The sequence below is a fragment of the Dromaius novaehollandiae genome, chromosome 1 (assembly GCF_036370855.1).
Source record: "Dromaius novaehollandiae isolate bDroNov1 chromosome 1, bDroNov1.hap1, whole genome shotgun sequence".
In the NCBI taxonomy this organism is placed as follows: domain Eukaryota; kingdom Metazoa; phylum Chordata; class Aves; order Casuariiformes; family Dromaiidae; genus Dromaius; species Dromaius novaehollandiae.
This window is the reverse complement of record NC_088098.1, coordinates 143,527,438-143,599,526: the sequence shown is the minus strand read 5'-3', so window position 1 is coordinate 143,599,526 and position 72,089 is coordinate 143,527,438. Positions and strand designations below refer to the sequence as shown.

The window sequence follows — 72,089 nt, the reverse complement described above, 5'->3', positions numbered from 1 at the left end:
CTTCTCCACTAAACATTTCCTGCCTCTGAATTTCTTTAAAGAATGAACTTTTCTCTAGCAGAAGTCTCTTGACCAGATGGCTGATCTTCTAAGGCAGGAGAAAGAGACAGGAAAAGAGGGAAGGAGAGCGAGAGAGAAAGAAAGAAAGAGAAAGAAAACAGTCAGAAAAAGAAAAATGAATTCATGGAATGAATGCTAATTCCCATCAAGACATTCTATCTATTACACAAGCACAATGTAAACATGCAATTAAGCACAAATACTGTGATCTATATGATGAAAAAAGTAATGACATAACCATTAACGATGAAGTAAATCATTCCACAGATCACAGCCAGTTTCAACTCTAATTCATTTAGTCCAAAAAGTCTCAGTATAAGCTTGATTTTACAAGGTCAAAACTCATAGAAGACCCACAATACACGGAAAAGGTATGTGCACCTATGTGTATGTACTGGTGTTTTTGTATCTGTTTACTTACTTTACTTGTCATATGAAAATCACATGCACAGGCAGAGCATTTGCCTAATCATGGGTACTAACCATGGGTTTCAAGATATATGAGCCTAAGTATATGACAAACTCTTATATTATTTATATAAAATAGATTATTATACGTGGAAGTTTAACATAAGCAAGTTCTATGGGTTCTAGCCATAAGGCCTTCAGCTTAATAATTACTGATATATTTAAAATATTTCATGAATTGTTTTAAAGCAGTTTGCAGTCTCATTTTGTATTTTCCTTGTTTAATTCGCTCATTAACGTTTCTCTTTGCTTTTACAAGGACTCTTAGCATTCCAGCCTCAATTTAATCTGCAGAAGTTCTTCTCCAATTCTTAAAAAACAAGCAAATAAACAAAAGCCCTCAGTGTGTCATTAATTAATTCACATATTAAATTCTTCAGAGGCTAATATCAACTGTTTAATCCCAATAGCATCTGAGATGAAATGCGTTTTAGCAAAAAGACGCCTTACCTCAGTGTCTTTAAAGTGACAGCTTCTCAATCACAGTGATGGACTGGCTAGTTCTCAGACTCAGTAAAGATTCCAACAGCCTTCAGCCCCAAAACACCCGGTTACGCACTCCCATGATAACTCTTATGATTGCCATCATCAACCGCCATTTTTCCTTCAATACTGTGCTTATAAACAGAGATCAAGAACAAAATTGGATATTAAAAGTTAAAGCTTCTGTTCAGTCACTCACTGGCTAGGCTAGAGGGGTGGAGAGTGAATACTTTGGTCCCAGTGCAACACTGATAACCAGCCTTAGAAGCAAATGGGAGAGTGGTTCAAAATCCTTTTGAGGTGTGTGTCATGTTTTGGATTGTATAAATAATAGAATAGTTTTTGTATGGCCTCTGCAACTCACTGAAGTCATGCAAAAACATACCCAGTCCATGTGATGAGGTGACTAACATTTCTATAGTAAAGTTTCTGTGGTAAAACAATTTATCATTCCGTAAGAATGCACAAAAGTGAGACTTTCCATTGCTAATGGCAAATTTATTAGTGTTTTACTTTTTTAGTACATTTTAAATTCTCTTAAAGCATAATAAAAAGCTCAACAATCATCAGCAACTAAAGTATACATCTGATATGGGGAATATAAGACTACTTCAATGAGAAAAACTATTTTTTTTATTTATGCCTTTTATACCATTTAAGCCAGTTACTCATTTTTTTTTTCTTACTGATGCTTCAGTAATCTGTTTCTGTTTGAAATACTGTGCTTATTTCAAACAACTGGGAGATTAAAGGTTGGTCTGGCACATTGTTTCCTAACTGGAAATACTCCCTTTCATGCAAGACAGTGTGCTGTTCTTCTCAAAGTTTCCAAGTGATAAAGAGTAGAGTCGGACAGGAATTTTCTTATTCTCTATTATTGCTCAAGTGAGCTTCACTGGAGTGTACTATGAAATTCATTTACTAGGTTAGTTTATTCTGGACTAAAAATTTAGATTGGAAAAGGGAATAAGTGCAAATAAAACAAATTGTTGCAAAACATTCCATTCAGATGAGAAAAAGATTACCCACAATTTCAGTTGGAAATGAATAATTTGTTCCAAGGCTGAGGAGAGCCTAGTGTTTCATTAACTACTGATTTGTGGTGATCTAATTTGGGAATTATATTTTCTAATCCAGATGTTTCCTTTATTACACATTTCTACTTCATTCAGACATGGAAGAGCAGATGGGAAGGTGCTGCGCTGTCTCCCACATATGTTCAGAATTTAGTCTTCCTTCTCCATTGCTTAGGATTTAAAACTCTTCAGATCTATATTCTGCTATATCTTCCCTCCACCTCCTCTCCTCTCCGCTTCCTCCTCCTTCAACCAAAAGCAAAACCTATGAGCCAAAAACCCTCACACCCAAACAAGTCTGTATACACATCGACACTAACAAAAAATCCATAAAGACAAATATTGATCAAGAGTTTGTTCCACTGAAAAATGTTTAAAAAAAAGGAAAAAAGGGGCTAAATTAGGCTCCTAAAAAAGCTCTTGATTGAAATCAGCTAGTACATATCTTAAAGTTAACTCTAGATGTTTTATTTTGAACTATTCTAATAGTTATAGCATTAAGGACATAGTCTTTTTTTGTTTAAGAAACACATTAGCCTGTTACTTAAGGCAGGTGGGAGGGGAGTGGTGCTGAGGCAATCTAAGAAAGGGTAAATGAGAATAGTTTAACTACAGCTCAGTGCCTCATATGATAGGTAATAAATCCTACAAATCCAACCCTAATCCTGCATACAAAGTCTATTAAACTTACAGTTAAAGGAACCTTGAACTCTGTTCCATGAAGCAAATTTACACCCCATGCTTTTTTTATGCCTGTCACATAGATCAGTGTAGGAGAACTCCCTTTTTCTGAAATCTGTTTACACTTCAGCGGTGGCAGATTTGTTCCTGCCTCCAGCTTACATGGGAAACACAGATATTCCCTTTGTTGTTATAAATAACTTTATTTAATTGCATTTTATATTAATTGCTAAAATGTTTTGATTACTCACTCTCTCGTCTCATTTACTGTCAGTGGAACTCTTTCCATTGCCTTAAGTGGATTTTGAGTCTTACAGTCTACCACTGCATTTTTTTTTTCCTGATAGTTAAAATCTTCTTCTTCTGTAAACAAGTTCTTGGTCCTCCATTTTCCTAGATTTTCATTTCTTGCAAACCACATCTGTGTGACTGTTAGTGCAGTCAGATTAGTTTACTATGCGTTTATTTTGCCTTTTGCACACAGACAGGTAGTATGCTTTTCCCTTTGCATCTGATGAATGCTGACTTTTGCTAGAGGCAGTAGCCTCCACTACTTAGTGAGGTCTGGTCATCTCATCCAACTGCTCACTTCGGTACCCAGCTGAACCACAGATGTGAGGAACCTGATCACCCTTTGCTGTCTACCTGCGAGGCTTCTGCCAGGGTAATTTGACTCAGCCAAGATCCATTGGGAAGAAACTCTCTGTATTGATGAGAGGAAGACTGGCGCTTGGGGGTCTAGCCGGATGAGGTGAGTCTGGCCAGACAACCCATTTTCTGAAATGTTTTGGAAACAAAGAACTGCTAACAGTACCTTCCAGGTCTCCTTTCTGTTATGTGTGTAAATTCATGGCTCAGTAAAGCTGAGCTGATGTACAGCACAGAAAATGACAGCATTTAGCCTTCTAAATGTTAACATTTGCAATGGTCAGTATTAATAAATGTAAGGAAAAATGAGAGCTCTCATTTTAAAGAAGAAAGTCTGGCCTCCTGAATCTGGAAAGAAAATCCATTACTTTTCTCTCAGGCTTCAGTTCTTGCAGGATAGAATAGAGTGAGTTAAAAACCAAATTCAAATAATCCATTAAAGCATTTAAAACCACTAGTTAATTCATTTTAAAAATTGTTTATTGATGAAAGTTTCAAAATACTGATAAGATCTCGTTTTGGTTTTAGAACAAACATTTAAAAAATTTCCTCTCATAACTGATTTCCAGTGGATTAAAAAGTCTGGTTTAAAGAGACTGAGTGAGAAAGAGTTCTTTTTCTTCTCACTGAAGTGAAGTTTTGAAAAGAAGATTTAAATTTCACCTTTCAAAAGCTTCATCAAAACTGGGACATTCCTCCCTTCATAAATGTATGTATAATCTTTCAGCTGTTTTCCATAATGAAAAAAGCTGATGGAATGTTATGTTTCCCTGTTTTTTTGAAGCCAGATACGCTCTAATAATAGGCTTAGTCTGGGAACAGTGTATAGAATTGTGAGAAGTTGTAATACTATGGATTAACTTAAATCCTCACTGATTTTCCACAGTGCTACTGCCTGTATTAATCACTAAATCACTTTATGCACTTCTGAAGACTGTATGGAGAGTTTATTTAGGTTGCTCTGTGCAGCAAATATCACAGAACAAGATTTTAAAAGGGAAGATGAGGGAAAAGTTAGAGTGTATTTTTCAATAGCTTTCTGCTTTTACCCACCTTCTTTTCTTCATATGTATGAAAACTCTGGTAATTTTATTTTGACAATGGATTTTTGTTTTTCTCAATAAAATTCAGACTCTGTTAAAGTTTATTAGGCAATTCACCTTAAATATAGTTTTATCCAATGACGCCATTTAAAAATTTTAATTAATTAGTATTATTCATATAATGTACAGAAGTGGATTCAATGTTTCAGCAAAGCAGTTCATTACTCTACGATGAGCTGGTGAGATTGTCCATGTAGCTTTTTAGGCTCGTTATTCTGCTGAGGGGCACTTGTCCTTCCCTGAGATATCTTTGTTTGTTGATGTGTTTTATTGCTGATAGATAGGGAACAGACATGGTAATTTCAGTTAAAAACTATCTGAAGTTGAAAACGAGGTAAAAATCCTCATGATAATATAGATTTTCAACCAGTATCCTGAGGACATTAAGGCAGTTCAGATCTGGATCTATTTTTTTTCCCCCATGATACTGGAGGATTGGCTTATCCTAAAAGGTAATGAGAAGATGGGATATAATATCATTTTTCAGGTGAATTCTTTAATTACTTGACCTGCTATATGAATCCTATCACTACAGCTCTTTGATGTCACTAAAAATGCTACCCATGTTAGTTTTAGACTGTACATAGCTGTTCTCAAGTCTTTCTCCAGCAGAGAAGGAAGAAAAGACTGAAGAAGAACATAAACATTATAACTCTTCCTGCTTCAGGACCTAGCTTGTATGTTCTGACCACCATGTGGAGTTTATGGATCTGGGGTTGGTGCCTAGGATCAGATTGTTAGGTGCATCTATGGCCCTAAAACATTCAGGAGGTAGGTTGGCCACAGGGCCTATAGACAGCATTATGGTGCCAAAGTGGTGGTGGCACTGAAGAAAGCTGGTCCTAATCTTAGGGCTGTGTGCCAACAGAAAATGCTGCAGGGCGGAAGAACAAACTTTGAGTTGTAAGGAAATGTCTTCTTCCACTTGGGATTCACAGCTCCAGATTTTGCCCTGGTGTCCAGGTACCTGCTGCTTTCTCACACTCTCACAAGAATGCAAGTGGTGACCATGGCGCTTGCTGCTTTTTCATTTAATAGCCTGGAAGTAAGAATGTGGGAAATCCATATGTATACTTCCTTCTCTGTCTGGAGACATTTGAACACATAGTATCACCTGTCGAGTACAAGTGCACCTCAAAGTAAGGTAGGGTGAGAAATCTCTCATCTTCTCCTGCTGAATCTCTTCCAGTTAGCACAGATTACATAAATGTTCACTGGGCCCGGAGGAAGAGGATGAGTGAATGGCTGAGCCTGTTATGAGAGCTGTCACCCAAGAAGGATTGAGCAACACTTGCATCCATTCTCCACTGAATATAGTCAGGACTAACTTGGCCATATTTTCAATCACTCTGCTCTAACTTCCTGCAAAAAATATAGTTTATGATTCCTGAATGTTGTGTATTCATTTATCTTTCTGAACTGCGAGAAAACTAACGTGGAGAAATGCATAATCTGTAAATCTTGATAGGGTTTAGGCCTGTTTACAGGGCATTTATGGACATGCCCAGTATGAGATGCTCAACTGTCCCAAAGAACAAATGACAGCCCATAGGATTAATCTTCTCTTAGGCCAAACAATCATTGGAGCGGAATTTTAAGAATCTACATTTTGAACTAGGTACCTAATGTGATTAGGCCCGTTGGCTTCACCCAGTTCCCTTTGTGGACCTAGCCCTACACCATATGCATCTCCAAAATCACCCTATCCAAATGCTTTTACTGCTGTGATATCACTCATCTTTAGTAGCTTGTTTTAAAAGCATTCCATTTGACTAAGTCACCTGCCTTAACTCCCAAACACTGAGTATTTATTAACTTGATTTCTTCACTGGAGGCTGGTAGAATCTTTGTTTAGGTCAAGAAGAGTTTTTCCCTTAACTCAATGGGCAGCTCAATTAGTCTTCCTGTTAGTGAGAAAAACAGTCCTTTTTCCCATCTAATGCTGGGTCATTTCCTTTCTCCTCCTTTCTCTCAAATGTAAATCCCTTGATCTGGTACAAAGGGGAAGTTAGTTACAGATGTTTACATGCTTCACATCTCCCAGCCATTATTTTGTGCATAGGCAGTAAAGATTGACATGTATTGTGTAGTTCTATAGACTACTTTAAAGGAATACTACTTCTGCTTCTCCTAGAGCAGCAATTTGATTACATTTTTAGCATTTTCCCATTCTCTTCTTGTAATTATAGCTTTGCTTTGGTTTAGAATTAAAAGGAAAGTTTTGTAACTATTTACAGAGACCACTCTATGAGGATGGATTCACCCACCATTGCTGAAGATCCAGAGTAACTTCACTTTATTTTATGCATACACTGAATAGACAACAGGCTCATTAAATTATCTGTTTGGCTCATGTCATATTTAGTCTTACAGTTATCTTCCTCACCTCATGCAGAATTAATATAGCTCCATTAAGGTGTCAGAGGACTGGTGGTAAAACACCTGAGGATCAGGTCATGGATATTTGTGAAGAAGACATAGCCGTAACACCATCTCTTATAGAGAATGTGCATAACTGGGCATGTAAATGGAATACATATGTATATTTTTGCTTCATGGATGTGGTCTTTTTATAATTTGTTTAACTCTTCCATCTTGGAATACATGCACTTCATTTCTTTTTAAATAAATCTGAAAAGGGACTTAAGTTTTTGGCTTGCCATGTCACTTATTACTATATAGTAACATATGTAATCCACCACTAAATTAAGAAATTTGCGTTGTTCTTTTTTTTCAGAGCAATCTGGTTAGTATTTGTGAACTGATAATATGGAACATTTACTTTGAAGACTTATTTTGGGGAAAAAAAACCCCAGAAGTAATGACTATGCCTCTAGTCTACCAGTTAGCATATCAGGTCAAAACTATACCAAGTAGTGGTCCTGATTGGGAGTCTAATGTGGGAGTTTTTCTGCTATTGGCTTTATTAGTCTTTGGAAGAAATCCATGCCTTGATTGCTGGTAGACATATACAGGAATAAATTTGGCTTAAGTCAGATAAACTATTTAGTAACAAATTGTTGTTTTATTTTTTATTATTATTACTTCTAGTATTGCTTACAGGATTTTTACTTACTTACTGCAAAAACTGTAGTTTATGCTTCCTGAATGCTTGTGTATTCATTTATCTTTCACATCTGATCCCTCACATTTCTTACATAAAACAATAAATTTCCTGTTTACCTTTTATTAAAAAATAACTAATCCTGAAGATTTGGTTAGACCAAAAAAAAAGAGGAAAATGATTATTTTTTTCCCTCCAAAGATAACATTTATATGAATGTTAAATAAAATGAGTATGTCTGCATTTGTGTGTCATGTACTGCCTCTCCTCACTGAGCTGTTTTTCTTTTTCATAGTCTTCTGATGTGCTTCCTGGATCAGGTTGAATGTAGAAACAGAAACACAAGACTACCATGATGTTTCTGGCAGTATTTCCAGACCAGTTGGAAGCAGGGAAAGCCAAAACACTATCTGCTTAAAGCCCTTTTGGTTGTGAAATTTTCAGGCCAGTTTGCAGACACAAATGCTTGGATAAAGTAAATAAGGATGAATTCATGTTCCTGTAATGTCACTGTTTTTATTTGGTGGAATAGTGCTCTATCCACTCTCAAAATCCTTGCCTTCTCCTTAAGCTCGTACTGCTTCTCTTTCACTGTTGAAGATTATTAACAAAATCAGCCAACTGATCAATAATGACATTGTGGATGTGTAGAAAAGTGCTTATACAAGTTGAAACAAGCTCAAGAATGTTTTAGATCTCTTGCATGAACATTTTGTGCATATCTCCAGTCTCTTTTTAGTCCTGGTCACACATAATTTGGCTTTAACACATTGGCAGGTATATATTCATTAAAACATAAGGATTCTTCAAATGTAAGTCCCCTTACTCCACCGCCCGTCATCTCAGCCATAACATTTCCTGGGTTCACCCCTCTTCCCTTTTCAGTAGAGGGCAATGTCCCCGCAGGTAGGTTTCACAGGCAATTTCCAGGCCTTGGAGACTGTTGCTTGCCATCCACATCTCCACGTGACCACTGATGAAGCTGTTTCCATTTCTTCCTTTTTGGCAGAGTAATATGTGTTCTTGAGAGGAATAGCTCTGATGTCTGGTTTGAAATGAAACTTTCTAACCTACCTATTCCCCTAACAGAGGAGAAGGTGGCAATAATCTTAGGTTATCATTTATGAACGAACACTGTCACGGCCAGTGCTCCGGGCATCACATCTGAGGTTCAGTGCTGCTCTGTGACTTGGTAGTTGTTGAAGAGTTTTATTTCTGTGGCATATAACATGGTCCTTGCATGGGTGTTTTTTTATGGTAGAAGCTGTATGAATTATGTGATTATGTTTCAGATATGCCCCTATTTTCTGTTTAGTACCTGGCCCTTATCCATGCTTAGCCAGCTAGAATTGAAAAAGGAATTCAATTCCTTATTACTAGCCTTCTCTCAAGTGTTGGACTTTGGATGTATGCTTATTCATTGAGCAAAGATACATAAGAAATGGAGTACAAAAGTAATTAATAGAAGCATGCTGTTGAACACGGAAGAAAGACTTCTTCATTTCTTTTCAGGGGTTGAAATTAAAAACTTAATAGAAAAGATCTTTTTCAAACAGTGTTATCAACCTCCTAAAAATAAGCACAAGCAGCTATGCCTATAGCTGTGAATTACACTTTATGCCAGCGAGAGTATACTCAGCTCTGAACATATCTTCTCAAAAGTGGAAATACTGGAAATAAAATGGAAAAATGGAAATTCCTGATTTGAAAGATGCCTTGAGAAGGCAAAGGAGATTTCTTTGTTATATATATATTGCATTAGCCATTCAAGATTAGAAAATAATTTCTCTTTAGTATTTTTTACATTGTTCATCTAGGAGATGGAACACTAAAAAATAATCCAAAACATGACGTTGTGTGTGTTCTACAGAGATCTTTTAAATCTATGTGAATGACAATGCAGGAAATTCGGAGGCTATTTTTTCCATTTCCTGCTGATATTAACCTTTTCTTTAAAAAAAGGGGGGGGGGGAATTTCCTCTCATCTTGATACCATCAAGATATTGATTAAATAAGCTTGCAAAATACATGATTATTTTTTTCTTTAAATGATTCCCTCTTTTCATTTAAATGATTCACATTGATTTTGGAGGTATAATCTATAAAATGCAGTAGTGGGCTGCTATCTGTATAAAGTGCAGCAAATGTCTGTATCTTTTGTTGTATGACTTCTAGAATATAAACTAGCTGATGGAATATAAACTAACCGATGTAGTCAGGAGACTATCATCTAGCACAGATATCTATGATTCACTTCCAACCTGAATTATCCTACTAGTCTGAGAATCACAACTACTGTCCACTTTACATTTGTTTTGGCGAAATTCAATCTATTTTTATATAAAAACTTGGCAGAAGTAAAAAATAAAAACAAAAATGGCTCAAAAAGAGAAAAATTTTTAGATGAACCATTTTAATAGAACACTAGTTAAAGAAATGCATTAAAAAGGAATAACACAATGTGTTGGATTAAAAGTGGTGCAACAGTGTAAAAAATGTTAAGAACATTTCAAACTAATTAGATGCTGGGTGTGGTATCAAATGGTGCACAGAGTTTTATTGTCCAGTAACATTTGTGAATAATCTGAGAAAACTTTAGACTTTAGTCTAAAGACTATTAGACTATAGAAAACTATAGACTTTTTTCAGACAGTGGATTCCAGATCTGTAAGTCATGGTTTTGTCCCAAAATGTGTTCCAGCAAACAAGGAACTGAAATTTGCTATGGGTGGAGCAGCTGTAGAGTTTTGCTCTTCCAATTGAGGAACAGAACCGAAATCCGGTGGCTTGACATTTGAAGAGCAATTATCAAGGACTTCACTCAGTGGGGTGGCTACATACTTATATTCAAAGTGCATGTTCAAACATACCAGCAAAGACAGTAATTATTTATTAATTTTGATTACCTAAATAGTTGGTAATAATCATTTTCTGGTTATTAATAAATGAAAGTTAAATGCATACATTATTGTTCTTATTTTTCTTTTCTCTTATTGTCCAGTCAATTCAATCTGGCAAAAAGCATAATGCAACTACTGACTAAACCAGCTGTCCTGTGTACTAAAATCCATATGCCCAAATGTCAGCACTTAAAAGCATATCTATTCTTTCCCTCCAGAGGCTTTTAAGAACATAATCACAACACAGTTAACAATAATTAGAAAAGCCCAACAAATATATTCTTTAAGCAGAATTGAAAAACAATGCCTAGGTATGTATGTATGCACAAATATATAAAAGCATCTGCATTTTATGGAGTTAAATCCAAATTTACATACTAAAATATATGACCTATAGCACTAATCACTAAATGTAGCCCTGAAAACTAGCTGTTAAAGAACAGCGAATTGAAACTGTCTAGAGGTAGCTGCTTAGCACAGCTTCTATAAAACTTGCTTAGCATGAGTAGCTAAATTTGCTGAAGCCTTAGGCTGCACTTAGATAAAATAATGAACTTTTACTTAGTCCAGTAAGAAAAGGGCCTTAGAGCTGGTTCAAGCTAGGAAGATAAGGAAGTTACAAGCAGTCTGCATTCCTGCGTCTCACACTCCGAAAGGGAGGGTGTCAAGGCTTTGAAATAAGACCAGTGCAGGGCATTAGGACCTTGAGGGGCAAAGCCTTAGCTCACTGCTGGGGCAGTGTTAGTTGTTATGATTTAGAATCACCTCCTCCTCCTCCTCCTCAGGACCTTGAGAGGAAACAGTAAGACCCAAAAAGAAATGAAGGTACAAACGTCAGCAGAAACCGCAACAGTAAAGATGAGAGAGAAAAACAGCCTGCCTAGGAACAATGATGAGACCCAATGAGGAGCAGGAGATCCCAGACCTAAAAATCACTATTGGTCTGAACTACCACGTGAGGGGTGGGCAACTTAATTTGAAAAAGCTATAATTGCCCAGGGATTTCTTTGTTCGGGGTCCCTCTTTGGAGGCACCCAGCTCGAGCTGTAATTACTGCACGCACGTCATTACAATTTAATTATTTAATTTGCTTTGATTTGGCTCTGAACTTTTCTGCGGGAACCTAGGGTCAGGCCCTGTTATGGTGGCTGACAAGCCTAATTTCCGTAACACTAGTGAATATTGACCACGGTCCTTAAATGGAAATATCGCTTGAGACAGCTAGTACAATGTTAGGGCAATAATGTTCACATTAAAAGCAAACAATCTATATGACAGAACAGAAGAAATCCAATATATCTAGCACTTAAAATTGCAGGTTGTTTAATGAATATGTATTTTAACCTCTCTTTCACAACATATATGCTACATCTACTAGGGTAAAATTTTGATTCTGCTGAAGTACATAGCAATGCTGGTGGGGTGTGAAATGTCTGCCACACTGCTGGTCCCTACAGATTGGATTCAGGGCCAAAGGAAGGCCTTGTCTGAGGAAACGTACACTGAAGATCTCTGTTTTGTAAATGTTCTATTAAAAACAGAACTTTTCAATTCAAACCATTCAACTGGCATTGAGGGAGGAGGGTTTTCTGCTCACTCTCCCTTTTGAAGTCTGTTCTGTTCCACTGTTTGTCCTTTTTTGTTGCTTTTGATCTCTAGACTGGTGGCTCCTTTCATTCCTGAGAAAACAGACATGTTGTTCTCCTGGTGGAGAATTCAGCGAAGTTCAGAATTCAACTAGTCTGGCCAGGAAAGTAGTTCTAGCTCTGCTCTGTGTTTCAGTGTGCTTGACCATGTAACTCACGTACTTGAAAAATCAGGTTTTTTTAAAGAGGAAATTAAAGCAATTGTGAAAGTGAATTTTGTGTAATCTATCATACCATTGGTATCCATTATTGAAGCATTTGAAAAATCTAAAAAAAAAAGTCTTTTTTTTTGTGTTATGGTATTTCTGGACAGCAGTGTTCCTTTTCATAAAAGAGAACTGCCTGAACAAGACCCAGTAAAAGAGCTAAATGTGTAACTAGTAAGAGCGGAAATTTCTTTATTTGAATATGACTTAAGAATGTCTTGCATTCTAAGTGATCAGAGATACGGTTACTGAACTACTTTAAGGTAAATGAAAAGTGGGAGTAAAACAAGAGAGAAGAAACAGACGCATGGTAATAGCTAGGCAATATAAACCTACTAGCATAACACCACCAGCTAAGACTGTCTCTTCGTTCAGTGCTTGCTTCAAGTATTCCTTTTCAATAAATTACAAGATATCAAGAAGATTTCCCTGTAGTTTATTTCTTCTCTTGGCAAGATTTCTTTCTAACAGTACACAGGGATCTCCCTGGGTTATGTGGTGAGATAAGGCCTGTGTTTGAAGATAAGTGTAAGAGGTGGTTCATAAAAGAATATCCATAATATCTAAAACCTGAGTTTCATGAAGCATTTACTAGTCTGAGTGGTGATACACTGTTTTTCCCAGGTATCAAATCAATATTCTGGAAGGAGTAAGGGACAATGCAGATATGTCCAAGGTGTCCCTGGGAGTGCTGTAATATTGATAATACTTAATGTGACAGAAGGAATTTTTAAAATGAGGGATGAAGGGGAAAGATGAAATACATATATAAACAACACATCTACACGTAGTAAAGTATGTTTCAGTGTTATTTATCTGGTGTTGGGAGTGACCCTTTTCATTTAACAGGATTTAACTTTGGAACAGGTGAAAACTCTTTATTCATGTAGTGAGGTGAATGATGAGTCCTATAACAAATAACAATGAGGTTTCAACAGTGAATGAGAATAGGTATAGCTGAGCTATTTACACTGTTTTTTATGTCTTTACCACAGTGGTACTGTAGAAGTAATGCTCACATTTTAGAAGTACAACTTATAGTGTAGACTGGTTCTTTAGGTGAGTAGAAGTGAGAAATATCTGAGACAAATAATGTAAGGTAAACATGAGGATGATTTAAAGTTTGTGTTATAGTGTTTACTTCTGTTGAAGTTTTATTTGCCAAAACTGAGTTGGTGGTGACTTTTCTCCAGACAGAGTTATTAAGCCTTGAAAACAGGGGTGGAAAGGCAGACTAGGTGGGAACAGAGGGATCATAGCTTTAATACTGGAGGAAGATGCACCAGTGGAAAACATGTCTGGATGTAGAAGAACACTTGGAACCACAAGGTGTTTCACTGCTACACGGGTCAAGCAATAGTTGTTCTGTTGTTAATGCAAGTGTCCAACAGGTATCCGTTGGTGGATCATGGTGGAGTAGCTCATATCCTACAGATTGTATGAGGTGGAAGGGCGGTCGTTCCTTTGAAAATAAGAGAAGGACTGACTCCACGGGATCTTGTGATAAACAGACTCCACAGACCTGCAAAGTTTGCTTTGGATGGTAATCTACAGTATCCAGAAGTCTTCTTTTCTTTTGAGTCTTGTTACCAATAAAAGTTTCTTTGAAAGACAGCCCTATTTCCTGCTAGACCTGATTACTGTTAGAACAGCCTCTCTTACAATGTTTAATTCCCAGCCATTTCTTATTATGCTTCACTCCATCTGTCAAAAAGAGCCTTCCTCAGACATCATGGTATTGCCTCTGGCTAGCACTGCTGTGGTTGATGTTGACTCCTACAGATAGGAACACTTGCATATGGTCCCAGCTTATTTTGGAATGAGACAGAGGGTTTTTTTAACCATTAGGAGCAGAATTACAAAAGTTTCCTTTTCCGCTCACACAAAAAGGTGTGACAGGCCAAAAAAAAAAAAAAAAAAAAAAAGCAGCTAATTCATCTCAAGCATAGTGGAATAGTGTTCCTTTATATAGTACAGTTTCAAGGGGAGTCTACGTTCGTATGTTTACTGTACAGCTATGCAAAAAGACAGACACTTGATAGACAACAGGAAAATTGTTCATACAATACTTATAATGTTTAATTAATAAAGTTGGTCTCTTTGCAAAGAGAAAGCTTTTAATATATGGCTATGAAAGTTTTGCAGCTAGGTTAGATTAACCGAGATTTCTGAGTTTCCTGTCTGATAGGAACAGGGAGGCACAGTTGGAGCCTTATCTTGGGTTGGATCCAACTAGTTTCCACAGGGAGCCTGGATAACAGTTTTTGATCTACTGCCTGGGACTATAGCTTCATTTCAGAATTCGTTATAGCTCACAAAAGGGCAAGATTAGTTGAGCTAACTTGATTGGCATGCTACATGCTAAAGTTTTTCACCTTGTCAGTTCCATTAACTGTTCATTTTTATAAAAAACAAAAACCCAAACAAAATAGTCTCTCTCCTGTATTTCAGAGTCATATTGTTTAATTGTTTTTTCCATCCAGCTTTCAGAATTACTCAATAGGTTGTAAAATGGTAGTACCTGACTTACAGAAACAAAATAAGGTAATATTTTTGAGTATGCAGGATTGTATGGGTATAACTGAGACCAGAATTTGACTAACAAAGGTTTTCAAATCTTTAGCAGTTAACAAAGGAAATAATCAATGGTCTTGAAGAAAGGAATGAGCAAAGATGGTGAAAATTTACACTGAGGTCAAAAGAAAACATGTTTCCATGTGACAATAAAGAAATGAAATTCTTCAAACCCTAGGAGGTATTCATCTAAATTTTGGTCACTAATATAAGAATTTTGTCTCCACTCTTCAGGCGGTGTCTCAGAGCAGCTAGTTAGGATCTTTTGTGGGATTGCCTCTGAGATGCCTTTCTGTGTCTCTCTCTTGCTCTCTCTCTTTCATCTCACCCAATACCGACAAAGTATTGTCTGCTACTCTTGGCAAGGGCAACAGAGAAGACGCCTATCTAATATTTGGCTAAACTCTTCTCCCACTCTGGGTAGCTCATCTAGCCCTAAAACATTGCCAGCTGAAATCCAGCAGCCTATACTGTGGCCCTATAAAAGTGGTGGCAAGTAGGCTGGATCATCATATGACATTCAGCTCTCTGATGAAGGTAAGCACATAGGGTGACTTCATTAGCTCTGGTGAGGGAAGCAGGGAATTGCCTGATTTATTGTACATACCAAACCTGTAACTCACATTGAATGAAATTGTTTAATCACTGTATGATTTTAAAAATAATCTTTCAAATTCAGAAATGTGAAGTGCTAATTAAATTCCTCTAGTAGAAAAGACACACATGCAATAAGAAATTTGGTCCAACTTATGCTGAAAACTGAGTTCTGTAAAGCATTTTGTCCAAAATGTTTTATTTATAAAAAAGAAAGAGATTTATTTTGTTCATTGTCCCAAAGCAAAATACAGCTTCTAGGACAGGAAAATCTGCAAATGAAAGTTATTATTTTATAATAGTGCATCAAAGATTTATGATCGTTGCTGAGTAGTCAGGCAAGTTAAATACTTTTCAGATATGTGAACAAGTGCAGACAACTTTACTTTTCATTGTGTGACTATTTTAGACATCCGGGCCTTCATCCACAGCTGGACTTGACATGAATAGCAGAATTAAAGGCCTGAATGAGGATCTCTGTATAATAAAGAGAAAGTTATAAATTTAAAGAACTACCAAAGACAGTAAGGTGATTTTCCTCAAATGACCAACAGATGCTGATGAAGACAGCTGGGCTTTCTGAGTCTCACTCTTAATGTGAAACTTAATTGCTTCCCTCTATCCTGCTTCCACTTGGGATTCATCTTGACCCTTCATTTGTGGTTAGAGGCTTAGGCACTTAAAAGATATAACTTTCTATCCTTGCTTACAGAACACGCTCGAAGAAGGAAAAGCATACGAAATACTTACGTCCAGTTCTCTCTTGTTGCATCTGTACCCATATATTCCTTGTTCTGAGACAATGCACTAATAAAATAGAGCAGGGTCAATAATCCAGGAATAGGGGACAAACGAAGCACAGAGGCAGCTTTTGAACGACATTCATCAGCCAGCAGCTGGTTGATCACAGAGGTGTTTGTGAGAGGCAGCTGTTTCCAGCTGCTGATTGCTGCTGTCTTGCTTTCTTGGGAGGCAGCATCTTCTGGTTCCCACAAACACACAGAGAGAAAAATGTAATCTGCCAAACAGCTCTGGGAAGATTACAGAATCAAGCTAATATGTTTGAGGGGTAGGGAGAATATTCTCCTTCCCTCCTGTTGAAGCTGTTTCTTTCTGCATGAATAGGGTTGGGCTTCCCAGTGTGTGCCCCCCTGCATCACCCATGGGTACAAACGTGATCCAGATCACGCTGCAAGCACATGCCAACATTTTTGTCAAACCAGCTAGAATACATGATAAGGAGCTCATGCTGGCTGCATGTTTTTGGCACAGCTCTGCTCTGGCTGTGGGCGAGCAGATGGTCCCTGATCCAGCTTAAAGCCTCTGAGTGCAAAGTTAGCCTGAATAAATTTGGCCCTCCTGAACACATTTACCCTGGATCAGGGCTTTGTGCTCTGTGGCCATGCTGTGAGACCCAAACATACTCATCTAATCAGAGACTCATTGCATATTTGTTAGGTCCCAAAGAAAGCATGCTCATTAATGATGTTAGCAGAGAAGTTAGGACATTTACTTCAGGGAATATGGACGGGAAAGCAAGATGGAAGCACTATGCCTAAGTTCAACTATCAGTCTGTGAAGTAATTGTAGAATCTTTCCTATACACAGGGAACAGAAAATAGGGAAAGTTTGTATAATATCTGCTTTTAAAAGGGAAAAATGGCAGTGTTTGCTGTTATTAAGGTAGTAAATGAATTGTCCATCTGAAGACATTTTGTATGATGCACTTTCCAAGGTGTGTAGTTTGGTTTGCGGTCTGTTTGGGGGCTGTGTGTTGCAGGGAGTTAAGCAGTCCTGCAGTTGAGCATGTGAGTGGAGCTAGAGAGCTTCACTGCTGCGCTAACTAATTCCAAACCTACTCAGGGGACAGGACTACCCTAAGGTAAGGGCTCAAATAACCAGTATCCTGAAAGCAGGAAACAATCTTTTATGCCTTTTTCCCCCTCTTGCAAAACTGACAGCCAAGAGTGGCACTGAGGCATTCTGAAGACTAAAGAGACATCAAAAGTGGCTGGATGCTGGTGCTGAGCACATGTATAAACCTTGAGCATGACATTTGCATGGTGTATCACCTCACAAAAATCCCAAACCCAGAGTTGTATCTGAAACCAATGGTGGAGTTCAGATTGGTTTGACAGGAGTATGGAGGAAAGAAATCTGAAAAATAAGACAGGATCGAAAGAAATCTGATGAACAAGGTAACCAGGAGGATTTGCAGATGTCTAATAAATGGGATGAGCAGGAAATTAGGTTATCTGAACAAACAAGCTGATATATGTGAGCAGGTGACCATGGGGGCATGGAAACTCATGGCAGGGACTGAAGGGCAGAGTAGGTTTGGTGCACTGGAGGACAAGGGCAGCGGAAGATGCAGAGACACTGAAGAAAAAAAGGACATTTACTGCCACAAGGAAACAGGAAAAACTGCTGGGTGAAGACCCTAGAGGTTGGACCCCAAGGGGAGAGAGGCTGAGATTTAGAATATTTGGAGCAATAACAGGAGAAAGCATAACCTGCATAGGGAAGGAAGAATTGGAAGAGAAAAAGGATGTGAAATTTATGCCAAAGCCAAGAAAAGATTGCTCACCGTGAATGTGAGCTAACACCCTTTAAAAAAAAAATTGTCCGGCCTTTTGATGAAGGGATATTTATAGAAGAAGCAAAGAATACATACTGTCTTAGCTGCTTGTGCAGGATATGAAACTAAAACCACAAAAATAACACAATCAGCATAGTTTCAGTCTTTACTGAATGTAAGTAATGAGTGTCTCCAGAAAGATAAAAAGCATAAAAATGACATTAATGTTAATGCTGTCATGATAGTCCCAAATGGGACTAGTAAGAGAAAACATGGAAAACTGAAAGTAATTTGGTTCAAAGCTGTGTTAAAGCAAAGCTAGATAAAGGAATTTGCTTCACCTCTCCTGGACTGGATGTCAATGTCATTCTCAACAATTATTAGAAAAATGCTATTGAGAATTATGCAATTATATAAAACACTATTACCGGTCACAAATTGAAGAAAAACTTATACTAGTAATGGTAGGATGCTTGTGAGTGAAAGAATAAATATTTTTGCCAGCTACAAAACTGTGAAGAAGTGAAGCTATTTAAGACTTGTTGGTAAGTAGTGAAGATATAAAAGCTGTACGCACAAAATAATTTTGGATGGGGCCCTAGCAAGCTGACTGAGTTTAAATAGAAGGAAAAACAATAATAACTAAACAAAACCAAGAATAATGAAAATAAAAACACTAAGGTTCAATATTCTAAAAATGTAAGCTTTGGCAAACTCTAAGAAGTAGTTAATGGAATTAACTAGAATGTAGAAATCAGGGCATTGAATAGGATAACTCATAATTTTTGTACCAGTGACTTAAAAAAGACCTTACTGTATCTCGAGTTGTATTTAAATCACATGAAAACTTTTATAGGGAAGAGTTCTTGATAGAACTGGCTTAAAAGCTACTGCAGAAAGCAATTTAGGAACCAGAGAGGATCCTATTAAATGAAAGAGAAAAAGAGAACTACTCAGGAAAGCAAGCTACTTTTTAGGGAAGGATAGGTTCAAAGAAAGAAAACTTCACAAAATTCAAGTTGAATAGGTACTTTAAAAGGGAATTAAAAGAAAGAACAAATGTTTCTGAAACCAGAGAATTTAACAAAAGAAAAAAATACTGGTAAAAAGTATACTGAGAACGGCAATAGAAATTTGAAATTAAATTATCAGCCTTCGAGTAAATGCCTACTGTAACTCAGCTTTCATTAAGCACTATAATCTAATGGCAAAGTCATGATGGTTTGTGGCATAATTTTTTGCTTGTATTTTGTACATCCCCAGTGGAAGCAATTCTCTGAGGTCTTAGTGCGCCTCTGTTGGGAGGCTAGATAGCCTTCAGTGATGACTGCACGTAAATCTGGAGTTGTGATATCACATGATGTGGTGTGTGATATCTGGTGTTGTGTGTTAGAGCATCCTTCTTGGTAGAGGTGGAACTGTGTGCTCAGAGAACAGCCAAAAACCCTGTACTTACACAGGGAGGAAGAAAGGGGCAAGACAAACTGGTTTGCTCCACTAGGAAAACTTCAAGGATTCAGAAGAAATGCACAATTAGAAACATGATGATAAACAGAAAAAACTCTAAACACGGAATAAATTTTTACTAAAGACATACCATCCCAGGCTAACATACTCCCATGATTTCCTGGAAACAGAAAAACGCCATAGATTATAGACTCTAGCAAAATATCTGATACTATGTCATACAGGCCTTACTAGGTAAGGTAGACATATGAGTGAATAGTACACCATTTATAAAGTGGATCTGAAATGAAAAAAATAATAGACTGTATTAAAAAGGGACTGGTTTGCCCAGAATTTTCTGAGATAAGTGCTGGGACTGGTCTTGTTTAATATTTTTATATTATCTTTTGGTAAAGAGAATAATCATACTAGCACAAAAGAAGCAAAAAGGTATATTTCAGAGTGATTTGTGAAAAAAGCTAATGTAAAGAGAGTATATCAGGCTAAGTGTTTCTATCAAAAGATGAAGTAAAACAGGTGAAACTGGTTTTGCTCATTTCTCTTCAAAAAAGACAAATTAAAGGCTCTCAGAATGACTAAGGGAATGGGATTTTACTGCATGACAAGAGCTTAAGAGAAACCTTGTTTGTTCTAATTCGTTCAGCCTGGTGAATTAAACACAGAGAATTTGCTCTCTATAAATGCATTAAGGCACTAAACATCAGTGAGAGAAAAGCAATAAAGTTGGTAATAAGGCAGGATTTCTGGTTTGGGGGATTTTTTTTCTTCAAAACTTGTTTTCCTTTTGAGTTGGACCTCAATTAAACATTTCTGAAGCTTCCTGTGAACCATAAGTTATGAGAAATTCCACTCAAGAAACATTATGCAGAAGGTGTTTCTGAATGAAATAGCTCCCTAGATCCTGCAGCTGCTTTACATCACTGATACTTGTGACAGCTTCCCAACTGCCAGTAGCACCCAAGACAAGAATGTCTGTATTACTGAGCTGCTGTTAAGCTCCCAGGATTTGTGATTGTCTGGGTGGAAAAAAAAAACAAATAAACCCAAACCAACGTTTTCAGGATCCCCAGTATGGACAGACACAGCCAACTGCAGCACTTTATAGCTGGGAAACTATTGTTTGTGGTCCACAGCTCTGGGAGAATACAGAGAACCTCAATCCCCTGAAAGAAGAAGGTCCCATCTATTGGTATGATCCTGTAAGAAAATATGAGCCTAAGATCTTTCAGAGGCAAGAGCTGGAGATGGACAAATTTGCATTTTCAAATCATCCTTTAAAAAGGATTTTCTAAAAGATAATCTTGAAAAGAGAAACTGGTGTATAAACTGATGAAGAGTATGTATTAGGATGGGTTAGTAGGCATCTAGCCATCAGGGAAGTGAGATACTGGAACAACCTTTCCACAAGACAGCAGGGGCAAAAATCCAACTATAAATGGAGTGTGGTCACAGGTCATGTAGAGTATTGCACTTGGATCCGCTCTATCTATGAATTCATAAAGCTTTAATTTTCTTAATTTGAAGTAGAATAGCTTTAAGAGGAACACAGAGTCACCTTTCGCAAGAAAACCTGAATTAGAGAACTTTCTGAAAGATACAGTTTTGATTCTTTTTAGGAAGAGAGGGCAAATGAGCCCAGGCATCCTACAAGCAAGACAGAGTGCTTCCTTTGTGAAATTATTAATTGCAGATGTCCTGTATTCCCAACGGAAATGGGAGAAGAGGATAGAGGAGAGATGCTAGAATACCATATTTGCCCATCTTTGAAACAAACAAACAAACTTTGTGTAGAATTGACTGGATATCTTTCCTCAGAGCAAGCACATTAGGCTTCCTTTTGGGATTAGGATTGAGACAGACTGTAACTGCACGCATTGTTCAGGTTGACCTCTCTGTGGGGAAACATAGAAGCAGAATTTCAGTCAACTAGGGAAAGCTAGTGTCTCAAACATAAGTTGGATATGGATTTTAGCATAAAATTTTTGATCCTCCCAGCTGCAGCCTAACCCTGAAGTCATATAAAATGTCAGTGAGGACTTTGTGCTAAATTCTTCTGTAGATCTAGTTTGCAGTTTGAGCATGTCTGCCCTTATACATAAAGCTATATCAGTTCATTAAGATTTAAGCTGGCTTTCATTTTGCCTGGTTTTATTTTACAGGTGTTTGCTCTTAAATAAAATTGTCTGATTTGCATTACCAGATCTGTTTTTTTTATTTTGGAGTAATAGGAAGCAAAGCTCAAGAAAGTACTGCAAGCTTGTTAAAACTATTGGATTGAGTGGTAAAATGATAACAAAACCTGACACAAACCAAGCAAAAAATTGCTATACCAAAAACTTAGTTCTGGGGAGTGCATCAATTTTGCTCTGAGAGCTAAGAACCAAAAAGTTTGACTCTCTGACAAGAAAAGTTTGAAGGAGAGGGATTTTTTCCAAGTCAGGAAAGGATAGTTCAGGCTAGAAAGGCTATCACATCACAGTAGGCTAAACACTGCCTTGGCAGATGGCAAGAAAAATGCCTAAGGCCCCAATCCAGCAAAGCATTTATGCATGTGAGTACCCTCTTTGACAAGACCTTTGACCTACTTAAAGTTATGCAAATGATTAAGTGCACCTCTGGATCAGGGCCTGAGTCAATAACTAGAACATTTTTCCCAAGAACAATAACCTGAAAATTTTTCCTAGAATGAAACTGAAGACAAAATCACACAAAACTGCAATAAGGACTCTTCCAAAGGTATCTTATGTTGTGGTAGCATTTTAAACCCTGTAGTGACTTTATATAATCTATTCTGGTTCCTAACAGAAGAAAATATATCAATGACAATATATTCGTTATTAAAAAACCTTTCTTATATTGTGAAAAGGGGAAAAAATGGTTTTATAAAAACAAAACAATCCCTTTGATATATAATGTCAAGAGTGTGTCTATAGCAGTAAGTAGAAAACTGGCTACCTAATGTGACACCAATTTCAGCAGATACATTAGGAGAAATCAAAACAAGTTTAAATGAAAGCTCCAAGAATTCTTTCAGCTGAAAATAAATGAATGATGAGCACAGAGGATTCCATAGCGTGTAAAATAACAAATACTTAAAAATTGCTGACAGCAGGGCTGGACTGCTGGGTTGATGAATGTTCAGGAAGCTATGCAATATAAACGAAAGGCTGTTTTAGGTATCCAAGTGAGACTACAATCTGGGAGCAACGTCGTGTCATTTCAGCCTCTGGCTGCCTAAGGCTCATATCATCTCAGTACTGGTATATTCATTGATTACGTCTAAGCACCCCAAAGATGCTAAGAGCATTAAACTGCATCAGAAGATGCCACAAAGGAAAGAAAACATTGCCTGCATTAAGAACCTGGACAGCAATATCTCTTTTTCCTTTTATTATTCTTTTTAAAGCAATTGGTGACAATGCAACCCCAATTTCAACAGTCACCTGCCTCATTCAACAAAAATCATTACTGTGTGGCTAAGATATCCAACTGAAGATCTATAGCGGAAATATGTCATAAGGGATCTCAGCACCACAGTAGTTTGACTTAATGCGGAAACAGGAAACCCTAATTCCTATAAATGCAGTCACTGAAGAAAGTGAGATTAGAAAGAGTCTTGTGTTGCAAGATGTATGTTAACACATTTGAAAAGTCATGTTATTTAATAACCCATACTTAGATTAACAGTATCAAGCACTGTGAAATTATCCAAAAGTGAAAAGAGAATAAAAGGTAAGGAGACACATGTGGGCTCCCAGATTTCGGAAGGAAGAATCCCTATAAGATGAACACTAAGCATCTCCACAGTGTTTGAAGTTACTTATGTTAAATGAGAAGTAGCAAAACACCTTCCTAGCCATAATCTGAACAATATTGATACAGAACTGAAAAAAATTCTAGGATTCATATACTGGTCTTTAAGTGTTCAAAACATAGTTTCAAAAAGCCATATAAGTTGAAATCCAGCTCATAGAGCTTGAAATGTAATCTATCCCTAACTCCTCCAAGTGAAAAACCATGGAAAGTAGATTTCTTATGGCCCTCATAAAGAAAGCGTAAGGGAACCTTATCAGTCAAGTATTCCTGGTTATTTTCATCTTAAAGAGAACATGTTTTGTAGAAGTATGTGACAAGCAACAAGTAAAATCAAGACCTGAGACTGGCAACAGACGATGGATATGGATTATCTGACTTAAATTGTTGCCCTCTAAAGGTGTCTCAAATTGGGAAGAGAAGAAAGAGAGGTGCTCAGCATTGCCAATATATCTTGAAATTCTGTGTCTTGAGAACTTTAAGAAGGACATGACAGATCTAAACAGGGTTGTTTAATTTTGCCCAGGTAACATGAATTCTCTTCATAGTAACCCTAACCACATATCTTTCCCAGGTTTAGGGAGTCCTTAAGAGAATGGTGGTGTTGTAGCAACAGTGGTCTATTGACAGATTTGGAGATAGAGAGAAAATATATTTTATTTAAGCCAACTGATATAGCCAGAACAAATGGAAGATCTGTTAGACCTTTCTTAAAGTCATGATACATACTTTCAACCCCATATTCACTTTTGTGCACCCTCATACCTGAAGTAGAGTTATGGAAATGGACAGTGTGCTGATTTAAACTCATGGTAATGCTAGTGATATCAGTATAAATCAGCCTAACATCTTGCCCATAAATCAGCGTAACATCTTGCCCTTGAAAGAAGCAGATTTTGAAATATAAGGAAATGCAAAGAGATGAGAAAGAATAAACAGGAAGCACTAGCAATATCACAACTAAATAAAAAGTCTGCATTAGAAAAGAGTTTGAAAAGATGGTGATTACCTATACATCCCACTAATACACTCCCGTTTTTTTCCAACTTTGTTCTCATTGCTTTCCTCAAGCAAATACTATGGCAAAATTGTTGACATACAGAAGTATTTGCACTGACACCTCATTTCACTGTGATCAAATGCCACTATATAAAATATCCAAAGAATAAGGACACTATCATCTAACAATATTCTTTTCAGTTTTATGTCTCTGTTATGTCCATCTGCTTATTTAGACATTGAAGTGTTGACACTGGGTGTACAGCAAGCTCCCAACTTTTAAACAGTAAGTAAATAGCAGCTAAATTTCCACTAGGTTTCACTGCAGACAAATTTGAAAGAAAGGAAACCAAACATATGGCTACTGCTGTAGTCATCACCTAGTAAACTAAATATTTTGAAGCAGATATCTTTCTTGTCCTATTGTACTTGCCTGTCAGCCAAGCAGACCCTATCTTAGATCAAGAGAAAGAGCGTGGAGAGCTTTTAAAGCAACAATATTTTTGTCTGAGTCTGTTTGACAATGAACATATTTATTTATATTATTGAGCCTAGGAAGTCTTCCAAATTCCCGGATCTGGGTGCATTCCCTTCCAGCATCCTATATCCACATCAAGGCAAGGTATTCGCATGTCAGCTACCTTTCTGCTCCATATTCAAGTTTCTGTAGAAAGGAGGCCCGGGTATACAAGCTTGCAGGACCCCCTGACATGCTCTGACAGATGCCTGAACTGGAAGACCAAGAGACCAAGACTGGTTTTCACTGCAGCAAATCCCAGCAGGTAAGTCTAGACACAGTCAATGTGTTCCTTTTTCAATTGCACATTTTGTTATAAAGCGGGAGGAATTTGATCACTCTAGCAGTTTTATTTCATTTCCAAGCCCTCAGTCCCACTGGAAATCAAGCTTGTGGGGGAGGGGAAGGGGAAAGGGATTAGAATGAAATTGCCATATATTTGGTTGCATTTTCCTGAAAGGAGACATAATGTCATCTAATGGAGGTATTCTGTCAAGAGAATTATTTCTCAAATGTCTGAAAAATGTAATAAGCTCTTTAGGCATATCATGATCTACCCAGAGTTTTATAATACAGTAATATGGGATTTAATCCTTTTTGGGAAACCGAAGCCTCCATTTCTTCTCACTACATTAGATTCAGTTTTGCAGAACAGCTATAAGTAAAATTATTGAATCATATATATCTTCATTGCCATGCAGATGGGGGACACTTTTAGGAAGGTTATGGTCTTCTCATATTCAGTCATCCTTATACTTACCGAGATTTTTGTTTGGTTGTTTTCTTACATTGTCACCTCTTAACCAGCAATGTAAAATATCATGATTTGAATATAGCTATATTCATCACGATCAAACAATTTAAAGACTACACTCCTGTGGTAACATGGGTTCATCTTGAACTCCCAGGATTTTTATTTTTTATTTGCTTTCCATATGATCCAGTTCAGCATTTTCAAGGTTTGTCATACATAGCAAGCAATCAAATCCTTATAAAACTTAACTTGAGGTCTTGTTGGGCACACTGAATAGGCCTGGCCTCCCCTGAAAGATGCAGACCATCTGCATGTGTGACAACTTAATTTTAGGTTCTTTTCCCCCAAGCTGGAATCAGGAACCTTGAAAGAATGTGGGGGCATCACAAAGAATCGAGCATTTTCTTGCAGGGAGTCATATTAACCAATCTGTAGCTTTTGCTACCTCTATATCAATCATTTAGGGTGAGAATGAGCCAGCTTAGAGTAGAACATAAAAGAGAACACATATACATTTCTTTGATCCCAGAATTATGCTCTTCCAAACCTTGTAGTCTTCACTAAATGCTTCAATGAAATACTTGGAAAATGTTTATCATATTGGCAAAATAGCTATTTTTTTTCCTTAACTTCAGTTTTGGAAACAGCTGAGCCATTTTCAGTAAAACCCTTTAAGAATTACAAAGAAACTAAATGGAAACATAAATCCAGAATCAGAAGCAAAGGACAAGCGTGGAAAGTTTCAGGCCAAACAATTGGTTTAGCAAAGTTATAAATATCTGCAAACTGAGGTTTTCAATGGAAAGTGTTAGGCAATCTTAACTTAAGCTTTACTACTTGCTATGCCTAAAACATATTTTGAAAAAAAAAAAAAAAAAAAGAAAGAAAAAGTGAAAGCTGCAGTTACTGGATTACTTTTTTCAGAGTTTCATACTTCAGCTCATTCAAATTCTTTGACCTGCTAGTATAAAAATAAGATTCAGTGTGTGAATATTGTTATAATCTAATGGACACATGTAAATAAAATTATCAGACACCAGCAAGTTTAGGCCATTTGTTGTACTAGTATGCAACTAGTTCTCTTTTGAACCAGTGCATAAATAAATCTTCAAAGTTAAAGACCTATAGCTTTAAACTTGACTTAAACAATTCAGTGGGTTCTGGTGGTAGTCCTGTTTACCTTGTACTCTCAATTCCCTTTTTCTTATAATTCATTCCAACATTTTTGGTGTTCATTTTTAATGTCCTATTCTTCCACAAAGATCTGCCAGCTACTGTCCTGTGATTTGAAAATAGGTGCCAAACATAATGAATGCTTTATATGTTACCTACTAGCCTGAACTGTAAGTAAGGGGATAGTCTCAACACTCTAATTATCATAAAAAAGCCCAGTCTCCAATAAAAAGTATCTTGATACCCTATGTCTAAGAGTCCTTAGGTTTCTGTAGCCTCTTAATTTTTTTCCAGTGAAGAGTCGTTGTCAAGCTTTGAAAGTATTCCATGTTTGTGCATCAGCCAAGACCATAGGCCTAAATCCTTCCTTATTTTCATCTGTTTAATCTCACCAAAATCAATAGGATTAGACCAACATAAAACAAAGCAGTATTTATTCACTTACCTCTATTCTCTATCAGCCTTCTATGGCAGCAATAATTCTTTTGATGACTTCTGCGTGTCTTGTTTGTTGTATCCTGTAATCTTGCTTGTTATCTTTCTCAGCATGACTTGCAGATTAGTACAAAAGCAGGGGGAAAGGCTGAATTGGAAGTGCTGTGTAAATATTCACCATCAGCCAAGGATGCTTGAGTTTAGCAGACAATGTTTCTCCCTTGCTGTGCTAGATAGAGATTTTGGCAGCCTTGGAAATTCCTCTTGAGGAGCTTTGCATTTGTAAGAGAAACTTAGCGAAACCCAGAAGATGAACAATTAAAAACTTTTAAATACCTTTTATATAATAAATACCTTTAATAAATTACATAATAATACCTGCTAAAATACATATTTTTAAATGTACACAGTCAGTTCTTTAGTCTTTTCAGCATGGTAATCCCCAGCTCATTTGTATTTTTACTAAGCCAAGGACAGTCATTGAGCTAGGATTTTTTTAAAACTCTTTTCTTTACATAGACTGTAAATCTCATCAAATTAACATCAGTAGAGTGCTACTGACAGCGTCTTCTCTTCTCTGGATCATGCTGGATGAATGTAAGATAAGACTTGCACAGTTGAGACTTTTCCTGAGACGATCAAAGCACTGCAAAATTTGCTGCTTCACTGTAGCATCTGCAGCTGGGCCATCAGTTTCCAAAATATGTTGTGCTGGCTGAGAAGGAAAAAGAGACTATTCAAAGATGTGCTAGAAGATAGTCCTCTGTCAGGAAAGGCAACTAGTGAGCCCCTGAGTGAGGTGGAATATCCAGGTTTTTGCAAAATCATCAGAAATGGTCCCTTAACTAGCTTGAGACAAGTGTGATGTCACAACATGTTGGCTGATTTTCTTCAAATCTGAGATTTCATTCTGCAAGACTTCATGCTTTGAAGTCAAAGAAAACGCCTTTTCTTTTTCTTTTTCTTTTTCTTTTATCAGGTCAAATAAGTTCGGACAAACTCTTCTTTTGAATTCCTGCAGATCTCTACAGTATCCTCTCCATCTAGTCATATAGAAGAGGCAGAGTGTATATAAACATATATATATACACATCTCTATATATGTATACATACAGAGAGAATGCATGTATAAAAACACAGGCAGTACACAAACACATCTATTTAAAGACAGAGAGATGATCATACAAACATACGTGCTTGTAACCAAGATCTGCACATTTAAAGAAAACAATTGTAAGTGCAGAATGTTGCCCTTAATTTATAAGTCAAATTGCTATAATGGGTTAATCCTGATATATCTACATAGGCATTTGGTCTGGATGAAGACTGAGAGCAGGATAAGATATGGTTAGCCCTGCAGAAGAGCATGCTATGGTATCACTTCTGGAGTAAGTCACTAATGAATTCAGGCTACAAGAAACTGGTCATAAGCAACAGCTTCTCTCATCTGTCATTTTCTCTAGTGGCACTTTGGCTCAGAAAACAGCTATGAAAATTAGGTTGGCACAATCCACTTGATCTTGGCGAATGGGAGGCAGACCTTACCCACTTTGTTACCCTCCTATCCAGGACCAGATTTTCATATTTCAGTCTATACTGAGTAATACCTTGCTCTATATGCAGGTTTATCAACTTCAGTGAATTACTTCTACCGAAAGGTGTAGTAAGGCTGGCAAAACTTAGGACATTGCCAGCATGACTCACTATAAGGAAATACTCTGAGCTACATTTTGATTTCAGGGATGTTACAAAATCCTTAATTACTACTAATTTTTGCTTTCCTCAGTTTGGTGGAAACCCACATAATATCAAGAAGCACAGCTTCAGTCTTCAATAATTGATTTTGGCTGATGGGAGGCTTCAGCTAATACGAAAAAAATCTGTCATCAGGAATGGTTCAAACTAGCCTTTGCTGAGTAAGTATCCCATGATCAAGTGATTTTGCTTATTATATTGTTGTATGTAATTATGATTATATTATGGATTACCTTGAATGGATTACCTTGTTTTATGTGAGATTAAACAAACAAACAAACAAAAGGTAAGGCTTTGGATCCCCTTAGATAATAATGCCTTTCAGCATTTTCTATGTGTGATTATATCAAAAGAGCCTGTTTCTTATTTGCTTTGTTTTTTATGAGCTGGGAATCTTCCTCAGCTTTACTGCCGTGTTGTATGAATCACCAGGATTATTTTCATTCTAATAATAGTTCTTTTCTAAAAGTTCAACGGAATAAGACGATTTTTTTTCTTAAACTTTGTCCAACAGTTTAAGAATGGAACTGAATGCTGTAAGAGGAAACTGCAAGAGGACACATTTTGTTTTAAAGCCTTAGCACCACATAGCCCAAACACATAAAAAAAAAAAGTTTGAAATACCAGAAAATATCACAACAAAGAAACCTCAAAACTCAGTCCCCTGAATGTTTTATTGAAGATAATTTTGGGGTGATGTATCCAGGGTCTCACCTCATGTCGCCTCTCCATTTAATGCTTTACATGGCTTGCCCTTAGCACATCAAGAGACAACATATATGAGTCAAAACACTCTGATAAATGCCACAGCATGACATACAGCATAAGTTCACATGGCAAAGTGGCCTTTGTGTTAAGTATGTGCTTTACAGTACTTTGCAGGGTACTCAAATATTCATTAATGACGGGAAAATGAATTGCATTGAGAAACTTCCTTTTCTCATTATTGTTAGCTTCATGGCCTTTATTAAATGTAATTGCATGTTCAGTGTATTGAGATAATGAGGGTGTAGATTAATGTTTCTTTTGTTGTGCCTGTTTATGAGAAGTTCTGGGATATGATCTGTTTGAAGGCAAGTTTTCAAGCCTTCCAGAATGCAGGGAAAAATCTGCATAAATTCCTCCAGTCCTTAAAAGCTGCCACAAATTCAATTCAAAGCATTCCTCACTCAGTCCAGAGAATGTGCAGCCAAGTCATATTTTGTAAATAGTGAAAACTCTTTTGAGTTTTCAAAGATAATTTGCTTGAGTATTCTTCTTCTTACCAACTCTGCCTTTTGTAAAGATAACATTCTCCATTAGAATGATTATTAGACTGTATAACTTTCATGCTATCAAGAAGAATAAATATTAGGTTATAAATATATATATATATACATGTTGCAAGAAAGCATTCACCTGTCTATATACAATCATGCATGTTTAATAAATCAGGAAATACAAAAATCTCATCATAGTGTAAAAGAGACTTTTTTTTCAGTTACTCACAGGGCAAAATTAGATGAAGTGGCAGAGCCAGTTTAACAACTCACTGCTGTCTGAAGAGGTGCTTTGGCTTCCCCTCACTTCACTTCAGCTCACCTTGACCTTCTTTCTCACTCATGGGCCACCCACTCCCTTTCACTAGTTACCATTCCTGGACAAGCCTGTTCAGCTCGCTAACTAGTCAGAAAACTATTCACTTTTTTTTTTCTAATTAGTTTTTTAGCAAATTCATGAGTGGAACTGACTCAGAGAGAGGTCACATGAACACAAGAGATGGTTGTTATAAGGGGAGCTAGAGGAAACATACTGTTGGGACAGGGGAAAGCAAAATGGGGTTTGTTTGGCAGTAGCAGTCTAATAGGTCAGCTCACCCCACCATGCCTGACTGCACTGTGAGCAATCTTGATGTCCACACACAACACATTGTATTACAGATGTGAGGTCTAAAAATGATTATCAATACATACTAATTATTTCAATTTTGTAGGTTACATTATATTATCAGGAATGTATTACAATAACATACTGTTATCGAGCTTTAGTAATTTCGTACATTTGTTTATGTGCACACACCCTCCATGGACACTATAAAAATAGCATAGTAATACTGTTACTGTGACTGCCTAGTAAGACTTTTCCTCAGATTTTAAGCAAAATACTTGGGGCCAGTATTACTCTACTTATGCATGTAGAAGTCAGTTGCAATTTTGCCTGTCTTGCAAATTGGTACCCTTAGTTATAAAAATCACTGCATTTGTAACTGTTGCCATGGCAACTCTACTATATATTTGCGCGAATCATCTTCTGCTCATGCTCGAGTTCAGTTCCTAGCATTATGACAAAACTATGGACATTATTTGCAGCAAGTCACTTAGGCTTAACATTTTCAAAGTGTGTGATATCCTAAAATTGTAGACTTGACAGAAACTGTGGGAAGTGGCTAGCAGGATTTTCAAAAGCAACTACACAGGCTAGTACCTAATTTGCACAGTGTGAAGAAATGTCAGCAAGTTGTTTGCTTTTTAGAAAAACACAATTAAATGTCAACCTCCTTTTTATTTAAGAAAGGTGCCCTGTACCTACTATCTCTGTCCCATTCACAATACCTTTCCTTTGCTTTTAAAAGATTCAGATTTGTAATTTCCTTGACAGTTCTTGGCTCTTCTGTATCTAAAAAAAAGTGTTTCAGTCAAGAAACTGTTAAGATTTTTTTTTTTTTTTTTTTTTTTTTTTTGTAGAACATTTGGGCTCCAAGTGCTTTCCTATTGATTTCAGTAGGATGTTTTGCTTACTAGCTCTGCAGAAGTTGCATGCAGTTTTTCATCCTTGATTACCAGGCCTCTTTTTTCCCCAGGTTACTAAATAAGCATTTATGAAAATGTTGCTCATTTTGTCTATTGCCATTTTTCACAGCAGTTCATAAAAGCACAGAGGAGTTCTTGGTATGAGAGTACAGTGGCTTAGTTCATTGAGAATTGGTGATAGAACCAAGAAAAAAAGCAGAGTTTTGGGTCAGAGACTTAATGCTTTTTAACTAACATTTGGAGTAAAGGTGACTCTGAAGCCCACATAGTGTGGCTAATTCAGATGTTTGTGGAATATGCATATGATGTCAGGTGTACTTTGAGTGATATATGGCACCGCAGGAGGTAAATTAGGTGTGACAGCATCACTTGTTCTTTTAATTTTACAGTCTGACTATCCAGCTCATGTCATTCCACCCCCACACCTGTCAAGGCTTGCACTGTTGGCTCCCATCTCCAGTCCCTGGCAGCTGGGAGACATCACATATTTATGCCTCTTTTGCACTTGGAGATCTGGCACACCAAACATGGCCAGTGAGGGAATTCTTTGATATCGTGGCCAGCTGTGCTTGATGAATGGGGCCATGGAGTATGGAAGAAGCCATAATACTGTATTGCTGCCAACATGTATTTCCCTTTATGGAGGCCCCACATTCAAAGAAGCCTTAGTAGGTGATATACAGCTGCAGTCCAATGTCATGGCATCTTCCCTGTCACATTACCCCAGGTGTCAGATGCATCACATTCATCATATGCCTATGGGAAGGGAAGAAACATGAGAGGTCTACCTCTCAGGCAAAGAAAAGTTTGCCTGCTCAAAAGAAAGAAGAAAAAACTACAAAGAGGGCAGGAAACGGAAAAGACTCTGTTAAAAAAATAGGAACGTCCTCAGGTGCCATTGCACTGCCTCTCTCTTTCTCTATTACATCACCTACAAAAGCCAGCTTCCTAAATGCAAAGAAAGCAATGCGGATGCTCACACAGTAAGTGAATATTTTGGGTGGACCTTCAGCCAGGCCAAGTCCATTGATTATGCCAATTAATGACAGGTGAGCTTCTGACTGTGTTACTTACCAAAGTTACTAATGTGCATGCTAGCTAATTGTTCTGTGGTGATGTTATTGGATTGAATCAGCCAGGAAGGGTTTGTAGGGAAAAGCAGTATCTATTTTTTGGCCAACCGGAATAGCTGGAAGAATTACACAAGCTTTTAAGGCACACAAGCCGATCTTCAACTTCAGACATCAAGAAATGGCAACAGCTTTAATAAGCCACTATATCTGCCACAAGATAATCATCCATAATGTGCTTCCTTTATTTTCCACTGTATGCAGTGACTTCTGTCTTATTGTTTATGCTTTTCAGGAAACATTTTGGGGGGATGATGAATGGGGTGTTAACTGTTCTCTTACACCACATGTCATTATTCAAAATACACCATAGTCAAGTTGCAAACAATAAAAGAAAGGGAATGAATGTACAAGCCATACATGTATATGGGCTTTTGGCATATTTTTATATTAGTTGGCTGCACTGCAAGATGTATGAATGCATATTTGAAAATATGAATTCTGTTTATGGAGCAAAGAAAAAAAACCCCAAATAAATATCCAAATACCTGGTAGCTGCTATTTTTTTTTTCCTGCTCCATGCCATTCTGTGAATAGTCTGGTGTGAGATGCCTTTGTAATTTAAATTCTTTCAGTGACAAAGGGATCCTGCTTCTATGCTACTTAGATGCTTCTAGAAATCCTACCACCAGATTTCCACCATAAAGATGTGATCAAAGTGAACAAATCTGTTAGTCCCTATCTATGAAGTACTAAACAGCTAAGAACCTCTCAGATTATCATGAAGACTGCACAGCTAAAAAAGCATAGATAAAAATGAGCAAATAAATCTTTATTTTACCAGTGCATAGTTTAGGGTTCACTATGGTCACTTTTCTTAGTTAGCATTTTACACTAAAAAAACCTAGAAACATAGAAATGTAGATCTTGAAGGGACCCCAAGATTTCTTCATTTACTCTCCTTCTTGAGCAAGGACTTTAACTATTGCTGACAGATACCTGATTAAACTGTTTTTAACTGCCTCCAAAGATGGGAATTTCATAGTGTTCTAAAGGAAAATAATAGTGTTTAACTATTTTTATAGTTACAACGTTGTCTTAGTATCTAACCTACAGCCCACTTGAGGTACTTGAGGTAAGTTAACTGATTTATTTCTCAAACTAACCTCAAAAAACCTGAAAAATAAATGATCACTGTCTCTCTTATAAGAATTTCTTATTCCTTTAATTAACTGCTATATTTAATACTTGACCTTTTTTTTAGGCTAAACAAACTTGGCCTATTTCAACTTTCCGTAATAAGTTATCTTCCCTAAAAAACTTTCCATCTTTGTTGCACTTGTTTGAATTTTTTCTAATTTGCTTATATTTCAGCCTGGCTGGGAAGAAGATAATTATCTCCATTATGCTTCACACAACCCCTCTGTGAGTAGATTTCAAAGTGACGGTGTTGTGTTTAAAACAGCATCACATTAACTTGGGCAGTTTCTACTGCTTCCTCACTAATTATTTTCCATCTATATTCAGTTTCTCCCCTCTGAATATAATTCTTGTGTTTGTCTTTACTTGAATGCAATTTATTGATTTCCAACCATTTCCCTGATCTAGAAAGATCATTATGATTTGTAATTGTCCTTTGTGCTTTAACCTCTTTTGGTTTCACATTACCTGCATATTTTTTATCATTGAAAGACATTAATGACAAAATTGAAAAGTAGTGATTCTCCAAAGAAACCTATGATGGATCCAGTTGATGTCCTCCTAACTGACAGTCAGTCAGTTATTCATGACTTCTTTCTAAATGTTTTGAAAACATCTCTTCTCCCACTTTGTAATAGGTTAGTGTAGATCACATTTCAATAGTTTGCACATGACAACATCCTGTATGACTCTGTCAAAAATTCTACTAAGGTAAGATATACCATACCAACTCTTTCTTCCCATGCTCTAGGCCAATTGTTTTCATGAGAAAGTAATTAAGTTGATACCATAATATCATATGATTTATTGTGGAAACTTCCAGAGCAGCTGTGTCTTATTACTGTGTTATCCTACATAGATAGATTGCTTAGTAATTAAACAAATACATTTCTTGTTATCAGAGTTAATCTGGCTGCTTTGCATTTCCTTGATTAGTTTTAGCTTTTCCTCAGTCCTCTTGTACCTCACTTGTCTTTCATGAGCTTTTGAAGCTAATCACTAAAATATGTAACTGAATTTGCTAGTTTTTCAGGAATTTTATCAGATCTTGATGACATGAATACCTGTAGTTTAATCTGATGTTCTTTGCTTTTCTGCTCCATATTCCTACCTCCATTTTTGTTATTAACTGTAACTTGTGTTATGGATATGGTCACAATTAACCTCTTTTTGTGGAGGCCAAAGCAAAAATTGTGTATACAACTCTGGTCATTTGTAATCTACAGAGCTGTAATGAGATATCTTGTTACTCTGCTTCTCCAAACAAGATGTCAAACAAACCTTTTTGCTCAGTTTTTAAAGCAGAAAGTAAGGAATGACAAGTTTTCATTTCCATGGAAACTATTCGGGACTTGTTTTGATTTATCAAGTAAAAATTGTGAAACTTTCTTACATCAAAAGCAATCAATCCATTTCCCAGCATCTCCCAAAATCAGAAAAGGAACACACTCCACTGTGCCTGAATGCATGGCTCCTGCTCAGTCTGAAAGATGAATGAAGAATTCCAAAAACCAATTAATGAAGTGTTGTGTACTTAAAGCGATTAGAATTTATCATTGATTTAACACAACTTGCAGATAATTATGGAAATAAAGGAAGAAGTTATGATTTAAGTTCACAGTCGTATGACTACCTTCATTTGACAGAGGATTCAGCATATGGAGTGATATATAAATTCAGACCTAAGAAGCCTAGTCCTGGGACAGACTTGGTTTCCCACTGAACCCCTTTATTTCTACAAAAGGAACTCAAGATGGATACCCTGGACAACTGGTGTCTAAGCAAACATGAGAGGAAGAATATAAGAAAGATGGGATATATGACCAAACACTGCTTGTGTGTGAAAGGTATTTATCTAATATTTGTTAAACTATAGTTACATCTATTTTGAAAGAGAATTGTATCTTATAGGCCTCTCATTGGTAGTCTGTTTTAATGAAAGGGGTAAAGGCAAACACCTTTGAAATTAAAATACATTAAAAATGTTAAGTCTGCTTTTGAATCAATTTTACAAGCAGGTAAGTCTTGATCTGAATAAGGAAAATGTTTTGAGACAAATCTTTCATTTCTTATGCCTCGAAAACTACCACTGGCATTAGTGGAAATTCTGGATGGGTGAATAAAACATTATCAGATGCTTCATTTGATCCCAACAGATCAAACATTTGATTTTGGATTATATTTTATTTGACATAAAAAATTGTTCTACTTAATGGAAATATATGGAAGTCAGTCAGCATCCAAGAATATCTCTAAATTCACATAGGTGTTAACTGAAGACTGGACAGACAAACAAATAAAAGTGCTTGATTCCTATTCCAAAGCTAAAATTCTGACTTCAGACCCTTTTCAAAGATGTATTATTATTATTAAAATCTATATTACAATTTTCTGAGAACTACTATAAAAGCAATGTGATATAATTAAGTAGAGGAACTAAAGATATATAATCTGTGACCTGGTCACGGAAAATAGCCACATTAGAAACAGAGAGTATTCATGATCCAGTCAAAAACTGAATGCTTGTTCCCTTTCTTCATTCACTACTCTCATGAGCAGCACCAATTCTGCCACATAGTTAGGCACATGCCTTAGCTTGAGTACTGATTTGCCGATTTGGGGCCCAAGGACTTAAACCATAGAAGAGAAACTAAGACCTAATTGTTATTTAATTAAGCCACTAACATAGCTGCATACATGGTTGTTTCTAATGCTAAAGAATAGAACTTTTTACCCTGCACTGGATTTTTAAAAAGAAATTTTATAAAATATTCTATCACATAATCCATGTCCCTTGTCTCTAGCAATATCCTGGTTTGATTCAGTGTCCTTGTACTATTTAAATGCTTTCTCCTTCAAGTAGCTCAGTTCAGTCTACCATCAAGATAAGCATGCATTCTGTGATGGGTTACAGTTTTCCTAAACTGTATAAATTTGTTAGGTGAGGAAATCATTATGCTTATATTTTTTACAAAAGGAAAATACTGAAAGAACTTTTTGCATTACCTCCTCCTACATTTCAACCAATAAATAGAGCAGGTCAAAATGAAGCTTTTTTCTGAACATAGTTCTAAAACATAAGCATAAAATTTATGAGCAATGAGAACTTTAAGAATTCAGGAATATCTCAGAGAATCTTTAGGTTGTAAAGTAGAGTGAACTTTTTCATAATTATTATTGTAGCTGTTTATTGAAAATATGGGCATATTCAGCTTCTTGTAGCAATGATTTAAACAGTGTATTTGATAAATCACATAAAGATATAAAGATACGTATACACTACCAAAAAAAACCCCATCCTTGACTGCATGGAAAGTATTAAACTGGTAAATGTACCCTAAAATATACATAACAGAAGTGTCAGGTTATTTATTAGGAAACCGTGTTTAGTAAGTATGTATAACACCATATACCTTCTATTTTCTCAGATAACTTCATACACCCAGTGTTTAGACTAGCCTATTTTCTCAAAGCAAAATGAAAACACAGTAAATAGAAATTTTGGAAAATATTTTTTATTATAAAATGTACAGTATAGTGACCTTAACATTATAAAACACTGTAATGTATCAGAGTCTTGTAAAGACCAATAATTTATAAAATGAGACCAAGTTCATTGTTACTCTTTCTAGTCTCATAGTCTGATTTAAAAATATATATAAAATATATAATGCATGAATTTGACTGAAGCATCCTTAGTAGCTGGAAAAGGTTTCTTCATATGTTATGGTAACTAATGTCTGAATTTATTTTTATTAAAAATACATTACTCTTATTTGCTAAATTAGTCTTTGATTCTGAAGTGTTGATAGAAGAATGATCAGAAAGGTTAGTAATCATACTCTATAAGGCTAGATTATGTAAAAGCACTGCAGGGGATAAAGAAAATTATGTCTCTCCAAAAAAAAAAACTAAAGCACTTCTATCATTGCAGCTCATTTATTACAGTTAATACTTCTTTGGCATTTTTAAGGTGCTTGTTAAAACAAGGAGTAGCTTTGGACTATTGACAAGAATAAGAGTACTTCAGGTCTCGGGTGCTATTGGATAGCATGAAAAAACATGTTATATTCTATTAACAATTTAGAGACCTTTTCCAACAAGCTAGTCCCCTCAGTTTAAATACATCTACTGCCTCCTTCTATTGCAGGAAAGTAATATCATGTTGAGTACAAAAGCAATGCATTTTGTATGAAAATTGAATGAATTCCATTTCATTCTTTTTTTTTTTTTTCCTGCCCTCAGCCTTCTGGCTTTGTTGCAAACAGCACTTTCCTTGTTGCCCTTGCTTGGCAGTGACTGGGACATTAGTATCCAGGCAAAGGCATTTGTTTTAGTGTTAGAATATATGTATGTAGGTTGTTTTCGAATCACTGCCTAGTATATTTTTAGCAGTGCATTTATAGAAGCCTGCATCCCTTTGAGTAGACTGCTGGATAACTAATGACCCCTGGGGGTGGAGGAATTTGTTTCCATACAGGCGAGACTGAGCTCCTGTTGTCAGATGTGATTTGTCTGGAAGCTCCCACGTTATTTCTGCTTTAGGAATCCCAATGGCCATGCAGTTCAGTTTCACTGAATTTCCAGGCCTGGCATAGATGATGGGTGCTGGCTCACTGGTGATCCGGGGTGGATAGGCTATCACTATGACAGGCACATTCATAACAGAAGTGCCATACTCTGTGGACACCTTGCACAGGTAAGAGCCCCTGTCAAATACAGAAGCCTCGCGCACTGTCAGTGAGCCATTCTCCAGGAGGGAGAAGCGACCCACAGCCTGGGGTGCATCCAGGACCATCCCGTTGGGCAGTGTCCAGGAGATCTGTGCCCGCAGATTTGGCTGGGTGGTGCAGTGGAGCTGCAGAGTTTCTCCATTAATGATGCTCACCAGGTTGTTGTACTGGTTGCTAATTTCTGGCCTGAGTCCCACCTTCAAGAAGACAACCCTTTCCACATAACCTCCTGGGTTTCTGGCTGTGCAACGGTAAGTCCCAGCATCCCCTGCAGAGAGACCACTGATGTGCAAAATCCCATCCCTCTTGTGGTAAAATCTGTGCAAATGGCTGCCACTGGGGATTTCAGTGCCATTGGGAAGGATCCAGCTTGTGCTGGGCTCAGGGTTCCCCTGGACAGAGCAGTTCAGATTGATGCTGTGCCCAGCGATAGCAGTGATCCTTTCACTGACAGGATCTCTAAAGGAAGGTTTCTGCAAATGGTCTGTGACGAGGAGCTGAACAATCAGTCTTGCTTCTCCCCCTTCATTTCGCCCAATGCATATGAGCTGCACCGCATCCGTCTGCCTCACCCCTCTGATGTCCAAAGTACCATTGCGATGCACAGTGATCCTGTTCCCATAGTAGGGAGCAGGCAGGATTACCCCTTCTGGAAAAGCCCACAAGACTCGCGGAGCTGGGATGCCTTCAGCTTTACAATCAATAAGTTTCCGTCTGTCCCTTACGGCAGTCTCCCTCACAGATGTTATTGCATTGAGATGTCCATTGATTCGGGGAGGCTGAACATTAACATGGATCCAGACTATCTTCCGATCTTCTCCAGCACTGTTCCGCACTACACAAGTGTAGTTACCACTGTCAGATCTTTGGGCCTTTTGGATGCGGAGGGTGCCATCCCTATATACCTGGTATTTGTCAGACACGGCAGGAATGGGCCTGTTTGTTGGGGAGAGCCAAGTCACTTTGGGAGTGGGCTCTCCTTTGGCTTCACATGCCACAGTGACAACATCACCATAGGGTACATTAATAATGACATATGTTTTGTTCCTGATAGTTGCAGGCTCAGCCACTACTTTGACCCGCACTTTCATCTCATCCTTCCCAATCTGGTTCTCAGCATAGCAGGTGTAGTCCCCTTCCTCTCTCAGTCCAACATCATTGAAATACAGGGTTCCATTGTTGAAGACCACGTAGCGCTTCGTCCGGCTACCACTGTCATCTGACTGCATGAATGTATTAATCATGCTACCATCTGGGAGACCCCAGGAGATCTCAGGATTTGGCAGACCTGTGGCTACACAGTCAACTTTCAGGTCCCCTCCGTACTTGACCTTGTGGTTATTCTCATTTTTATGCTCTATTTTGGCTGGTTTCATCATCACATTCACTTTAAGGACCACATAGTCATCCCCAATTTTATTGCGGGCCACGCACAAATAGTCTCCTGCATCTTTATCTGTGACTGAATGGACAACCAAAGTCCCATTGCTGAACACTTTGATTCTAGTCTCCAAGCTACTGTGAGGAAACAGAAGAGAACAGGACAGGAACTTCAAAATCAGGTTTTAGGAATTAATTACTCAGTGTAAACTGGAAAAAAACCCAACCCCACTGTACTGAAAAAAGCACAGTATTGCTATAGTTAGATAATTAGATGATCAGAGATGTCCAAGCTATGCACCATCAAAAAGCAAATGAAAAATAATAATTCTGCTCATGTGCAACCAAGCAATGTGCAACCCTCTTCCATGACTTTAATGGTGTTATTTTTGACTCTTTTGAATTTATATCACATGTATAGATCTCCAGAGGTCCCTTCCAACCTAAGCCATTTTATAGTATTCTGTAACATTCAAACACTGAATTTCTGAATGACATATTGCACAGAGACCTATACAGACTATGATTATGGAGAGACTGGCACTCAGGTCCTTAATTAAAATAAACTAAGATGAGCTATTGCCTCTGACATCAAGTACAGCATTTTAAACATTCAGAACAAACTCTAGCAAAATGTTCAGACTCAATAACAAACAGTAAGTAAACTTTATCATAGTTATTTCAGGATTTCAAAACTTAAGTTTTGATATATGGAAAAAAAGATTTCCAATGTGATAAAAAGCTATTGTCCCTTTCCAATTTGCAAGGAAATGGTGCATTGTGGCCAAAACCCATTTACTCAGAAGCCCCAGAGATTTCTCTCCAAAGCAAAGATCTGCTATGTTTGAAGAACAATCCATATAAAGACGAAGAGAGAAAATGACAAACCTGTTTTGTCGTTATCAGCGAGGTATAAAATGGATTCTGGATTTTGTGATATCTACAGGCTACCTAATTATATTTTTCATCAGTGTGACAAAGATGATGACTATGTTCAGCTATTGAGAAAGTTGCTGTTAAGTGAGCACTGTAATGTGAATACATTTCTTATCTAAAGTGCTCAAAGAGTGACAATTGCACAATTTATAGAGCAGACATTGAGTTTCAGCACAGACCCTTAGGATAGTTATTGCTGTTCTTGAGAAGCAATAGTTTACTTGATTTCATGAACACTGGGGAGAGAATTTTTTTAAGCATCTATATGCAATATGATTTATTTATTACAAGATAACATTTATTTACACAGCAATATTGAAATGACTGTGCTTCTTTAAAATAAATTATTATAAGATGATTTATTGTCCCACAGTGATAGTGTAGAATGACCTGTACAATGGATAAAACAAAACTCAGTGATCCCACTTCTCTTGGGGAAAAGCAGGTACCTATGCAATCCTGCGCAAACTCTTAATTATGCAATCGGGTGTTACTGAAGCAAGTAGCACAAGAGGTGTGTATTTTAACTTTTGCCATTTGACTTTCTACTATAGCTACAGACTGGCTGTAAAAAACATACAGTGACAACTTATCCTTTAAATTTGAACCTGCCTTTTCAAAAGTATTGTCTTTAAGCAAATTATGGTAAGTTATGACTTGGAATCTTTTGGTATCATTTTAAATTCTTCCTTTAAGGATTGAGGAACCCACTGAAGTTAAGAATGAAACATATACAGATATGAATAGCCTTTTCTCTAAGTTCATCCAAACTGCAACTTAGCTGTAATACCTCAAATAGTAACTTACCTGTGAAGGGAATCAATCATCCTTTTGGAAGGCAACCTCCATAATATCCTAGGCCAGGGGTCCCCAGAAGCACTGCAGTCCAGACGCAGAATGCTGCCATATGTTACATCGGTACTCTGAGGAGAACTCCCAGTTATCTTGGCATTAGATGCTTGCTTCCTCACATAGAGCTGTACTGTTCTCCTGGCAGCTCCCACCATGTTAGCTGCAATGCACTCGTAGGTCCCACTATCCTTGGGAGAGACATTGCGAATGTAAAGAGTTCCATTGGGGAAAACAAACAAATTCCCTTTGACAAACTGGGATGGTCGAATTTGCGTGCCGTCAAAGAGCACCCAACGGATGCTGGGAAAAGGTGCTGCTTTGGCAGTGCAGTGGATGTTAATACTGCTACCAAGGGGCAAGGAAATGTTCTCCTGTTTATCCTGCTGGATGATAGGGGGTAAGGCTGCAATGTGGAGCCTCACTGCAATGCTGTCAGCTCCTGCAGCATTGCTAGCTACACATTTGTACACTCCTCGGTCTGAAAAAGTTGCTTGCTTGATAGACAGGGTTCGATTTTCATGGAGCATTACCCTGCTTTCTGTGGTGGTGACTCTCTGCAAAATCCTCCTATCTGGGAAAATCCAGGAAATATGTGGGCTTGGAATCCCACTAGCCTGACACTCCATTGCTACAGTCTCTCCAAAATATACCGTGACATCTCGATAGCGGGGAAGTAGAATTTTGGGCTGGTGGGCTACGACTGTAAGGACAATAATCATTTTATCTATGCCATGAAGGTTCTGAGCAGTGCACAAATACTGCCCACGATCCTGAAACTGAGCATTTCGGATAACGAAGGTGCCATTTTTCAAGACTTCAAACCTTTGTAATCTTGTGTTGGCTGTCATTAGAGCACCTGGGAAAGGTGAGAAGAAAGAAAGAAACAGAAAGTCGAAGGTTTTGTTTTTAAGACATACACCGCTGCTATGAAAGAGGCTGATTTAGGAAGATTTAGACTAAAATCACTTAACATCAACTACAACTTCAAATAAGTCATATTATGCCTTCAGATACTCTCCACAGCTCAGATTGGTCTTTGTTTCTATTGCAAAACTAACTATACTAACTTGCAAGCCTGTACAGTGTGGGAAGATTTAAAAGCTTTATCTTTTGGGATTTTCATTAATCTTTACATAATTTCTCTTTACCTTTTGCTTAAGGAGATTGACACACACATCAATATATGGAAAATAAACATATTAAATAGTAGAGGTTTTCTTTTACTACAAAAAATATTGCACTGTTATTTTTAGCTATAATGCTTAGTCACTAATAGATTAAATAGACAAAAAATATTATTAATTAACAGTGTTATTCAGTGTTTTGGACTATTCCTGCAATAGTACTGCATTTCTATATGATAACCCAAGTATTTTTATCCTTAAAATTGCATGGAAGAACACATTTTTGTCTTACCTGTAGAGACTTTTGTCCAAGTAAGAAAAGGTTTGGGTTCCCCTACTGCATCACAAGGGATGAAGGCATCTGTTTCAGCAAGGATGGATATGCTGTGAGATCCTTTTGTTATAATTTTAGGTCTCTCTCCAGGAGTTCTGAAATTGGTGGGAGACTGAATTATGGTGGAATTGTGGGGCATTCTGCCTCTCACATAAGGAACAGGTGGAACTTTTTGATGGTAATTATGGATACTTTTAAAAGGCTGAACTGTAGTGGATATATATGGCCTTGTGTGCTGAAAGAGAAAGGCTGGAGAGGTAATCTTCAAAACTGCTGGCAACGGTGATGTGGTGGTTGTGGTGTGTGGCAATGGAGGCACTGCAACAGCTGTAGCTTTCTGCACTGTAATCCTGGTAGGTGAGGGCTGGTCAATTTTCTTCTCACTTGCATCTTCTGGAATTAGCTGACTGGGGACCACTGGTTTAGGATGCACTCCTAAGTGAGGGAATACCTTTGTTCTATTGAGAGGGAATATCATTCTGGAACTGGGATGATAGGGGATCCCTTGAGTTGGTAGTCTTCCCACTGTACCTCTGTTATCTGGGAGGTAGTTACTGACAAAAAGTCTTGAATTAATATTGTATCTCTTCTGATCTTGATTACCAAACTTGCCTGCAGTGAGTGGATCTGTTCTGTAAAATGGAGTGGCTGGTGTGGTTGTTGTGTATATCTGAGAGGCAGTAGTTTTTTTGTCCTGGATGGTATGTGCTGCGTATGCTGTTATCTCTGGTTTGTTTGTATAATGAAGAGGCTGGTGTGTTATAAAATAACGAAACGAACTTTGCGTTATAATATAGGGAGGCTTCACTGTGCCTCTTACGGGAACATGCCTTGGAGGTACAACAGGAAGTCTTTGATTTAGGCTTGGTATCATTCCAGCTGGTGGATGGGGAAGGTTTGGATTTAGCAATAAACTATTGTTTGACCTGCTACTATAGATCTCTTTGAATGGCTCCTCTTTAGACTTTATGCTAATCCTGTTTTGACTAGAGGACAGAGTAGGGTATGCATTCTGTCTTGAGCTCACCGTCATTCTGTCACTGTCTGTTTCAACTTGTTTTGTCTCTGGGAACCTTACTTGATTGAAGGCATTACTTTCCTTGGTGTTAGAATAAACAGAAGGATGTGAAGTGCTTGAAATGGATGTAGCAAGAGTGGCAAGTTTTGTAAATGGGTCAAAGGCAGTGGGTGTAGTTGGAGGCTTTTCAGTTGTCTGCACGATGGGATCATGATGAAATACATGTGACACAGCTTCTATTTTATCCATGGAAGATGTTTTTGTCCCAGTCTGAGAAGGAACAGCAACAAATTTCTTGGTTTCTGTAAGTGGAAAAGTCTGAATTTCTGTTGTGTGGAAGGAGGAGGACAAAGTCATAATTTCTTGTTGCTGAGGTGGCTCAGTTGTTGCTGGTGTTTTGAAAGGTACTACAGGCTTCTGTGGCTCCTCTGAAACTGAAGGGTCCTCAAAAACTTCCACTGTGCCAACAGCAATACTTAAGTCTGTCATTGTGGGATGTATCAGCTTGAAAGCTCCAGCGGTGATGTCATTAGCCACAACTTCTGAATCAAAAAGGATAGATTCTTCTTCAGATTCTGGGTAACCAGGTTTAGTAGATGATATCAAGGTGTTCATACGCTCAGGAGAAGCTGTTGTCCTTGATTGTTCTGCCTTACTATCTGTAACATCATAATCTGCTTTAGCGCCTCTTCCTTTGGACACACTGTCTAATGAGTGGTATGTTGGTATGTTATTTTGCTCTGGTTTCAGGGACGCATTTGTCTTTGTTGTAGGAACTGTGTTATGTCCAACATACAATGATAAGGTTGTGGCAAGTGCAGTGACTGGAAGTGCCAAGGTTTCTGGAGCAGTAGGAAGTGTCACGTGCTTTGTTTCAGGTGGAGAAACAGTAGGTCTAAAAAAAGAAGTTGTGACCACCTCTCGGATTTTGGTCATCTTCTCTAAGACAATTGGATCAGTAACTAATGAAGGAGTAACTTCCAAGTGCTCCTTTTCTTTTGTATGCATTTTGACATCAGTTTTACGATCATCATCAAGAGCTGCAGAGACACTTTTGGTAATAGCTTCAACTTTAGATGTTCTTGGAATGACAGGCATTCCCTCAGTGGTTAAAACAAGAAGGGGAAAAGCCTTTGGTCTTTGTCGGATTCTGTTTGGCCTCAGTCTCCTTCTCCCATAAGGCCTTTTTCTAGCATGTTGAGTAACAAGTAAGTTAGGGGGTATAGTTGTTCTATAGGGAGTTGTTGTTGTAGCCATAGTGGTCAATTTGCCAGTGGAAGCAGCAGTTGTTACCCACTCTGCTTTTATATGAGGAGCATTAGTCAAAGTGAACATGGGATCTGATTTTGGAGGTAGGTTTCTATGTTCTGCCCCTTGAGAACGCCCTGCATAGCTGCTGGACGCGCTTTCTTGAGTCACTGTATCCCTGTGGGTCTCTAGTTCTTCCTTGCTCTGAACATGGATGGATGTGACAGCTTGGTACTTTGTACTTAAGTCTGCAGTTTTAGTTTGACCTGTGGATACTTCTGTGTGCTGGTTTATCAAGTCATTGCTCTTTTCTGTAACAAATGGAGAAAGAGATGAAAAAATGATAGTAGCGGCTGTAAAATCTGCTGAGATGATTTTGTCTGACTTGGAAGGTGTGAAAATTATGCTGTCAATACCTATGGGGTCCACTTCATCTAACTTCACATTTGTCTCCAAGATGCTATGACGATCTAAAGTCTGAGATTCAGCTACGACAGTAGCATCAAGTGGTAGCTCAGCAAAAGCAGAGTTTTCCTCTGATGTATAAGATACAGTTGTAGCTCCATTTTCCACTGTTAACAAACTGCTCTGATAATTAGGGAAGTTAGTTACTAATTGTTTGGTTAGAGGTTCTTCAGTGAGAGCATGGATATTTTCTTTGACTATAACTGAATAATCAGCCTTGATGTCAAGTTGCTGCTGACTTCGGGGTTGCACAGTTGCAGAGACTGGAGTGATATATGGACCTGATATAGGGGTTTCTACAGGGTATTTACTTGGAGGTGTTTCTAAATCCCTGTGGTCAAAGAAGGGTTCTATTTCTGATCTTGTTGATATGGATTGGGCTGAAAATGCTTTAGTGCTGTGGGGAACAGTGACTGAGAGTGGCTCATCTTCACCCAGAGGTGATGCATCAGCAGAAGAATCTACCACATCAACTGCTGTCTCTGAAGCAGGAGGGCTTGCGACTGGATGAGGGACTGGAGTTGTTTTCTGCATGACTGACGGCAGTGCAGTTGTTAAAGAAATGGATATTGCTGTTGTTCTAGGAAGATTTTTCCCACGGACCTTTGCCAAAATGTCAGCCCAATGTTGTGGATTAATCTGTTTGTTTGCCATATTAATTCTTCTTCGAGATTCAAACACTCTTCGGCCTTCTGCAACATTGCTGTCCTGGATTCTATCAGTACCTTTCCAGATTTTCATTTTCCTTCTGCCCTTCCTCCCCATTTTAGTTTGAATGTCTGACACCTGGTCACTTCTTTGTTTAAAGGATATCTCCCGGTCTTTCAGACGGTTCTTTTTTGGTGGAGACTCATCCACCCCTCCTGTCCCTGATCCCTCTCCATCCTCTACTACCCACCCTCTTGTTTTTGCTAAACTTTTTGAACTTGGGCGCTTTTTTAGTTTTATCCTTTTAAATGACCTATCAGATACCATTTTATTTACCATAACCCTTATAACAAACTGATCTGATCCATGCAGATTGACAGCCACACACCTGTAGTGGCCACTATCACTGACATGGCTTTTTGGAATAAGCAAAGTACCATTGTCCAACACATATCCTTTTGATGAGTTTGATAAATCATTGAGTACCCGGCTGTTTGGAAGAATCCAGCTCAACTGTGGCTCAGGGATGGCAACTGCATTGCAAGGCAAAACTATTGGATCTCCAACATTTTTTTCAACTCTCACTACATCTGAATCAGCTGGCTGAATAGCTAGTGGCTGCACTAAAAGTCTGTAAGCCATTATGTCCACATCATCTCTCACTTGGGCAATGCAGTAGTACAGACCAGCATCAGTGTAACTCACTCCTTTGACTATTAGCTGGCCACTACTGAGAATGGAAAACCTACTGTCTTTCTGATTAAATGGTGCCTGCAATTTAGTCCCATCTGGAAAGAGCCACTGAATGAAGGGGCTTTCAGATGCTTTCACTTTGCAGCTCAGCTGACACTCTGAACCTTCCACCACACTCTGCGCTGTTCTTGTGCTCTGATTTTGCTCTATCATTACCCAGCTTCTCTGCTGCCTGGTGTCTTTGGTATGAATTGTCTGAGAAAGCTCAGTAAAAAAAGATAGCACCACTTTTTTCCCTGTACTTTGGCGTCTGTTTAACTGGATATTTATCAGAGGCTGCATTATCCAGGAAGGTTCAGACAGTATTTGAGCTTTGACACCTGTGTAGTAAAGAGCATCATAATCTGAGCCTTGCCTGTACCGATAGCTTACTTTAGGTTCTTTGCTGAGCATAATTTCCCTCTCTAGTTTGACAGGCACTTCACTATAATAAGCTATGAGCTTCCATAATTTTTCATAGTTTTCTCGATTCATTGGACATTCAAAATCCAGTGAAATTGTAGCATTTATATCAATTTCTTGAGTCTGGATTTGACTCCACTGAACTTTGGTAGAGCCTGTCGGTTTCTTAATTTCACAGTTCAGGTGGACTACATTGCCATGCTCATCGGTCATATTCAGAGTAATATTCCATGGAGAGGACCGAAACTCTTCCAGAGGGAACTCGTAATTGTCACTATCCTCTTCATGTTGAGTGCTGCTATTCTGTTTCAGTGAGGACTGAATGATAGGTTTCCTACAGGAAATATCTTTCAAATTTTGAATATCTTCTTTCTGCAGCTGTTTTGGGCTGTTGCACTTAGGACAGAGCTGTCCCCCTTCATAGGCTTTGTCCTTTTTGCATTTTAAAACACCTGCAAGCAAAAAAAACAAAACAAAAGATAGATAAGCTCCTGAATTAACCAGGAATAACCAGAGTTAGAGAACTCTCAAGAGGGTCAAATGACTGCACAAGGAACACATACTGCCTGAAATATAAGACAAGGTTTTTAAATTGGCATTTGTTTTCACATTTGAATGGGCCTGATTTTCAAACTGAGTGAGCATAGTTTCCTCTGACTTTAATGAGAGGTTTGAATGCTCCCCCTTCTAAAAATTAGATCCACTGCTTCTGAAGAAAATGCCCAGAAATTGAAGTGTCCAGAGCTACTTTTTAAAGGTCAGTAAAAAACTATGCTGTGTCAAAAAAACACAGCAGGAACACGGCAGGTACATAGTGAGAACCTACCCATCTAAGTTGTGGACCTAAATTGAAGAGGAATGCATTCACTCAGTTTTTAAAAATACAGCATTTACCTGAGAAATGCTGGACATGCTCATTAATTCTCCAGCAGGCTGTTTACATCTTAACATCTGTACTGACGATACACAAAACATACTGCTGCAGCTGCAAAAATCCACTGATTAGTTCCTCTACTTATGAACTATTTGCCAGGAGTAGAATATGCAAGTACCACTTTTTTCCCCCGATCTCTACAGTACCTCCAATCTCTGTAATGATAAAATAAAGACTAAAACAGAGAGGAGGTGCTAAAACAGGAAATAATAACAAAACAGCAACAATACCCTTGACTCCTTTCTTCTATCAATGCCAAAAGTCTGTGAAGTAACAGACATATTTATGTTTACGTTGTTCTGCTTACTATAAACATTGTGTTTCCAAACTAAATTTGTAAGGCAATGTAAATAAAATGCATCCTAGTTATTCTAGGTATGTGTCATGTTGCTCACTCCTGAGGAATAAAGGATCTTTGAATGAGTGAGCAATATAAGGGCGAGTTACAAGGCAAAATGCTAGGAGAAGGGGAAAAGAAGACCTGGCAAAATTTCATAACCATTTTTAATTGAAAAATGTATGCTTTGACCATTTGACTAATCTACTTTCATCAGAAGTTCTTCCAAATGGAATTTTTAATTGAATCAGTCTATCATTTGCAGATTGAAACATGATGTTTCAAAGACAAGAAAAGCACTTTTCATGACAGAACTGGCACATAATCAACTTGGCAGTCACTGTACTGGTCGGAAGAACTTTTAAGTGACCATAAAACAGCACTTTTATGACTCCATATTGTCAGGGACAGAATTTCCAAAGAAGCCAAGATTATAGTTGTATAAAGATACAAATCCTGTCATACGTGAAAATGACAGGGATAAATTCCATTCTCTGTTCAAAAACCACTGTTGTAGCTTAGAAGAGGAATGTAATCGAATAAAAATGACAGTAAACTATCACTGTGCAAGGAAAAAGAATGTTAATCAAATGTTTCACCCTTTTAACTTACAGTCCACCTTAAGAACCTTTAATACACCTACTCATTTGGATGAAGAAGCATATATAAGAATATCAAGATGTAAGATAGTTAAATATAAAGCCAAATTTTGATGCTTCAGGTATCAGTTCAGTCAGGAACACTTATAATACACATTCAAATATCACACACTCTTAAAAGCATAAGCCACAGGTAAGTGCAAAACCGCAATTAATTACATATTCTAAGTTCACAGGACCCACCATCATGGACTCCAAATCACTACATAAACCTTATGACTCCAGCACTCATCTGAGATATTTGCAGTTGCAATTAAATGTCAAATCTCTCTTAATATTCTATCAGCAAATCTGGTGTAATGCCAGTCCACCTGGGCTACTGCTGTAAGCACTTAGCTACCTGACATGGTGTGCTGGTGGACTGAGATGTCTAAATCAAAAACCGACATCCCCAAAACCCCTTATTTAGTGATGATTAGAGACATCATAAAATTCACTATTTGTCTAGTATCTTGCTTCTGCACATGTCTAGAAATATTCCACCCTCAGCACCATGATAATTTATCTCATATCTAAGCCTGAATGAGGATATATCTTCCTCTGAAAAACTGGCAGTCTTATAGGTGTTCTCTAAGAATATTTAAAACAAATTGGTTCCCCCAAAAAATGAAGTTGCAGTCAATGAAGAAACACAGACAGACAAGAAGGATGCCCAAAAATTACATAATAGCTTTAAACTTAATGGCCTTAAAGAGGACTCATCCAGGAAGTTGGAAACCTGGTTTCCATTCCCTCCTCAGCCCAAAATGTTCAAATCCAATGCTTTCACCTCCCAGGAGAGTGCCTAGTTACTAAGCTTTCTGGTTGAGGGCAATTGCCAGTCCTTTGCCAAAGCTGTACCGTTGTGCAAAGGAACACACTGACAGCTTCCTACCTCCAATTACAAACTTTATCAGCTTTTTCATCTTGAATGTGACCACCAATTCCTTTGTTGTTGAATACTGAATTTTAGCTAGTGACACATAATCACTGCCTTTTTGCATTACTTTTTAAATACATGCATTTTTCAGATGGCAGAATAGCGCACATAAACATTGTATAAGTACTGCAACTCTGGAAATAACAAAGCTACGCAAATATGCAGAACAAAGAAAGGACATCTAACATGAGTTGAAAAAGCACTGATATTTTTGCTCTTACCTGCAGAAACTTCGTTCCATTCAAGAAACCACTTTAAGCTGCAGTCACAGGACCATGGATTCCCATGAAGGTAAAGATTCTCCAGGAGTGGCATGCCTTGAAACATCCCTGCGGGCAAGGACCTAATAGCATTTTCAGATAGGTAGAGATGTCTTACTGTTGACAGTTTGAAATAATCAAGGACCATAAATGTTGAAAATGTGCTGGGGTGAAGCTGCTGGAGCAAATTTCCTTCTAAATGGACCAATCTCAGAGAAGTTAATCCATTAAAAGCATTTGGATGAATAAATTCAATTCTGTTGTGGTCCATGTGGAGTCTCATTAAGCTTGAAAGTCCTTGAAGGGTTTGGCTTGTTATGACTTTCAACTTATTGTAACTAATTTTGAAAACCTAAAAAAGAAAATAAAATGAAATTAGCTGTTTTTATACATAAAGCCAAATGTAATAGCAAGCATGCAGAAGTTTTCCTCCCACGTGCAAATATTCTTTGCACTATTGAAAAATGATATACTGATCACAGATGAGAATATAACTGAATATTAATTGACATTATCAGGCATGACATGGGTGTACATTAACAGATTTACAATATATTAGAGGGAAAAAAAGATACCTTAATTGATACTAAGCAAGGTATTAAAGAAAACACTTATTTTTTGTCTTTTGTCATTCATGGGAGTTGTAATTTGTGATATTTAGGCATATCTGAGCATTACCTGTAGAGACATGAGATCTTTCAAAGCACCATTAGGAATATTCTGAATGTCATTTCCATGAATCATAAGTAATTCCAGTTTTCTGAGTCCTGCAAAGGAGTTTTCATATATAGACTGTATACTGTTAAACCTAGAAAAAAAAAATCACAACACGTGCAGTTACATTTTACGCACTGACTGTCATGGACCACAAATGTAAAATTAGCATAGTCTAACTTTCAAGAAATATTGGATGGATCTTAATGCGTTGTCAAAGGGCCAGAAGTTACTGAAACACTTTTACAAGGCCAAGCATACTTAGTTCATGTTTACATTAAGATTTCTTTTAACTCAATTTGTGCCATTTTAGCCATAATTTAAAAGTAAGAGCAATAAATAGGCATTTAAGTTCTAAGAGTTGTCAGTATGTTTTTCCATGCACTTTGGTTTATGGAATGATAATAAATTAATGGCCCGCAGCCAACCAATGATGCTATGGAGCCTGGCAAACTAGATGGGCTGCAGTGTTGCCAAAACACCATGTAACAATAAATGAATAAAGATTTGGAAAGAGGACATTAAAAACGGACATGTCCCAAAAAGCACTGGAAGCAGAAAGTCACAACCTGCTTAACTTACTGTTACAATATATAATTGGCTACATCAATTAATGACATAAAATCTAGGAACTGACCTTCCAATTAAATAATTTGAGCCTGGGAATTTCTTTTAGAGAAGTAATACAAAAAATCTGCTTTTTTAAAAACAATTCAATTTCACTTGCTGGACTAATGAATCAGGTTTTATTTGCCAATATAGAAGTCTTAAGTTTGGCCACCTAGTTCTACATTTGGGTTTTCCACATGCAGACACAAAATTAGATGTATGAACCAATCTGGGTATGAAGACTAAATAAAGCATCTAATTTTAAAGCTTTTTTTCCCCCTATTTTTTAATACTTTTCCTTCTAGAGAGGAAGTGGGGAGAGAGAGAGAGAGAGAGTGAGTGACAGAGACATTAAAGTACTTTGAATATGGAGGAATATTATTGGATCTTTTCCTTGCTATCTTTGTGAAGATTCATAATTAGTAAAAAATCAGGCTAATCTTTTTATTTTTAGTTCTATCAAAGCTATACTATCCTAATATCAGAGATCCTGTTTAAAATCCATATTTCAACAGCAGTCCTTCTAGAGCATATGAGCTTCTCTAAATAAGGAATTTTCTTAAAGTATTTCCAGTTAGGAATCCTAAATCTATAGCACCTTGAAGTGGAAATATGTTAAAAGCACTTTTTCTAGAGCAAAAGAAATGCATCATCAGATAGGTAACAACATTTCTTCTCAGGAAAGGAAATGTCTTGGAAAATGTCATCTGTAGCGATGAAATACAAAAAGATAGGAAAGGGCTTTTATGCCAGCAGTATCAAATAATGCACTTTTATTTAAAAAATAGCTCTCAGGATAAAACTTACAAAATGCTTAAATAACTTAGATGACTATGCCCCATTTTGGAAAGCAATTTAGGAAAATAACTTGGCGTACAATGTTGATATAGGGAGGAGAAGTGAGTGTGAATGCATGTTTTTGAACGTGGGAAAAGGAAAGGGGGGGCAGCTTGATATAATCTACAGAGACAGAGGATTTATTTAAGAAATGTGATACCAGATGGGCTTAAAAGAGGAGAAATGAGTCTAAAAGAGTAAAAAGACAGAAGTTACTATATTTTGAAGAAGATCTGGTGCTTTTGTGTGAAGTTAATGAAGAGATTACACATTCTCAGTAAAGCTCTCAGTGTTCCTGAGATTTTAGTTATTTAAATTCCATTATTTTTTTCTCCTGTCAGTGGCAGCAAGATAACTATCTATAAATGTCAGAGAGCTCTCAGGAGAACACAAGTAAAATTCATTTTACATGAGCCCTACTTTATGCAATAAAAATGAATAGGATGTAAAACCAATTTCTACAGTAGACAGTGCAAGAGTTGAAGATCATGGAAACAAGGACATGGATTTCTGGGCATGTTCTACAGTATTTTCATTTCCCTACCAAAGGTTCACAGAGACATATAAGGCCAACCGGAGACAAACACACTGCTGAATAGAATTTGGTGACTCTGCTTAGCAGCTTCTTTGGCAACAACTTTTAAACGAACTTGCTTAAATTACTCTCCTTGGTACCGTGAGTGTTTAAGTTAAGATTGACTCACACTTCTTTGTGTATATAATTTTAGCTTCTCAGGGGGGACTATTAATAATTATGCTGATAACACATGGCCTGAAATAATATTGAGAACATCCCTCACACTACAAAATGTCTTAAGGTTGACCTAATTGGACATCCATTCCATAGCGTAGGAACTGCACAGTGCTTTGCCTCATTCTAGTGATAGTTTCAGTGATTTGACTATGAGTTGCTTGGATGACCCAAAAATGGTATGAATATTCAGACTGCTATAATACAGATTTATTGAGTACAAGGGCATTTTGAGAATAAAATTAGGATTTAGGTGGATAAAGTGTTGGCAGATAAGAGACAGTTTAAACTATAGAGGAGCAAGTGACTACTCTCATAACATGATCAGTTACAGTTTACAGACACTTTGAGGGGGGAGGGGTTCATACCAAGGAAGGAGGCAGCCCTGATTTCAAGTGGATGAGAACAGAGATCCTCCTGCCATGCTGTGTCCTATAGTGGCCCTACACACTTTGTGATATGCAGTGCACAAACACCACTGACCTCTAACGCCAGTGTAATAGCTAATCTTTTCCATATATCTCAATGTGCTCTAAGATGCTACCTGGCTACATTACAGAATTTACTCCTAACACATTTTTATACATTGGGTATAATATTCAACATTCAGCACAAATCTCACAACAGGTTTTTTTCAATATAATTATTCAGTAGTATATAAGACTGCATGTACTATTTGCCAATAAGAACCGACACCACAATATAAATCTCTTTGCAAATAACAGCAACTTCTCTTTAAAAAATGAGGGCCAGACTAAAACTTCCTTACTTACTACCAGTAACTTTAGCACTTGAAATATAGCATCTATACGTAACCACCCACCTCTGCAGTTCTACTTAAAAGGTACACCAAAGGCAGTTGGTATGCAGCCTGGGCGGGTGCGCAGCATGCCAGGACTCTCTGCGAAGACCATAAAAGCGGTCCGCCCCGCCCGCCATACCCACCCGAAGTTGATCCTTTCCACGTCTTTCGCGATCCTGGCCGGCACGGCTGCTAGGGACCGAAAGGTGCAGTGGACCTCGGTAGGGACGTAGCAGGCGCAGGGGCGGGGGCAGGCCAGGGCGCCCCGCAGCGGCCCCAGAGCCAGGATCAGCACCACGGAGAGCGCCGCCGCCACCGCGTCCGCCCGCCCCCGCATCCTCCCGGCGCTCCTCGCCTCGCGGCTCCTGCGGCCGGGCGCGCAGGAACAACAAACAACAACAACAATAAAAGAGAGAGAGAAAGACAGAGAAAGCGAAAAGAGAAAGAGAAAAGAGAAAGAAAGAAAAAAGAAAGAGAAAAAGAAGAAAGAGAAAAAGAAAAAATAAAAAGAATCAATTTTTACCTTTTTAAACACCTTATGCTCTACAGAAGGTCTGCAGACAATTAAGGCAAAGTTCAGTTGCAGAGAGGTTTGATTTTTTTCCAAGCTATTCAGTACTTCAAAGCCAGCTCTTTTCCCATAATTCAGCATCTAGTCCACTAAAAGTTACGCTGCCTCCTTTATGGCAATAAATTTTTCATTTCTGCTGTACACGCACATTCGTCTCACCTGGAAATTAGACAACTTCAAGGGAAGCATGCAGTTCAAGCAAATTGCCACAGCTCCCTCTGCAGTCAATGAAAAAAAAGACAAAACCAAAGCCAACCCATATTCACTGGAAGGTGAATAATCTCGGGTATGTTAGATAACTATCTCAAAATAGTACAACTCACCCCCCCTAGGTGCCTAATTAGCTAGCTCACCTAGCCTATGTGCCTAACTTTTAGACGGGCCACAAACTTTTAGGAGGGTAAAATTAGGCGGAATGAATCTCATCCATCATTTATATGGGAAATGGTATCATCGAGAGGAACAGAGTGAAAAAAAGAATTAGCAGCCAACACACCTGGACTTTGTCATGCCTTGCCATGCATCTGCTGTGTGATGTTGGCATGTCTTTACACTGTAATCATAGCCAAACAGGAGCTGGGAATGATCAAAACTGGTAAAACTAGACCACTGATTTAGAAATATGAGCACGGACCTCAGAGGAAATGTTAAGCATGAAATTTTATATTTTTAATCTTGCCATGTTTCCACACTCACATTCACATTTCCAGAACTGTGTGTCTAAAAGTGGATGCTTAAATTCAGAGAGGCATTTAAAGATGCACTCTGTGCTAGAACAAACATGAAAATGCAACTGCTACTGACCTCGAGGGAGCACTGATCATCTCTGAAAATAAGATCATTTATGTAGATGTCTAATTACAGACTAAGCAGCCTAACTCCCGAGAAGTGAGTTTGAAATATCCCTGTTCTTATTCCTTCAGAAGAATTTTGAGCTCTTCAGATTAAAGCCATACAAGAATGCAAACAGTTATTAGTAGCAGAATGTGAGTACTATTGCTGTTGTATAACAGTGTGACAAGGAGGGACAGACTTTCATTCCTACCAGATATTATTAATTCCATTACTTATTAGTCTTAGTATAAAAGTCAAATTTGCTCAGATCTGCTAGCAATAAGACACACATTTTTCCTAACAACGTCATATGCAAACCATTACAATTCAAAGGAGAGTTCATCGGGCTGAAGAGGTTTCTCAAATATCTGCGGTCAAGTTAATGAGACATTTACCGTCCTTTACAAGAAAAATAGCTTTTAGTTTGTTTAAAAATACTCAGGTGCCGTTTTCCTTGATGAAAAGGTTTCCTTTAACGAAAACTGTCTTTTAAAAATATCCTACCCATGTGAGGTTTTTTTTGGGGGGGGGGCACATTTCGTTAGAGGAAGTGTTTGAGAAGTTAAGAGGAAATTACAGCAGCAACAGCGAGCCAAAGCGGAGTTTTTGCCCATGGGGAGAAAAAAATGGGCGTGCTGCAAGCGGTCTTCCATAGCGTGGCGGCCGGGCGCCGCGGGGGAGCTGGCCGGGCCCAACGGGACGCGCCGCGGCCGCTCCGCGTCCCTCCGCGGGGCGCCCGCCGCGGGGCTGGCGCGCACCGCCCGGCCGCCCGCCATTGGCTGTCTCCAGCGCCGCCGGGCCCGCTGGCAGCCAATGGGCCTGCGGCTCGGCCGCGCCCTCCGCGGCAGCCGTTGGGGAGCGGCTCCCAACGGGCGGGGGGGGGGCGCGCGGCCGGGCGAGGTGCGGGGCGCAGCGCGGTGGGGGGGGGGGGGGGAAGGTGAAGGGAAGGGGCGAACTTACTTCGGCTTAACGGCGCGGGCCGTGCTGCTGCGCTGCTCCGCCGCGGCAGCCTGCCTCACTGAGGGGGAGAGCGCCCGCCCTCACGGGGAGGTTTGTGTGAGGAGGCCGGCGGGGCCGGCGGCGGCGCTGCCTCTCCCGCCGGCCGCCGAGCCGTGCCCCGCCGTGGGGGCAGGGGGACAGGCCGGAGCGGCGGCACGGGCAGCCCGCGGCTGAGGGGCGGGCTGAGGTGTGCGGGGGTGATCTTCCTCTCTCTTTTTTCTTTTTCTTTTTCTTTTTCTTTTTTTTTTTTTTTGCGTACTCGAGGGCATGTGCTTCCCATTAGGGAAGAATTTCCCTCCCTGGCTGAGTGCGAGCGCGGCGAGGGCGACGCGCTGCTCCGCGCCTCCCCGCCGCGCGCGGCCGCCTCCCCCTCAGCTCCTGACTCACAGACCGGCGAGGTCGAAGGCGCCCCCGGCCCGTGGCTGGGCGAGGGCAGCTCCCGAGCGTTTCCGAGGCGGCGGCGGAGGAGAGGGCACCTTACCTGCGGCCGGGCGCGGCGATCTCAGCAGGCGCTGCCCGCCGCTCCCATGCCCGGGGGGCCGCGGGCGGACGGGCAGCGGCTACCTGGCTCCCGGCGTCCCGTCCGGCACCGGCTCCCCCAAGTTCATCCCAGCCCGCAGCGGCCCGCCTCGACGCCGGCTTATAGCTCCTCATCGCCTGTCATTGTGCAGAGTCCGCCTCCGTGGCTCCCCAAAAACAAGCATAAGCGATGCTACGGGGTTGGGCAGCAACCCGTCTTTTTTTTTTTTTTTTTAATTACTATGGTTATTATTTTGACTGTTAGTGCTATTTTCTGTAAGGGTTCGCGTTCTCTTGGGTGCCCCAAATCCAGCAGACGTCCTGTGCCCACGAGCCAGCGGAAAGGAAGAAAAAAGGGAGCGCCGAAGTCGCTCAGCCCCTGCGGGCAGCCCCGCGGGAGCCGAGCCCTTCCCCTCCGGGCGCTGCGGAAAGCCGGGCCGAGGGCGGCAGGCGGTGGCGGCGGCTCCCCGCCGCTTGCCGGACTGCCTCCGCGCGCAGCTCCCGCGGCGGCATGGGGACGAGGGGCGCGGGGCCGGGGTGCCTCGCTGCTGCCGCTCCGCCCGCCGCAGCTGTGCAGCGGGAGGCAGGGAGGGAGCGGCGGAGCGGCTCCTCTTGCGGGGTGGGCGGCCCCTCGGCGGGGGGGGCGGCGGGCGGCGGGCGGGCCCGCGCCGGGGAAGGTGGGCGCCGGGGCCCGGCGGAGGGGAGTGGGGGGGGGGGGGCGACGAGAAAAGACCGGTCCCCGTCTCAGTCTGGGACGTGGAGTTTGCGGAAAGTTTGTTTCTGGGACCGGGGCAGACCCAGCACCTTCCCACTTGAAACGCCCAAATGTGCAGCTATCCGCCTTACACAGGGGTTGATTATGTTTCTGAAACTGTCTGCTATGTCACCCAACTAAACTACACCGTCAGGGCTGTCTTGTTCCTTGAAGGATATATGGTATTCCTTCCATCAACACACCCCAAAAAAACCCAACTGCACCATCATCCTGCGCCTGTTCTTGCACACTACTGCAGCAGAGACCTGTATCAAGCCTGCTTATGAGAATTTGATTTTGTGTGTCGTATGTGAAGGCCACACAGATAAAGATGTGTGACTGGGAAAGTCCCAGAATGAGTGGAGAGGGAATAGCACCAACACAGGAAAAAGCAGCCACCACTAACAAAAGGAACCAGGCCCTTGAATTCTTGTTCTGTAGTTCAGCCATGAATTGCCTTTTTCCTCTAAAATCCAGTAGAGAAGTAGACTTCAATTCCACTAGGGGGATTAGAATCATTAAATTGTTAAAACTCATCTTCTCAGCTTCCCTCTTGTATTAGCAATTTTTCAGTACATAAAATTAAGCCTATTTATGGTCCAATGAAAAAGGTGACACTCAGATTACCACAGAAGACCATTTGTAGCTCCATCATCTCTCTGGTTCCACTCAGTGTTTTTAGATAAATCTTATTTTCTGTTCCCTAGTAGCAGTTACCCTCATTCATGCTACAAAAGCAAATAACTCAGTCCTTCAAGACATAGAAGAGTCACATAAATCTGTATAGATAATCTTAAAACACTGGAATCCATCTGAGCTTTGGCTTGGAGCTTTCATGTTCCACCATCAAGGGAAGTAAATACAGTGAATGGCATTACCATCTAGACTGTCTGTACCATCACCAGTAGAAAGAATCAGAATCTGAATTAATGAACCATTTTTTGGCTCTGAATCCCGTAACAGGTGTGATTATCAAAAGTGGAGGGAGAAAGAAAAAAGAATCCCGCTGCAACTGCTTGGGGATAACTGGTTGACAACATCTGAATCTGCACAAGTTGTATCTTCCAAATGCACTAATAAACATTCAGTTTTGGAAAAGAGCTCATAACCACACTTTTAGCTGTGGAACTTGTTTTGAAAAACCTTGCCATTTAGTTTAATGAAAACTGTGCAATTTTTGAAAAACTAGCTCAAAGAATAGAACTCTTTTGAGTTCTATTGCACCACAAAAAATGTTTCCATGATGCGTCTGTGTTCAAAAACATGCAATATTTGGTCTCTACTGGTGTATCATCTGATCCCCCGACCTATCCCGGTAAAATTACAGTGTTTAGAGCCAGTGTAAGTACAGCCAGGAAGAAGCTGATTATACTGAGTTCTGACCGAATAAAGCAGCAGTCAGTGGTCTGATACTTCTATCTGTTTGAAGGCAACCACAGTTCATCTGCACATGTAATTTGATAGACTATAATGACAGTAGGAAGGAATTATTTTTCTGAATAAATGTTATTTTTTGAAGAAGTGTCATATAGAAAAACTTTTGCAGATGGTCTAGTACAGGACTGAAAACTTTTGAAAATGAAGAAAACAGGCTTTTTGATCCATTCATGGCTAATAATCCTTCAATCAGATATGTTAGCAAACTTAAATGAGTGCGAACAGTGATATTATTATTACTGTTACTATTATTACTATATTACTGAGGGTGAATTCATTTAAACAGTCCCTAAAATGCTGTTTTTCACTTTTGTAGTTAAAATAATATCATTCTCATTTTCTCTTTCTGATTATGACCCTAGTACCTTTGGACAGACACCAGTTTTTCACTCCTGTCTCCATAGCTCAGAGGCTTTAGCATTAGTTGTTATTACTAGGTTACACAGCTGCTCCATGACTGAGAGAATTATTTCAATACTCCCTTGATATATAGCAGAAATTACAGCTGACTTATGTTGTGATAGTCCTTTACAGTTAATGTGCTTAATGACATGCTCATTCTGAAAATTTGTGCAATTAAAATAAATCACACTAGAACCAAGTAGAAGTAGAAATCACAACTAGACAGGAAAAAAAAAAAAAAAGATGCCAAAGCCCAGATTGCCAGGGTTATGTAGCAAGGGCTTCATAACTTTGGGTTTGAAATTTGAGAAGGGATTTATTTTGAAAAAGATGGGCTTAGGTTTGAGGGCAATTTTTTTGACTGTATTATACATAGGAGAATAAAAATATTAAAGTGACATTTGAAAACAGCAGTGTTTAAACCGCTAAAATGACCACCACTATTTTGTAAATAATTATTCAGACAAGCAAATTTCAATATCCCATAGGTGTGCATTGCCATTAAATGTATAAAGAGTTCATGAGCTAGAACTACAAACTTTTGACAATAAAGCCCATCCAGCTCTATTATATCACCTTAACTTACTGCAGAATTTTACAGGTTCTTTATGGAATTCAGTTGAATCCAGTTAGAAAAGTCTGGGTTTATGGGAATGAAAAGCGTTACGGACAGATTTTTTTCATTGCTATACTTGATGTGTATGCAGTAGATACAATCAGGGAGTAAGCAGTAAAAAACTATACATGGTAGGAAAGTTGCAGATTCTACATAGGGCTCGGCAGCACTGTTGTAATCAAGTTTTAGGTATATTTTATCAAGTTTTAGGTATATTTCAACATGAAACATTTTCTGATGTTTAGATTGACAGCTGGTGGAAAGCAGTATAATTTCTCTGTTGTCAATTAAGTGATGCCAGGGTACAGCAGTTGAAGGTTTGCCCTATAATCTGTTGCAATGTTACAGTGAGAGGTTCAACACCCCAGTGATGTGAGCTGTGTTTGCACCACCAAACTTCGTTTTTTTGTTGCTGTTGTTGGAACCTTTCTGTTTGCTCAGAAGCACTTTCTGTGATTTTTTTCACAGTAATTGTGTTAACTTGTCACTAGATGACAAATTATGCAGGTCACAAAGGTGCAAATTCAGTGTGGATTGCTGAACTGAGGATCCTCTAACCTACAAGTTGTCTGAAGCTGTGAGTAATAGTTTTACAAAGGACTCATGAATAAATACAAAAATGAAAAAAAATTCACAGGCAGCCTGCTACAAAATAAGTGTAAATTGATTCATCTTCTCACTTTCCTTAAGTTGTGTGCTGCTTCAGAAATTACAGTATCCCTATGCACATGTTGAGGTGCCTTCCTTTCCTTGTACTGCGTGCAGATGATCTCTGCCTGGTCCTCTGGATGCGCTTGGTCCATTGCCACATGGCAGGATTTAATCTCCTCAGCGGTTTTAGGTGTGTATTCCTGTATGCTTTTCTGCCTGAGGGATCAAGAGCACTTGTGGATGCTTGCTAGGTCTATAGTGGAAGCCCAGAACAAAGAATAGTGGCTGAAAAGCTCTCTAAAGTTTAGTTTCTATGCACAGTGATGCAGAGAACATACCAGAGTAGCAGGATCTCATGCTGTACTGCTCTTGTCTTCACTCATCTTCAACTTTTTTTGGAGGAGAGCAAATGTCATGAGGCAGTGATGTGATAATGTCTGCTGAAGTGTCAGGTAGCTGTTGCAGTAAGTGGTCGGAAAAACTCTCTACTAACTGTAGCTGTGATGGTTAAATTCTATGCTGTGGCTAAGGAAAGCCAGAGCAAACAAATGGTGAAGGTAATCATCCACATCACTCTGATATGCAACTTCAGCTGTGATGCCTGCTGCTTACAAAATGCTTACAAAGTGGTGGGAAAAATGCCTGAGAATAGTGAGAGAAAGTAAGTAAAAATATCAGAGAACTGTAGGGAGCAACTGATGAGCTTCTGATACAGCCATTGCTAAAAGACAGGCTGAAGACAAAAAGGCACTGTCATTCATGTGAACAAGAACTTATGCAGTGTAGGAGAGCAATGGCACAGTAAACTAATGATATGCTAAGGACAAGGGTGGGAGGCAATTGAAGGGAAGACAAGGCTGGCAGTCTGAGAAAGGATGGTACTGGAGCTGTTTTTTCTTACTTGCACTGTCCTTCACCAACAATGAAACACCTGAACTTTGTTCAGGCCAGCAGTGTTTAAGGGAAGCTTCCATCACTATCACTAGCATTATGGTTATTTACTTCACTTACAGCCTCAGAAGCTACCTTCTCCTCCAAGAGCCAACATCAAAGTAGGACATAGCAAAGCATTGTACCATTGCTGCTCTGTCATGAATTAAGTCTTGATGTTTCTAGAGGACTGACATCAGTTCTCGTGCCTATTTTTGACAGTTTGGATCAAGGAGCCCAAATCAAGGACTGAAAAAGTTTAGCAAGCCATTCAATAGTAGTTTGTAGGTGGGACATCTGTAGTTCAAGGCAATGGTGGCCTGCAGAAATCAGGTCTGAATGTCTGGAGTGAGAGTGGAATAGGATGAGGCTTTGGAGATTTTAAAGAATCACTTCTCTGTTAAATAAAGGAATTCTGCATTTACATTTTAAGAAAGTCACAACCATATTTGTAACAACTGAACATATGTAGGAAACTGCAGTCAAATCAAATTCATATCATACAGATTTTAATATAACCTAGCTTTCAGAATAAGGGGCATCCATTAAGTCATAGTTTTACAAATCAGTCAGTTACTATGCTTTTTAAGGTAGTACAGAAATGGAAGCTCACAAGTGATACAGAAAAACGGGCAGAGGAACTGATAGCTGTAAATGAGAAAAAGTCAGTGGGCTTTCAACAAGTCTGAAATCTGAGCATCACAGTAAGTTAGGACTGCAGATAACAAGCAATTGTAGCAAAAGTTTGTAGCTAGATAGCTACAGATCAGTACAGCTACATAAAAAGAAATTGAGTATCAAGTTTTTTCCCCCCCCCCCCCCCCCTTAAGTTGAGAGATACATGTCACTGGTTCCTGACAGTCCTCATCATTACTGCTTTATACTATTAAAAGCATGCAGGTGAGAGTGTGCAAGGGGGAGGTTGTGTGGCCATGCTTACATAGGGGGTAGTGTCTTATCCCGTCCTGGTCCCATGGTTCACTGATTAATCCTTATTCTCTGAACCTTCCAGGAAAGAGATCATTTCTGCTATCTGTATCCTTGTAGCTGCAGTTCTATTAGTCACTGCCCTCAGTGAGCATTCTCCTATAACCTCCTTCAGACAACTTATCTCCTCCTTGCCTTTAGGCCATCCTGTTTGGGATTGTTTTTCCATCACTTAGCTATTTCTTCTTGCCTGAACTTCCACTTCCTGACATATAGAAGTGTCCTAGCTGAAAGAACAGCAGCATATAGGATTAAAATTTCAGCCCTCTCTCCTTCTCTGCTCCCATGCCATCATTCTCACAGTGACTGAGCAGGGCTTTTATCTCAGTTTCTCTTGTTAAGCAGCCTCGTGGAGGAAGGAGGTAGAACACTGAGATTGTGTTTATTGTGTTATAACAGACTCTTTGAAGCTGAAACTGAATTATTTTATTTGCTGTAGGTCAAAGAAGAGAGGAGTAGATATTACCATCTTCCTGATGGACATACTTTATGGATGGTTTGCCTGTCCTAGCTGCCTCCTAAGGAACAGAATGATGGAGCTCAGATAACTGAAATATAGTGAAAAAGCAGCAGTTTTTTAATGCCTTCTGTTGGAGCTGGTAATAGATTAACTCTCATTTGTACCACTTGGCAGAGAATTGGGAATAAATGTCTGCAGATGAATTAGGACCTTGTTTAACTTTCAGTAAAAAAATGGGGTGTTTTTTAAAAGGTGATGGACTACATTCAATTTTATGATGCAGAAAAACAAACCGTCAACTTATAGAAATAATACCTGAGTGCTGTTGTGACTTGTTCTCTACTTCTCTTCAGGCCCTGGGTATTTTTATTGGGAGAGTATGCTGACTGTAGTGCCATTGTCAGTGTTTCTTTTATCTGCTTTTGACATTTCATGTGTTTGTATTTGTCAGGGCCCTGAGGGCTCCAATAGGCCTCAACGGTCATGATCAGCCTCCCCCAGGGCCTCTCCCCACCCCTGCCCAGAGCCCAGGAGCTCCATTTCAGCTCAGCCTAGGGCCATCTGTGCCTGCCTCCACAACACTGGAGGTACTGGTCTCCAGCTCAGCCACAGCCATGCCTATGCTTGGCCATGGACCCAGTTAAGGCAGACCCTAACCTCCAGACTAACTTCCCAGCTTGACTTCAGACTCGCCTCATCACTGTGAACTTGCCTGATGATCTGGTGACTCCTGGTGAAGCTGGCCATGATCTGTGCATTTTACTTGCTCATCTTGCTTGGGTACTATGGGACTGTGCCCTGGCTGCTGAGGCCCCAGCCTTGCCAGCTGTGTTATCATGCTCATCTTCTGGCTTCCTGTCTCTTAGGGAGCATCTGGCCCTTGCTGCTCCCTGACAGTACTGTAATGCCTGACAAGTTCACCAGCTAATTTGAGTAAGTGATGGTTAACAAGATGTGAAGCAAAACAGGGTAGGAGGGAGAGCAATAATAGTCCAAGACTCCCTGAGGTATGCAGAAAACATAGGCAGTGGAAGGAGTTGATCTTATAGATCTTATTACTGGTCCACCTAAGCCTTGATGGGCCATCTGCCAGCACAGACAAAACGTGTCTAGTGCAAACAAATAAACTAGCAAACATGTTTGCTAGTGCAAACAAGGATGTCACACAACTGCCATTACTTCCAGCGCCTTTGGTATCTCTGCATGGATGCTGCAGCCAGACAGAAGCCCACCGGCTGTGGATGCAGGCCAGCTCCAGGCTGGTGTTGTGTAGCACTGTTAAATTGATGCTGTGTCTGCCTTTCCACAGTGTCTGCTTGCTTGAGCACAGTGCTACACTAACTGTGGCACATCACACACCTCTGCACTGACTCACATCCAGTGACCTTTGAGTTGAGGCCAAACAAATGTTCACCTGCCCTGATGCAGGTAGACGAAGCTTTTTGGCTTCCTCCCAATCCAGTCTAGCCCATTTGTATCTCGCACATCTGAGAAGCGATCTCTATGAAAACCTGGAGGTCAGATTCATTCCTCTTGTATTGAGAGACACTGTACTGCTTTACCTTTGTGCTCTAAATGACAAAGCAAAAGGGCAGTAAATGATGTGACAGCTGAAAGTGCTAACAACTGAAAGTATTTAAAAATGCAGTATGATGAGAAGGATGAATGAAGGAATCTACTGTAAGCTATAGTGAGAGATAGCTCTAAAAGAAGTAGCTTTTGTTTCCTCTGGCTCCTATGCCCTCTTTGTCCCTTTCGTTCTATTCCTATTTTCCCAGTGAAATGGTGTAAAGAGGAAGAAGTCATGCACAACATAATTCTATAAGACTGCTGATAACCTGGGGGTAATAATATTGAAACAGTTGTCTGGCATTTTATATGCTAAATCTACACCTACATAACAAAGCCACTTCTTTATGTTGTCAGATAAAGAATTAGTCAAGAAGGAAAACAATCCGTCTTTTCAAAATAAAATATTCCATTATTACTGAAATAAAAGAGGTGATGAGAACTCTACATCATTTGCTTTCCTTCCTTGGCCAAGAATTCAAGTTTATTAAGATACTCATTTAAAAAAAAAGAAGAATGTAAGATCTGTAGCAGTCTGCAATAAACACTCTCTGCATGCTTCTCCTTTACTTCACTGGGGTGACTGTGGTTCATACTGTATTATTTGGCATTGCAAATCGTGAAAAGTTCCTCCACTGCCTCAGTCTTAACCTACTCAGCCACTGTTGTTCATTTCAAATTGAAGAACAAATTCTGTCCTTGTAAGTCTGCTGCCAATCTACTGCTCAACTGTGCAGGTTTCTTCTGCCAATGAAACAGAGCTAAATGCTCTACTCTTAGTAGGCTTCCCTTCAAGATCCATGTGCTGCTGACACCTCTCTGATATATGCCTGAAACATAATGTAGCCTGCAGTCACTTCACATTACCTGCCTAATAAGTGCATATGACTCTTACACCACTGAACTCAGCCTCCTATTAGCACAGGCTATCCTGACATATAATCTTTTCCATAAATTTATGAAGGTCCTTTGCAAAACTAATTAGAGCCTGTTTAATCAGAGTCACTCTTCTTTATGGCAGAAGGTGAGTAAGGTGGGTCAGGGAGATGGTGAAGCTCACTCGGCATGCTGAATTGCTTCCTACTGGCATGTACTTAGTTGCACCTGGAGGAAAGGAGTTTTCTGGTATTGTTACATTTCATCACTTATAGCAACTGACAAAATAATACAAAAATGCTTTTAAACCACCTTTTTGAGGCGTGACAAGATTTTTATGGCCCTTGAATTTGCATCTAGAAGAAAATGTCTCCTGGTCACAACTAATAGGTGAAACAGTTTAGAGTGCAATGTATGTAAAGAGCAATTCTGCACAGCGAAATAGGCAAATCTTATTAATCACCCAAAAAAGCAGTACTGTTAAAGGCAAAGACTGGGGAGATGCATAAGGTAAGTTAAGATTCCACATGTCACAAAACAAGAGTAAACTCAAACTTCCTTCTTTAATTCTGAAAGTATGAACTTCATAGGAATAGCAAGAGATAAAGGACCACTGTCTGTTCTTCCTACTTTGCAGAAAAAACTGCTCTGGTACTAAAGGGTTTTGGACATCAGAGGAATACATGGTTGCATTGGGAAACTGCACTACTGACTGTGCAATATCTTCCTTTAAATAAAGTTGGTGCATGCAGCTATCTTTTTTAATCTCTTAGGCCCCAAGATCCCCTCAAAATCCGTGGGAACTGAGAGTGAAGTTGCAAAGTCTAGATTAAGCCATTTATAGCACTGATGTCTACATATAAATAAGTTAATCATCCAGACTCCCTTTGCAGCCAATAAGAAGAAGCTGATGCTTCTAGACTGCTGCCATAATAGATCTGACTTGTTATAAAACGAGTCTCTCTTAAAAGATGAATCATGTCCTCGAGGTGCCTATTTCTCTCCATTGTCTATAAAGGGAGCCTAGAGGGCTCTTAGTCACAAAGAGTTGTAAATGTTAAATAGCAACATCTACTTAAATGAGAAAAACTCCACCTTAGACATGCATGTCCTTTATCAGTCTGTGAAATGTCTAAGTCAAGCATGGTCAACAGACTGCCAGTCCCATCCTATGCCTTGTTATGCCGACTTTCTTACTGTAGGGAATGCTGAACTAGTTGTCTAGGCCTCGGGGGGGGGGGGTGTCTAGCACCATCTGAGTCTCCCTAGGTTCTCTGAGACATCTGCATGGGTCTGTCAGCTATGACACACAGGAGACTCCAAGACTTATGGAGTGACAGCTGGAGCTAGTGAGTTATGCCATGGTACGAAACTGAATCAAGTGCAGAATCCTACAATTGATCATGTGTGTTTGTATCTGTCCAACACTTGTTGCCCTTTTTGTCTTTGCTTTGAATGTTTCTACTAGATACTATTATCCATGACAGGCAAGAACTAACATACTGTGTGGTTTAACTGTAGGCCTGGTGAGTTTGGGCTGTGAAGAAAGATTGCTTCATAAATTGTGGCTACCAGGTATAGAAGTCCTGGTATAAGTGCTAGAGTATAAGGGCATAAGCAGCCCCAGGTATAAAGAATCTCTGTCACTAGAGGGGCTTATGTTATAAGGTTTTCATAAGAACCTGTTCCTTTCTGATTTGTATCATTTTTAAGGAAGCACTGAAAAAGAACTGATGGACTTTGACCTGATATCAAAGATTCTTGTTTAGGGGGAGGGATGAGGGCACCTGGCAGTACTGCTTTCCAATCTGTGTGACTGAGAGAAGCAGCAAAACAAACCGTACTATCTCTCAGGATAATCTGATAAATCCAATTATTCCGAATGATATATTTTGTAGATAGTCAGGTATTTTGTCGGTCAGTGACTGAGTTCTTGCTCCTATCCCTGGTAAGAAGTGATGACAGTGCTAATGGCAAAACATTGTAAAAAGCTACATTACCTACATTGCTTTGTGTATTTGTGCAGTGTGCCAATTGGATAAACAAACTTACTGTTTTTAACTCTCTCCTTCTCACCCAACAAAAAATTCTTCTTTTTTTTTTGTTTCAATCAGGTTCTTATACTGCATTCCTCACTGACATCTGTCACAGCTTTCAAAATTCATAAACCTTAAAAAGCCTCAACAATCTTCCCGCAAAATGTGAAGGAAGGTGTCTCTCAAAAGATCCCATTTAGTATTTTTGCTATTTAAAAAAAACAAATCAACTTGAGGACCTTTAATTGACTTCATGCTTCAGTTGACTTGAATGTTTTAGCCACTGTTATCCAAGGATATTCAGTCCAAATGCACTTGGTGTCAGAGCATGAAGATGGTAAGGTCAGAAAGAACTATTCGGGAGCCATGAACAGCCTTCAGGAAAATCCTGTCGATATAAGCTTGATTTTTGCATTCTTTCTGAAAGATGGAACTTTGGAGGGCTGTCAAAACACACAGCAGTTCGCTGGGCATCTGGACCCTTGTTTCATTAAAATATACGGTGATAAGTTAGATGTGTTAATGGTATCTGCATAAAGTAAAATAATTCAGCCCAAACTTTTAAATAGTAGTTATGTATTCCGGTGAATGTTAAATCCCATTTTCAAAGGTTCAGTTACACTTTGAACTATGGAATTAATTGGTCTTCAGCCTTTCAGAATATCAGGCATGCAACACTTTGAGTTAGGAGCTTTAGCCCCTTAATGTTTGAAAGTGTAGTTTTTCTTTCATAAGTGCTTTTACAGTTTTAGGTGCATGACTGTCTTTGTTTCTAATATGACTAAAGTTTTTAATATTGTTGGTATTCCACCACCTTTTTTAAGTTAGTAAACCATCTGAGACTGTCTGAATGAAGCTGTCTGAGTTAGTTAACCCATTACTGTTCCTTACTCCAGTTCAGAGTTTTCAAACTTCTTCCAGTTGTGAAATTCTGAAAATGTTCCAGTGGAGGTTTTGAGAGCTGGAAAGCAATTTCAGCCAACTAGCCATAGATTTGCTATTCATAATTAGATTTTGCAGGAGTAATCTAGACACCTCCATAGTTTTATGAAGCACAGGATAAAAACTAATAATGTAGTTATTAAGAAAAAATGAAATAATAATCTTTTTTAAATATTATTTTTCATCCATAAATATGGATTCTATACTACTTTTCATCCATGAATCTCAAAGCTCTCTACAAAGTTTCTGGTATTTCCATTTTACAGATGTCCAATATCCAAGGTGAATGCCAGGCCAGTGGCTATGCAAAGAAATGAATATGGTCTTTTGGATGCTAGCTTAGTTCAACATCCATTAGACTATCCTGCAGTTTACTTAATACAGTAAGTAGTTTAATACACTACAGTGAATGTAAAGTAGATACAGTAAGAAGGTAGTGTATTATAGGGGCATTGAAGCCCTGGGAATTGTTTTAGTGTAAATAGTAAAACTTGACAAAAACCTCAAGTTTATAGACCTTGATCAGGCAAAAAGGCAAAATAAAAGTGTCAGTAAAAAAGGTAGTGAAGAACCAGAACACAAAATAAACAGCATATACAACTTGAGTACATTTTATTATGATTTTAACCCCAGCAAATGAGGAGAAGTGCATAGGAAGGCAGGATAAGAGCTATAGAGAGGCAGGATGTTGAGTGTCTGCTTTATTTTGCGTTGTAGTGTGAGCATTCAGAACTGCCTGGAAATTTTTAAAAGGAATATTGCTTCATCGGAAAATGCTGATTCGTTGAAACTGTTTGCAGGAATGTAGACATGTCTGATAGATGAAAATCTCCCTCCCTGGCTCTTAGCAGAGCCTCCTCTCCACTCCAAGCTTCAAGATCATCAGCAGACCACCTGGAGGGATATTTCTGAGCCAAGAACATGGAAGTCTTGAGAGACCTGATCTCCCCAGCCTTCTTGGCTTCTTGCAGCTCACTTGGTAATGTGCCAGGCTCTTTGATTCTGGGGCTTCTCAGAGCAATTAGTGCTCCCAGGTTCCCCAGGTCTATGGCAGCCTATCTGGAAGATAAAGCCTACTATAAGTTGGGACTGAAAAAATTATAAAAAAGCAATATTTTTCCTGGACTTGGTAATCCATTTTCCTGCCATGTCAAGTACCATTTTTTTTGTTTAACAGATATGGTTCAGCTGTTATAAAACCAGTGTTTGCAGGTTATGTCAGCTTTAGTTTAAAGTTCTCTGTTGGGTCCCTGTTAGTTGACTCTCTATCCTGAAATAAGACCAAAACTGTCAGTTTAGGAGAATGAGTTTAATGCTGTCAAATGAATTATAAAAAGGAAATAAAAAGACATACTCTGTAACACTTAGAACACCAAAATATTTTTATGATATGGAAAAGATCACTCATTCCATATTTTCAGGTCCTCATCCTATGAGGGAGCTGTCTACACCAGTAGCTACTGCAACCGAGTCTTCACTAAAGGAGAGTCTCGAGAAAAAAAGCCAAAATCAACCCCCTTTCCAATTAATTAGGAGCCTTAATTAATATTAAGCATTGTAAAACCCTTTTATATTAAACAGTGTCCATTACAGAATCCAACAAATTCTGTACTTTAGAAAGACAAACCTGACTGGCATCACTGCTTGCTATTAATTATTACTCAGAAGGTAAGAAGCTTGAGGGTTTTCACTTTTTTTTTTTAACTCTCACAGATCTCTGAACATTTGCCGGTGAAATCTTGTCCCCATTAAAGTCAGCAAAAGATTAATTATGACTTCAGTTGTAATAGCCAGGGTCTCTCCATTTCCAGTAAGGATTTGTGGCTGTTATGACAGAGTAGCTTCCATGTTCTCTTTGGTGTAATGTTTTCCTCTTTCAGAAAAGGAACATGATTCAGATCTAATTGGCAAGATTAAGCTTGTCAACAGACCCATGTTTGTGATGTATGTGTTCAGTGATCTTCTCCCTATGGATCTTTTCTCCTCTGTTGCTTACTGTTAGTGTTCTCATGTATGTAATGCACTCAGTGATTAAACTCAGCATTTAATACAGATCTGTATAATACGATTGATCAGATGGATCCAGTCCAGCCAGACTCCTTTAACCTTCACTCATTTTTTCTCTAGTTTGGTATATATTCATGTTTTTAGGAACTGTATACTATCTGAGAGGAAATTAGGGAATGGGGAAGCGTAGGTGAGGAAGTTCCTTTCAGACACAGAGGAAAAAGACGAACGTCAAAAGGTACAGCTGAGATTTTTTAACATTTAAGGCTTTTGGTTGAGGCAATGGCAACACAGGAAAGATGAATAGTCCATAAATTAAATGAAAACCAAATATAAGCTGAGTATCATGACTCGTGGAGTTCAAGGATGTCACTGTGTATTTATTAGACCTTGTTGAAATCTCTGGAAGAACTGAATCAGCTTTTGACATATGTCAAGTAGCTACTTTGTGAGGGTTTCCTGTTGAATTATGTGATGCTGGAATTTTGCATTCTTTCTTCCACAGTTTACACTTCTGTCAGCACTTGGGCCATGCTGGAAAATCTGTAGATTTCTTTTCAGATGCAGACTGATCTTCCCTGCAAGATTTACAGTGCGAACATACATTCATGCACGGTCTCAGGTTGCACTCTGGTGCACTGCTGACTAGAGGTGGGGAGAGGCAGAAGAGGACCTGCACATACTTGGCACCTTAGTGTTGGATCAAGCTCTTGTGGTCTGAGTACACTGGG

At 38.9% G+C, this 72,089-nt stretch overlaps 1 protein-coding gene across 3 annotated transcripts; it reads right to left on the bottom strand.

The window, feature by feature from the left end:
- Window positions 1-37,552: 37,552 nt before the first annotated feature.
- On the bottom strand, window positions 37,553-58,321 carry MXRA5 (matrix remodeling associated 5). 3 transcript variants are annotated; one of them, XM_064501060.1, is made up of 7 exons: window positions 57,654-58,321; window positions 54,912-55,133; window positions 51,734-51,863; window positions 51,017-51,407; window positions 43,371-48,398; window positions 41,910-42,810; window positions 37,553-40,304 (listed from the first exon to the last, which is right to left on the bottom strand). In XM_064501060.1, exons 1-7 carry the CDS (start codon window positions 57,824-57,826, stop codon window positions 38,393-38,395), a joined length of 8,757 nt encoding a protein of 2,918 aa, XP_064357130.1. In that variant the 5' UTR covers window positions 57,827-58,321; the 3' UTR covers window positions 37,553-38,392. The 3 variants fall into 3 exon arrangements, with proteins under 3 accessions (XP_064357130.1, XP_064357131.1, XP_064357138.1); XM_064501061.1 differs by having other exon boundaries at window positions 37,553-40,301; XM_064501068.1 differs by having other exon boundaries at window positions 57,134-57,715.
- Between the last annotated feature and the right edge of the window lie 13,768 nt (window positions 58,322-72,089).

What these genes read in the sequence shown, in the direction of transcription:
- MXRA5 (XM_064501060.1), bottom strand. Translation starts at nt 57,826, where the DNA reads ATGAGGAGCTATAAGCCGGCGTCGAGGCGGGCCGCTGCGGGCTGGGAT. An exon ending in GTGGAAAGGATCAACTTCGG is followed by an intron (nt 51,864 to 54,911) that starts GTGGGTATGGCG and finishes TTTTTTTTCTAG; the next exon opens with GTTTAACAGTATACAGTCTA. An exon ending in TTGGACAAAAGTCTCTACAG is followed by an intron (nt 42,811 to 43,370) that starts GTAAGACAAAAA and finishes CACCTTTCCCAG; the next exon opens with GTGCTCTAATGACAGCCAAC.